General features: G+C 42.4%; 2 protein-coding genes across 4 annotated transcripts in view; both read left to right on the forward strand.

Moving 5' to 3' along the window:
* The first annotated feature begins 1,299 nt into the window (after nucleotides 1–1,299).
* CAB39 (calcium binding protein 39) lies at nucleotides 1,300–42,171 on the forward strand. Of its 2 annotated transcripts, none has more exons than XM_082767428.1 (9): nucleotides 1,300–1,557; nucleotides 20,534–20,690; nucleotides 27,999–28,163; nucleotides 32,091–32,209; nucleotides 35,028–35,196; nucleotides 35,990–36,049; nucleotides 36,667–36,732; nucleotides 37,605–37,748; nucleotides 39,533–42,170. In XM_082767428.1, exons 2-9 carry the CDS (start codon nucleotides 20,577–20,579, stop codon nucleotides 39,719–39,721), a joined length of 1,026 nt encoding a protein of 341 aa, XP_082623554.1. In that variant the 5' UTR covers nucleotides 1,300–1,557; nucleotides 20,534–20,576; the 3' UTR covers nucleotides 39,722–42,170. The 2 variants fall into 2 exon arrangements, with proteins under 2 accessions (XP_082623554.1, XP_082623555.1); XM_082767429.1 differs by lacking the exon at nucleotides 1,300–1,557 and adding an exon at nucleotides 1,868–2,560 and having other exon boundaries at nucleotides 39,533–42,171.
* A 24,120-nt stretch (nucleotides 42,172–66,291) lies between these two features.
* The window catches only part of ITM2C (integral membrane protein 2C), a 22,878-nt gene continuing 17,837 nt past the window's right edge, over nucleotides 66,292–71,332 (forward strand). For both annotated transcript variants that reach the window (XM_082767663.1, XM_082767664.1), the window contains exon 1: nucleotides 66,292–66,416. In XM_082767663.1, coding sequence (XP_082623789.1) covers nucleotides 66,303–66,416 — 114 coding nt within the window. In that variant the 5' untranslated portion in view covers nucleotides 66,292–66,302. The remainder of the gene's footprint in view (nucleotides 66,417–71,332) is intronic.

Consider the following 71,332-nt stretch of genomic DNA (forward strand, 5'->3'; position numbering starts at 1 on the left):
CTCTGCATGACCTCTCTGCACAGGGACAACAGCAGAAGTGCTGGGCTGCCTTTTCAATCCAAAATGCAATAAACCCCACAGTAAGAGTTGTTGTGTCCAGTGCTGTGTCCAGGTAAGGAACGTGTGGGAGAGCAAGGGACAGCTTGGCCCACCTGACACATTTTTTTTTTCTTTTAAAGGCAGAAAAGGCAAGGCATAACACACAGAATTCAAAGCAGTAACATTCTTCTGCACTGAGAACCCCAACAAAAACTTTCCCAGTGATGTGACAGGCAAGCTACAGGAGAGTAATGTGAAGAAATCTAACATGGCAGAGGTAATTAAAAAGAAACTGAAGATAGAAACTGTCAGCTGGAGATGTACAGCGCAGCAGAGCGTGAGGAGCTTAAGGACTTTTCAGAAAACCAGGCCAGCGAGTCCCAAATTGCCATACAGCAGTAATACATCAGGCCCGCAGGTGCAAGTGTTCAAATCATAGCTTGTAAGAAATTAATGACTTGTTCCATAAAAACATATTTTTCTGTTTTAGAATCATGTTGCGCATTATACTGTTCTAATGGACAACATCAGCTGGATGACTGTTGGGATGTATGTGGCTTTCTTCCACCCAAGCTAGCCTGTGTTTGTCACAGGGGGGTAATGCGGTGGTGTTAGCTGCCAGGGACACAGAAACAGCTGGAGCCTGCCCTCGCACACACGGAGCCTCACAAAAACCTCAGTGCCTTAACCTCGTGGGGCAGGGCGGGAGGCATCCCTCGCGCCTCAGCCAGGTGAGGATGGAGGCCCCGGCATGGCTGTCGTGGCTCTGGTGGCCTCAGCAGTGCGTGTGCGGCTGCTTCTCCTGGAAGAGTCTCGGTATCTCTAGGGCTGAGGGAATGTTTTTCAGCACCTGAAGGGAGCTTACAGACAAAATGGGGAGTGTTTTTTGTTTGTTTGTTTTGTTTTTTACATGAGCAGATAGTGATAGACGAGGGAACAAGCACAAGGGTTTGTTTGGTTCGCTTTACATGGTGGGAGGAACTTCTCCACGCAGGGCGGTGAGGCGCTGCCCAGGGGAGCTGTGGCTGCCCCATCCCTGGCAGTGCCCACGGCCAGGCTGGATGGGGCTGGGGGCTGCACCCAGGGGCCCTGCACCCCTGCCCCTCCCGGGCCTCTCGGCGCCGTCCCGCCCGCCTCAGGCCGGGCCCGAGCGGGGCGGCGGCCGCGGCCTCGTCCCTCCGCTCCGCCAGGGGGCGGCGGCGGGCGGCGGGCGGGCGGAAGAGAGGCCGCGCTCCGCCGCTGCTGCCGCCGCCGCCGGCTGCTCGCCGCGCTCCGCCGCCGGCCGAGGGACGGGCGCCAGGGACGGGGCCGCTGCGGCGCAGCAGCACCGCGGGCCGGGGGGGGCGGGGGCCGGGCCGCGCCTCTGCCTGCAGCCGCCGGAGGAGCCGGAGCCGGAGCCGGGCGCTCGGGCCGCGCCAGGGGCAGAGGCAGAGGCAGGGGCAGGGGCAGGGGCAGGGGCAGGGGCAGGCCCCGCCGGACACGGACGCTTCGCCGAGGAGGCGCCAGGCCGCGGCCCAGGTACCGGGGCGGGGGGCGGCGGAGCGGGGCGGGGCGGGGCGAGGCGCGGCCGGCGCCGGCTGCCGCGGGGGGCTCGGTGGGGCCGCGGCCTCCCCCGCTGCCTGCGGGGCCCGGCCCGGCCCGGCCCGGCCGCTCGGTGCTCCCAGCGCCGAGGCCTCTTCTGGGAACCCCCGCGCAGGGTCGTGGCCGTGCGGGACCCCCCCGCCGGCCGCTGACGCAGCGCGATCTCTATCTCCAGTGACACAAAATGATAGTAATAAAAAAAAAAGTGTTCCGTGCTTTCTGTCCCCTGCTGCTCTGTGACGTGCTGCTGGTCCTGAAACTAGGAAGCGTTCGGTGTTTCTGGTTTGTTTTCTTAAATATAACGTAATTTTTTTGGGGGAGCGGTCGCGTTAGGTGCGTGTGATGTGTTGTGAAGCTGTGTGCTGCCTGAGGAGAGCCTGGTGAGCCAAAGATTGAACGACGTGACCTGGGCGCCTTCATTCCAGGGAGGCGAGTAACAGTGCTGGGAGAAGCAGTTTAAATGCAGATCAGAAATGACATTTGATTAGCATCGAGATACTGCGGAGCTTTTCTGTGCGTGCGGTTTTTTAACTCACCTATCGCAAGCTGCAAGGCCAGGCCCGGTGTTTTCCTTTCAGTGTGGCAGTGCATCGCCAGGAAACGCGTCTTCGTTTCGGCCCTAGGAGCTCCTGAAACCCTACAGTGACAGAGGAAGTGTCACATCCTGAGCTCGCACCTCTACATCTGCATACTTGTAAAGAGCAGATTTTGGCTCTGTCAGACACTGTGTGACTTTGGTTAATACCTACAACCTGATACCTCGTGGCGTGGCACATGTATTGAGCTGGAGAGAAGAAAAAAGACCAAGAAATACCATGAGAATTACAATAAGCATGGTGCCTGTTCTGGTGTCAGAAGTGACTTTTTTGTTTGCCATGAGCAATGATGACAGCTTACCTGCTTCATAAGACTGGCCTGATGCACCGGGGCACATGTCTTGGTAGGATCCTGTCACTGACTCACAGCTGTAGGAAATTATATTTTATGACCAGCTTCGTGGCTGTCTTGTGACACGAGGGCCTCCTGAGTCAGCCAGGTAGCATGCACTCATCCTGATGGTAGTGCAGTGCAGGTGGAGGTGGCAAGGATTTTCTCCTCTCAGGCCAACCAGGTGCCTTTATGCAGGAGGAGGTTGTGTCTGGAATTTGTGTGTGTGCAGAAACGTGCTTCTGGGTGTTTCTGAATGCTGAGAGTGATTATTTTTCAAGTTGGTTGCGTTCCCTCATGTTGAGTCCCAGCTCTGAAACTTTGATGCCTTCTGTAGGCTTTTAATGCACGGTTACAGAGTGTTGAAAAGCAGTGCTACAAAACACAATTCACGTTTACTGCGGATGTATGTATTTTTACAAATAAGGGAGACTAAGTAAAAGCACCAGTTAAGCAATACCTTGTGACAATATGTCTTGGAGAGATAATTCTGCTCGTTGGGTATTATCAAGCACAGGCAAATGTGTATTCCCAGGGGGGTGCGACAATATTAAGGTAACTCCACCTCTTCGAATTCCTTGATTGCCTTTACGAAACATTTATTCAGGAGGGAATGGCATCTGTTTTGCATTCTATCATGGAAGTTAGCGAGTTGCCTTCTTATTAATTAACCCATGGTAGTCAAATGAGACCTTACTATTGTGCTGCGTGCGCTGCACTTCCTAGTTTTTAAGGCATTTTTATGAATGCTGGAATTACTGCCCAGCGTCCTCACTTCTGCATCAGTTCTGTGTTATTTGAATTTTTGCAGATTTTTTTTTTTTTAATGAGCTTCTTTGCGACCTGAATTTTTGTATTAAGTATTTCTCAAAGCTTTGATAGTACCTTTTATGTACTTAGAGGCTACAGACGTTAGGTAAAATGCTGTCTTGTTTTCTACCGCATGTGGAGTTTTGGAAGGGCACGCTAATGGTTGATGCTAGCTTGAAGCAGGGGGTAGGAAGGAGTCTGGATGACCTTCTGAATTCCCTTTTGGCCCCGCTTTTCTGTAATTCTGACGCTTTATGATACGGTTTAATTACAAGAGCAGCTATTAAAGTGTGATTACCTTTGTCTAATTGGAGGCATCTTGCAGCTTTCTATCAAAAATAAGATTTGAGTCATCTGCTCCTTCCAAATTAATAGTGCCACAACAGTGTGCAGCTCTTTTATGTGGATAATGTGCAAAGCAAAAATAGGAGTTGCAGTTCGAATAGCATATTTTCAAAGTTGTGTAATTGAAACCGTGTACATGTAAAAATTTCTGGTATGGAAATAGTCAGCTGTGTGCACTTTTACCACTTTTTATCTGCAAATTGTAGCCAGGCATTAATTACATTGAACAAAAACCTCTCAGGTTGTTCAGTGATCTCCAGTCTCAGCATTCACTGTACCTGTAGGTTTTTGTAACTGTAGGTAAACCTTGAGCAAGATGAAAAATTCCTGCTGCTGTGAGCGCTTGAGGTTGCGCTGTTGCAGCAGGAGAGCTTTTGAAATGTCACATCGCTAATTTGTTCTCTAGTTTAGGGTGCTTATTAGGGCGAGTTGTTTGGCAGCTCCACGTTCAGTCCCTTCTACCTGAGCCCCCCCGTCCCTGTGTGTCTGTTCGGGCAGCGTTGTGCTTCTCGCCCTGTGAGGTGCGGAGGTGTCGGCCGCAGGGACACAAGTGGCTTCTGCTGGGAGGTGAAACTTTAGGCTGAGATCCCTGCCTCTTCCCCCTCCCCCCCGGTTAAATTAGAAGATGATGATGTCTTGAATTATTTTAACGGACTTGATGTAGGCTTTTAAATGCATGCTTCAGTAGGACTTAAGGCTTAAACCGGTGTCATGTGAGTTTGGTCTTTCTTTAGCCTGAGCAGATTTACATGCTTTCGCTGTTCCACCTCACGGTGAAATGACACGTTCGCTTGTCCCCATTTTAAGTGCTCTTTGTGAAGGGTTGAATTCGGGTTTGAACCAAACTGGAAAGAGGCAAAAAACTGTGTGTCTACAGGAATAACTCTGGTTATTCCTCAGCAGCCCTCACGGCCTGCCTTTCTCAGATAACATTAATTTAGAGAGTAAATTTCTTAGGCTTAAATAAGCAACTGCAATTTGCTTTCTAACTCCTTTGTTTTGGGTATTCTAGCCAACGTTTCACAGTCAGAAGACACTATAAAAACTTCCTGACTGTGGATTTCAAATATGCTAAAAAGAAGCACGTCTGAAGTCCATCCACAAGGGCACAAAATGAGAGGGGACATTACTGAATGTTCTAACTAATCCTTCTCTTTATTACAAATCTACTCCTCCTGGTAAAATACCTAGCTGATTTTTAAAGATCCATTTCCTTTGCAGTTCTTCCCTTGCCTTCAAACGCTTAGAGAATTAATTACTGAAAAGTTAAATATGTCTTTGTAAAGAGAGCTCAAAAAAGGAGAGGTTGGAATTAGTACAGAGCTCCAGTAATACCGAAACTCAGTTTTCTAAGTTCAGAAATATCTTTTGATGAAGTTAGTTGCGAGTTACTGCTTGGACTTATTTTAAAATATTCAGGTATACTTTCAGTATCTCACCTAGAAAAATTAATTGCTTTTAACCTTACCCTGTTGTGTTTATTTTTCCTATCAGTTTATCTTGATACATTATTTCAGTAACAAGACGTAATTCGTTAACTGAAAGTTTGACCGAAACACTGCAAGATTGGGAACATGATGTTAATATAGCTAGGATATGACTTGGCTATATGTTAAATTGAATTAATGACAACTTTTCACAGAATTGAATATGTGCGATTGTAGAAGAATTACCTATATTCGGTTGTTGGAGCGTGTGAAATGTCTTACCTCCTGTGAGGGTAGCTGTAGTAAAACACAGGAGACTGCTGCTGCTTTCGCTATCGCTTTTCTCTTTGCTCCTCTGGTCAGTGGCTCGCCTAGAAAGCCTTATCGTGGTCGGGTACCTTTTTAACAGCTTTGTTCAGAAGTACTCAACTTCCTAGTGTATCTGCTGAGGGATTTGCTTTAAAAGAATCCGTAGGCATTGAAATAGCAGCAGCCTTCTGGGTGGTGCGGTGGGTCTGTGCTGCTCGTGCCTCAGAGCATCCTGCTGCAGGGGAGTCTGACCTCTTGCCCTGGGTAAGCAGCTTGGGGAGCTCTTGCTACAGTGGTAGAAATGAGGCAGAAGTCATTTATGTCATTGTATTTTATTTTGATTACTACACATAAAACATGCACATCACTGCTTTAGTAGGTCATACTTCTAATATATGTCAAAAGATCTTTTTTTGCCTGATGCTTTTTAACAGCTTTTTAAAATTAATTGGTGTAAAACATCACCTGTAGATCAGAACATCAACAGAAAAGCAGAAGAAAGGCTTGTTTGCAGAGAAATATGATTTTAGGAAAGAAAATCTGGGGGCTTTTCTTCTACCTTAGACCTTGGGGATACTGACGTGCAGTGAACATAACGTGGATGAGCGCTGGGAAGCCTCTCCCACACAGTTTATGAATGCATCGTTCCTCTAACCTGTAACACCTGCTAATCGAGTCCTACGTTTCTTCTGAGCAGAGATTGGCACTGATGGAAAAACTTCATGGGGAATTTAAAGAGAGCTGGTAGTGGAGAGCTTAATGCACTTCTCGATAAAGGCTTTGTTCAACACATCACTAGGAAAATGCTGAGAAAGTGAAGTTAATCGCAAAAGTTGACTCTGAAATAACCAGAACATCAATTTCCTTCACTTACGCAGATGTGGTATAAAAAGTTTGTTTTCATTTTTTTTCCCAGCAGGACCAGTTGTTCAGGCAGTGCACAAGGGAATGCGCAGTGAATGGGCATCCTTTGCCCATTGTGACTTGTTCAGTCACGATGTAGTATTTGGTGTTTGCTTTATTGTGTCTTACTAGGACAGTTTTCTGAGGAAAGGAGGACTGAGGTCCCTCTTTTTTGCAGTTTCACGGATACTAATGAAAGCAAATTTCCTCCTGTTCTTCCCAGGGTGGTGATTCTCCCCCCTTTTTCAGGTGATGATGCTTAATCAGGAGCAATTTTCTCCTGCTTTTGGGTACCTGATGTTGAGTGTGTTATCTGGCCCTTGACAGCTGACGCTTTCCAAGCTTCATTTCCAGCAGCTTCCATTCACGGTGTGAGATTCGGTTCCCTAAATGTGGCTGTCTGTCTGGTGGTGTGTTAGGTGCTTTCAGGGGTGTGCCCAAGACAGGCAGGAGGTTTGTGAAGTTCTGGAGGGGCAGCTGGAAACCTCTTGGGCTGTTTTGATGCATTGGCTTTGGCCGTGGTATTAGCTGTTATCTGTTTTGGGCTCCCAGGAGGGGGTGAATACTCGAGCACTGTTAGGCACTGGGGTAGTGTCAGTGTCTTGTCTAATGAGACAGCACTTGAGCTTGACTGAGGGACCTGTTTTTGCTGTCCTCTGCCTTGCTGTGCACTTTCCAACTAAGAATCAAACTAGGAGAAGGTCTATGGAAAAACCTCTTTAGCAGCTAGTCTGTCAGTGCAATGAATGAAGGCTTCTCTTAGGAAAACACGATAGAGGAAAACCGAGATAATTGAGGTAAATAGGGAAACTAAAATCTGGTGGTGTTGGGCTCAGGGACCTGGCTCCCTAAGCACTGGAGCTGCAGCCCCCGTTAAAACAGGACCTGAGCAGCGCTGGGGCTGGTGGGCGAGGGGCAGCGGCCGCGCTCCTTTAGTGCCATCCTGGCAGCGCCCCGTGGTACCTGGGCGAGTGCTGCTCTGGCCGTGGTGATTGAGATTTGTAATCTCTAAGAAAAGCAGCGTATTGACTCATCAGTATTGACTAATATGTTTCCGTTTTACATCCATAATTGAGGTTGAGCAATATTTAAACTCTGCTCGCTCTGTAACAGGGTGGAGCTGGAGTAAACAGTTTTCCTGTTGGAGCCGCGTCCATTCGCAGGGCACTAGGGCAGGGCTCTGGCCGAGCTGCGCCATCTGACCAGTGAGACTCTTACACCACGTGCTGCAGTCGACATCCCTGGAGCCAAGAAAGCCTCTTCATTCCATGAACTTGAAACATTTTCCAAGAAAGGTCACAAAAACTTCACAGTGGTTGTACAGGATGCTACGGTTGGTAGGGTGACAGACCCATGGATGTGCCGAAGTGCTGGATTCTCTGAAAGGTTTTCTCAATTTTCTTTGTTCTTTGTACTTAGCTGAGGGATTGCGTGCTGTTTCGTTCTTCTTTCTACATGGTGGTTGTGTTTATTCCTTCCTGCCTGTGTGTATACATTTTTTATCTAGCTTAAAGGAAAATTAACTCTGTTTGCTGAGCTTTCACTTCTGGGAACCTTCACGTACATACGTGCACGTGTGTCTCTACATAAAAAACCCTAGAGCCACATAAGCATGGATTTATAATGTACCTCCAGCAGAAGATGGTTGATGCTTTTCCCTTGAGACTGACCGTGCAAGGCTTGTTGTGCTTCCCATAGGAACTGCACTGCATTGCTACCATCAAGTGGTAGGAGCAGACTGTGAAGAGCAGTTGTGTGCTCACCCTGGCACTGGCAGTCGCCCCTCCTGTATTTTTGCAGATAGGGAGCTTAATGGTATGAAATTGAGGAAGAAATGTCAAATCTGTGTCTCAGAATTAGCTGCTCTCAAGCACTTCAGCGAGCAAGGAGAAGGCTTGTTGGCCCCAAACACAGAATCTTCAGTCTGTAAATGCATTACTTGTAACTTTCAGAATGCCTTGCAAGCGTTAAACGTCCTTGGTGAGGACAGAGGAAGTTTCTACAACTTGTCACTTCTGTTTATTATGGTACTCTAACTTTGAGTGTTGGGGATTTGTGCCTCCAACATTTATATCAAAACTGAGAAAATCTGACTTTGCGCGAAGTCTGTAGATTAGATAACCAAATGAAACTGCAGTTTGAGAACTTTGTGTTTCGTATTGAATGAGAAAATTAAAGATTATGTTTTAGGAGCTAAAAGGGAAATCGGGATAGCTTGACAAGCAACAAAATGCCCTGTCTTTCATTAAGTTTACTTAAAGTTTTTTGACTTAGTAGTAAAAATAAATAAAAGTAATAGGTATCTGAATTGTACGAAGTCCCCAGTTTTATTTCTGTCTCTCATGGGTAGTTGTTCTGATTCTGAAATTGTTACTGCACGCATCATATTCTTGTCATTTTCAGAAATTTTAAGCATACCATTACAGATTATCTTGCAGAATTTATAACCAATAGTCCATTTTGACTGCAGCCAAACATTAGGTTTTGGTCTTAAGCTAGTGTCCTAAAAGGAAGTCTTAATTTTGGCATTTTCCTAATACAGGAATTACTTTCATTGTTGAAAGCAGAACTAGAGTATAGAAAATGTTTTGGAGAGTGGTTTGTCTCAGCTTCATGATTACAAGCCTTTTAGCATAGAAAATATTTTTTGAGACAATTAAAGCTTTTGAATAACTTGACAGTTTACCAAGGTTGTGAGTTATGGTAGGTGCATTTCTTTTTTTTTTTTATTTCTAGAGGTGCTGATTGTATTACCCGATTTCCTCGCATATGCTTCTAGAGGTGATAATTTCTGCTGGTGTTCAAGTTTCTCTATATACAGTAACCGCGTTAGAGGAAAGTTGGGAGCTCTTATTTTAGTATTGTGAAACAATTTGATAGTTCCTTTTTCCATTCCAGCTTTTCATAGCAGATCAGATAAGGGGAACTGTGTCCCTCAGAGACGCTTCATTTTTTCCAGTGCTAGTTGGCATAATATTAGTTGCTTCTTGTTTCAAGCCCCATTTCTTACCTGCTGTCTCTAGACTGGTAGCTCTCAAAGCATTTTTGTAGGAGAGATGCTGACTCCTGTACAGAAAGTACCAGCTGTTTGCAGCGCTGCTCTTAGTTATGTTTTGTGAACTAATGCCTGGTGAGTAATCGCAGTGGCTCATAATTGCGTTGGCATGGCAAGAGCTTGGACTCTTTTTTTGTGGGCAGTCTAGATCTTTCTCCCTGTTTCCTGTGCTACATAGCACTTAATAACATGGAGTGAGGGGTTAAAGTGAAATTTCCTTCCCTCTGCCCAAAATATTTGCTACGGAAGGACAATACAACGGCAGGGTGTTAAAAATTCTGGTGCTCACCTAATGTTTCCTGAAGGCTGGTGCTGTTGTTACGGCACATAGTTCTCCCAGCGCTAGCATGTATGGTCTTTGCCCTTAAATATATCTCTGTGCTCTGCCTTGCCCAAGAGGAACACACCTGTCTTGGCATTGTAGGTGTGATGTGGTTTAGGTAGCAGAAGTTGAATCCATTTGCGGCTTCACAGAGGTAGGCCAAATGTGTGAACTGGTGGTGGAAACAGCTGATTTGTGGGAACTGCATCAAGGAGACCTCCAGACAGCAGTTTAGGTGTATCATCGTCTTGAAATGACTTTGGTGGAGTTTCTGTATCACTGGGGGCTGGTTCTGTTCTTGGGAGAAAGAAGAGAGTTATACTTGATTCTTTCTTGATTGATTTTTTTTTTTTTTTAATCATGGCACATAATTTAATCATCAATTCAATAATGAGTTCAAAACTTAGTCAAGAAGGGAGATGTTGTTAATGTATATTCTCTTTCCTGAACCCATGACAGTTTTATTCAGGTTAAATTTCAGCCAGCTGCTTTTCCTAAGTTCTTTTCTTGTAAGCACAAGGACATCTCGGTAGCAAGGAGGTGTACATCTGAATGCCACAGATGCGTTCAGGCCTATAACATGTCTTGATTTTTTTGCTGTTTCAAGTGATGCCATGTGAAAACTAATTCTTGATCTTGAGTATTTAGGGAAAAAGAGAGGTTTCTTCTGGCTAGCCTCAGATTTTGCTGATCTTAGCACTGTTCTCCCATCTGTCACATTGTCCTGTATACAGTGCTCTCAGGAAGAAGCAGGGGTTTTCATCTGAGGATAAGCTTGCTGGAAGGTCCGTACGAAAAACTATCTCCGCATCTGCCTTGGGCAAATTGGACACTGGATTTGTGGTGGCACCAGTGCTTGTTAGAAGTGTGAAGGAAAGACCGCTCATTTATAATGTGCTTACACCAGGCAAGTCCTGTTATAACGGTCAGTGTTGTGTTTTTTTAAACTCATATAAGCTGTATCTGTGCTACTAGGGTTTAGCAACACAGCAGTGTCAGTAAACTCTTTGTATTGTCATCAAAACCGTGTCTTGAGTGCCAGGGAAAAAAATAAAGGTTTGACAGAATGCAAGCTTGTCAGATGAATGGTGACCTTATGGAGCAGCTCAGATATTGCCTGTACATCAGCTCCCAACACTAGATAAGAGATGATTGAAGGACAAAATCTACTGAGCAGCTTTTTCTCTTTACCGAATGAGGATGTAATGAACTAGAAGGAAAGGATTCACAAACACGGTGGGGTCGTGATTCTGACTTGTTTATTGATTACCCTCTCCCACTTCGTGACTCAGTGTGTAACTCCCATAGGTTATTTGTCAGGAACTCCCTTGCACAGAGGAGATACGTAATCATTGAATAAAGTGCCAAGTTCTTTCGGTTTTGTGTAGCAGGAGTCAGCTTGGATTCGTGAGAGTTGATCTCAGAATAATTTACTTGTTAATCTTCGTGTCGTGCCAACAAGATCTCTCAATCAAGTTAAAAATGGCAGAAACAAGGAGTCTCCTGTGGTTTCCGAGTCACCTCTTGGGGTTTGACCAATTGACTCGATATTTGTTTGTGGTGCAGCTTGTGGTGCGTGTTCTTACTGGGTTTCTGCCCTACTTATGTCAGGCTAACGCACAAAAGTAAGCCTAGAGACATTAAGCTGCGCTTGACTGCTTGTCATCTCAGCTAGTTTTTAGATGACTATTGGGATTGAGGAGAATTGTATGGTAGTCTAACAAAAATAGCCTTTAATTGTGAACTCCCAGATTCTTGCTTTTGGAAGGGAAGCCCTAACAGGCACGCCATGTCAAAGCAGGGAGGTGTAGCTCGTGTTCAGCCTCGGCCAGTGCCTGGTAGGAATCATTTAGGTAAAATAGACACTCCCCAAAATATCTTCCTAGTTCTTCACTGGGTGGTGTTAGGCTGATCCCGAGCTACGTCTGGATCGTTGTTTAATAGCCCATTAACTTAATGTCTGAAAGTTGTCGTTCCTTAGGTGATCTTGTTCCTGTGTAGGTTATATTTATTAATGATCCTGGTATTCTCCAGATAAATTACACGAAGAGCTGTGATGTGTTGAACTTGGGTGGACTCAGGTTGAGCATTAACATTTTCTAGCAGGCCACGAAACTTGGTCTCCAAAGGAAGTAAGGGAACTGTGGGCAAAATAGTGTTGATTTTCTTAACACTATTTCAAAAAGCAGTACTGTAACTACTTCTTACTGCACCTTACTGCTTGGGCAAATTTGTAATCTGTTCTGAAATTTATTTCCTATCTTTGTTACTTGTACTTCTAATGAATGGTTTTACCGAGTATGATTTTTTTTTTTTTTTTTGAGGGAATATTCTCTAAAGAAAATTGCACCACCCTGAGCAGCCACAGGATGGTTCTTGTAGCTCAGCTGTTTTCGGTTTCTCTTAAAAGGAAAACCTCCGAAAAGTGCACGTACATTTTACCTTCCTATCTTGTAATAATAATTATGTTTGGCGGCTTCTTTCCTTAAGTATTTAACTCATGTTTCAGGTAATCTGTTTTTCTTGTGTCCATTGCAACAGCTTTCTGTTTTAAGAATTAAACCCTGCTATTGTGGTGCTAGTGGGGTTTCTTGTGCTTTGGTTGTGCAGTTTTTGATATAAACTTCATACAATCCTATTAAGTGACTGGAACATGCACACTGTAGACCGTATTGCAACATGTGAAGGCAGAGATTAAACTTGCAGTGTACTTTCTGCCTCCCTTTTTGCTAGTTCTTGCCTCCCAAAATTAATCCTTAAATGCATATAAAAAAAAAAAAAAATCTGGTATGAAAGGCAAACCTCTAGGAAGGAACGAGAGCAATTCAGTGGAACAGAAATAGTTACAATGGAGACTAGCTTTACATTTTTGCTTCCAAGGGTGAGTAGAATGGCATGTACATAATTGCAGCGTTTTTTGTCATGTAACAAATATTCTGGGTTTTGTGATGATGTGGTAAAGGCATCTGAGCCATCAGGGGTTGACTGTAATGCCAGGTTATGAGAAATTTATCTGACCTTCAGCCTCACTAGAAGTGGGCATGACTGTCGTACAGCACTTCTGAAAGCTTGAAGTAAGTTCTTTCTTCTTGAACAGTTTGTTAGAGATACAAGTTACTTTCTGTGGTGGAATTATAAATATATACATATATTTAAGCTTACCGAGGAATGGGTGAGGCATTGTGAGGCTTGTCTGTATACCATATTGCAGTATAGCAGTAAGATTTGCGGGGAAATGAGTGGGTGGGGTGACTCTAAACAGCACACCAGGGAAAGAAGCTGAGTCATAAGATTTCCTTGAATATGGAGAAAGAACTAGGATTTCAGACACTAGGCATTAGTACTAACAAGCTTTTGTGCTTATGCTGGATCTCTGAAGCCCCTTAAGTACAGCAACCTTATGTAAAAACAATTTCTGCTCAGTTTCTGAAAAAGATCTGTAGCAGAGTGATAAAATGCAATGAATGAAGTAATGTACCAGTCTCAAAGTAGAGTGCAGTTTTAGGAGCTAGTAGAGACTAATGATAGCAGCTGCCCTCGTCTTCCCCAGCAGGATGCAGATGTCTACTAGAGAAGTAGGCTCTTGAAGAGGAAGAAGGATCAGTAAAGTAATTGAATGTCAAGAGAGAAGTCTGGTTAATGAAAAGGAATCAGCTGGCATTGGGTGCTAAAGAAACAAGCAGGGCTGTGAACTGCTGGGGACTTAATTTGTTAGAAATTTTCACAAAGGGAGAAGCTGTCTCATATAAACTATTTCCTTTTTAAGTAGACATTTATTTTCCAATTTTCTGTCTTTTCTGAATCTATTGAACTGATCTTTTCTGTTCTCTCAATTGTCCATTCTGTTACAGCAGAGAATTTTGTTTTGTTCAGCATTTTCATTTTTCTCTGAAATAAGTTACCATTCTTAAATAGAAGGTTTTTTCCCCCCATTTTCATCTTTAAATGGGTCAGACCACAAAGAATTCTGTAATGCAGAGTTGTGAAACCACTGTTGAATCAGATTAAAGCTTTTTCATGCTGCAGACCTGATAGAATAAGTTGATAATGAATTTTAAAGAAGATGCTAGTGTTTAATGACATATTCCTCACAAAGTATTAAAACAGATCCAAATTGTTCTAATATTGGAATTGTTCAACAGATCCTGATGTTAGTACATGGCTAAAGCAATCAATGACGATATCGAGTATGTTACTTCATATATGGAAGACAGCTGATACAGTCCTTGTGTCCACATTAAAATGTGGACAAAATAAAATTATCTTGAAAGAAGTGCTGAAAAGAAGTGCAGAAGTATCTAAAGAATAGCAAAAATACCTTAGAGTCATACTATACTCTTAATTTTTGCCAGCTGGTAGTGCCAGTAATTATTATTTACAATCATAGGCATTTTGTTAATGGCATGCTTATGCAAGTAAAGTCATGGTTATACTAAATAGCTTATTCTGAAGCTCTGAAATATTCTGAGGTGTGGCTTATCCTCTTTATCAGTCTCATTTCCTCCATGATATGAAGGTTTTGCATGTGTATTGTATTAATAAGTTATGCTATTTAGATGTGTTTGGGTATAAGACTCTCATGTACCAGTTTGTTTAGCTCATCAAAAAGGGAACTGAGAAATGATCTTGGTGCTGTGCCTAGGCTCTAGAAAATTGCATGATCTAGTGGAAAAACACATATCCAGAACCAGGGTACTGAAAGATGCAGTAGATGACAGCACGCGAGCAATGTGGAAGAATGTTTTAATGATGAATACAAGTACCCAGTTTAAGTCCACACTGAAGGAAACGATGGCTGCTGCCTTTGGTTAACTGCAGTTCTGCATTTAGGGGTGGTGAGGCCTTCCTGGAAGATGTGCTGTAACGAGCAATGAGTTGGCAGTGGGTTTTGGGTGCTCTGGGGAGGCAGCTGGGTGCCGTGCCGTGCCGCAGAGCTGAGCTGGGCAGCTGCCGTTCTTGGCAGTGACGGTACTGATGGAGAGGGCAGCCGGTGACTTCACCACGGCTAAACACCAAGAGGAGCAGTAAAATTCTGTCGTCTTCTGTAGGAGGGCTCAGTAGCTCATATGATGTCTGCTGCTGTCTTTGAAGTACTTGATGTTGTTTTTTTTTCCCAAAGAGTACGGTAGCTTGCATAAAAACTGGTTCTTGGATCAAAGGGGTAGCTGCCAGTCTTCCTTCCATTGCTGTGTGTGTCGTGAGTGAGGCAGTGCTTTTAAAAAATGCATGATTTCTTGAGCTATTTCTGTTTTTATTACTCCAACCAGCCTTCAGAGTGGTGAATTCTAGCTGGAATAACAGTAACACGAGATGAAACCTGATTTACGTTGTTATTGTTTTTAATATTGGCTTACTGATCCTCATGAATCCAAGAGGCATTCAGCAGAAGAATGGGTTCTTAAGATAAATCACTTCTCTCGGGACACACACTCTTGCTACACTAAATTGTTAGTATGAACATACCTCTCCTTAGTAAGATGCAGCAAGTTTTGTCAGGAAGAGATAAATTTTGGATCTTGGGTGCATGTTAACTGGATGTTGGGTGTATGCTTTCACTGGGCTTTATTTTTTTTAATGTGTGCAATTGTAACAGAAAGTGGCTGAAGGTTTTTTTTTTTTCCTCCCCCTCCTCCCTCATTAGGAGCTTAATAAAAGCAGTCACCATAAACTCCTCTCAAAGCAACAGGATCTAGCTAAAGGCTTAATATGGTGCAATTTATTTTAAGGGAAGCAAGAGAAATACCACATTAAACTGTGAGGCCTACAATAGAACAAGAAATTGAGATGATTGTACCTGGCTGTTTCATTAAACTGGGAATGAGACTTTTTTGTGCACCGTTCAAATACCATTTTGCATGGGCTGAAGAGCCAAGCAGACAAACTGCCTTTCAGGGTGCATTAAACACAGCACAGCCGGCTGGTCAGCAGAGGTGACTTTGCTGCTATATTTAGGATTGGTGCGGCCTCACCGTGAATCTCATGGGCAGTTCTGGGCTCCACAAAATCAAAAGGGTGTCAAGGCTCTTGAGAGCACCCAGAGGAGGGCAGCAGAGCTGGCAGGAGGGCAGGGGGACACGTCCTGTGAGGAGAGGCCGAGGGGTGGCCTCACTGCTCCCTCAGCTCCCTGAGGAGGGGAGGCAGAGGCAGGCCCAGAGGATGGCCCAAACTGCCCCGGGGAGGCTGGGCTGGACACAGGGAAATCCCTTCACCATGAGGGTGACCAGACACCGGGACAGGACAGGCTTCCCAGAGAGGTGCTTGGTGCCCCGGGCCTGTCGGTGTTGGAGAGGCGCTGGGATGGTGCCGCACTGACAGGCGTCAGCTTCTGGGGAGCCCTGCGGTGGTCAGGCAGGTGGCTGGAGGACAGGAGGGCCCCTTCCAACCAAACCGTTCTAGTCTAAAAGCAGACTTTTATTCTGCTGAGCTGGAATAGTGTGAATATTTCAGTTCATTTGATGCTTTATTTATGCATTATACTTCCATGAGGGGGGAAAATATATAACTTCTTCATGATGTGACAATTCATGGTATGCGATAAGCGGAAGGGCTGAGTTTGCTTTTGTTTCCCAGCTTGTACTGCCAGTGTTCCTTCAGCTTCGTTACAGCTGTAGAAGCCTGCATCACTGAGACCTCAGTGCCTGTTACTCTGTCTGTGAGTAACTTTCCTCACGTCACTGCAGTCATCAGTATTACTCCGCTGTTTCTTGTACCGGGACATTGCTTGAAAACAGTCATGCAGGCATCTTACAATATGCTTTATTTAAAAGCAAAATCAAACCTTTCTGCTGTGAAGTAACCATGATTTATACCATAATGCTTATTTGTACCATTATATAGGCAGCACATTTCCTCACTGTTCAAAATAAAGATTACAATGGAGAGAGAACATACTCCAGGCTACTGGTTCTATTTTTAGAGAATTAAAATATAAAACAAGAGAGAAATTTGTGTATTTTGCTCTCATATCTGCTGTTGCAGCAATTTTAGGAACATGGTTGTTGGCACAGAGAAACAAACGCTTTTAAGTGTTATCTGTTTAGTTATATGGAACATATTAAATTGGATTTTAATTGGTTATGTGGTCAATGCAGGCAATAAAAACATAAAAAGCCTTATATATAAAGCAAACTGTGTGGATACTGATGCGTAGTGTGGCTGGAAATCATATACTCCGTGAAACAGTGGGACTACTATTGTGTTATCACAAAAGCCCAAATGTCCCAGTGTGACTGAGCGTGTGTCAGGTGCTCTGTGTCAGTTGTACTTAAATCGCTGGATGTTTGGCTGCCTGCCGTATTTTTGTTTGACAGCCCATTGGGATTTATAAAGTCATGTAAGATTTCTAAATTTGACCGTGACACCAGTACTTTGAGGACTCTAAATATCGTTAGGTTTGACATGCTTGAATATTGGTGAAATAAAATACATGCCTAAGAGATCCTGAGATTTGTGTAATATTGTCCAGGATTTCTTTTAACAAACAAATAAAAGTAGTGAGATTTCCCAGAAGGTAAGATGAAGCAAAGAAGCCCAGCAGAGCCCAGAGCCATCCATGTGCTCGTCTCGGTTTAACTCTTCAGGAGTCCTGTGGTTGCTTTTGAAAGCTACAATTAAAATTTTGCAATGAATTTGCAAGGAAACCAGATGCTAGTAATAAGAAACGATTATCATTTGACGTGATGTAAGCTATGTTCTTCAAATATTTACAGAAAATGTCATTTGGTGGTGTTTCCTTTTTTTCACTTTGCAGATGTGGCTCTTTGCAGTTCTTTCCGATCTCACACAGATGTTGTCATTGTCTATTGTTTGCCGAGCGCTTGTTGGTGTAGTTTGACTGGGCTAAAAAGGGAACCGTTTGTGTATGTTCTCATCGCTGCGTTAAGGGCGTCTCTGCGGGACGAAGGACTGTCCCTGCTCTTTCTGGCAGGATGTGGCACAGGTTCTTCAGTGCTACATTTTTGCTTCAGGGTTGGTAGGACCTTCAGTCCTGGGGCCTCAAATGATGTTCGTGACAGTGCCGCTGCATTCCCTCCAGCAGTGAAAGTGAAATAGCAGAAATGATATATTTATTCTGTTTTCTGTAATAAAACGTCTTGAAGCAAAATGCCACCTTCGGTAATCAAGCATGTGGATTGCCTTTGTACTGCGGCTGGCAGTTTGTTCCTGATTTTCTAAATTGCCTGTAAGAAATTCATATAGAAACTTATGCAACTTTTTTCACAAATCAGGTATAAATATATGTTAATGGATTGTTATTAATTAATTGTCTTCTAATAATGATTGTACTTGTAGATAAAGTTGTTTATGACTTGTGTATACATACATGTGTGTATGATTTATGCAAACCCATAATATTTAGTAAGTCAGTGCTAGACAATTGTTAATTTAAAGAAGCTGCTGAGGCTGCTTTAGGTGTTGAAGCACTATCTGGAGGAAAGCCTAGTTCGGCAAGCCAAGATAGTGAGCAGAGCTTAAGAACAATTATTTGTTGCAATTCTTTATATCTTATGTTATGCATGTGGTTGTTTAGGTTAGAAGTAACTTAGATGTGACCAAGAAATGAGTGTAGAGAAACGTTTCCTTGTCTGATACTTATTCTGTTTCTGTATTATAATAATACCGTAACTTTTTTTTCTGTATTTTTATTCTCTCAAAAGTCTTAATTTCTACTCGATTTTATTCTGTTCTAACGTGTAATCCAGGGGGGTTAGAACGTGTGGTTTTCTGAGCAAATCCTGCCATGTTATGTGGGCATAACCATCTTTTGGAATGGATGTACACGGTAGTTGTTAAGTCCTGTTATTATCAGAGGTGATAGGCCTGAAAGAATCCAGCTTTGTTTTCAGGGCTCATCTTGTCTGGGCAGGGATGGAAATCAAAGGGATGGATAACGGGAACATTTCAGATGTTTCTGGGATGCTAGAGTTATGTCATCTATGTTGTGGGGAAGTTGTGCTTCCCTCCTATCTCTTTACAGGAAAGAAAAATATCGTAGTATGTGAAAATACCATAATTTCCATTAAAGGTTGTTTAAAATGGCATTGCATTTTCATAAAATAGTAATAAGTAGTGCTTTTCTTAGGGTAGGTTTCTCTTCCATTCACATGTGACAAAGCTGAGGCATAAAATTCTTATGTCTGAGGATTGACCCGTGGTTGTTTCTTTATCCCTTAGGGAATCAGTCCTGTGTTTGTAACTTCAGTTTTACGACCTCTTCTTAGTGTGGATTAGTGCAGAGAGACTATTACATGTGGGCAGTTACACTGCAAAATAGAAACAACCAAGTTTTTGTGGCCTCTTAAAAAATGGGAATAGCTGATGGATGGGTCTTGTTGCTGCTTCATGCTGTTATTTCTTCCTTTTATCTGAAAGTAATCTGATGTAAAAACTGCCTAACATGCTTTTCATCAGGTGCGGTAGGTCAGCTGGAGACATGAAACAGTGAGGTGTTCATCTCTGTAGCTGGTTACCTGAAACGTGCTTATGGACACTTTCCAGGCTAAAGATCTGGTTGCTTCTGTTCATCTTTTTATTGTTGTCCTTGGAGCAGCCCAAATTATTAAAGAATCAAAATAACTCAAAAATAGCATAAAATCAATATTTTTTTACTCTTGCGTAACATAATTGAATAAGACCAAGTTTATTGACGCTCAAGTGCTTGGTGTTAGATAACATATCCTAGTTGTGGTCGACTTGTTGCTAACATTACTGGTGTTGTGTGAGTGTAAAATTACCAGTTTTCAGGGTAATAGCCCTTCTTTGTAACGACACTGTAATCTGTGCTCTGTCAGCTTCTTCTGTCCTGTGTCTAGCAGAAGTAGCGCTGTCACCATTTTTTAGGGAGGATTTCCTGTTCTATACCTAGATAAAAGTGCTAGATGTGTTTTATGGAATTCACTTGTAAGAATTTTTTATTGTTGTTAAAATGGGGGCATATGTAACAAAATAATAACAAAAGCTTTTGTATACTCATTTATGCCAGTAATACCTGTCTATTTTGTACACAGAAGTGAATGGTTATATGTATGTAAATATACAGAGGGATAAAGGTACTTGGTTTCAGGAGCCAAGTATTTCAGGGAAGAAACAATGCTCCCATAAGACAAATTTAATTTCTTTGAAACAATGGGCCAGGTATTGGGTTTAATGTTTGCAAGTACCTTATTACTGGTGTCAAAGTTGGTTTCCCATGAAATGAGTCGGGGGCGGGGGGAGACTGTGTTTCAGTATGAAGTTACAGCAGTATTGGTACAAGAAAGGCAGGACATAGCAATTGCTATGATGTAGGCAATAAGCTGCTGTCTGCAGGCTCAGCTGTGTCATGCTTCTAGCTCCTGTGCAGAGCAGCAGGCTTTGCTGTCCACTTTGCATTTGTTATGGAGTGACTGTAGTAAAAGCATGTACCTGGACAGTCACTGCAGAGCAGCTGAGGCACAATGACTTGTGGCAAAGACCTAATATAAAATAAGTATTTTTCTTGACAACATTAATTGGGGTAATTTATCCATGTTAGTCTTCCCCATATGCGACATTCATACAGTATGTGCCTGTGGTTGCAATTGATGTTCTCTTTAATTTCTTCTTGAAACATAAGAGAGTGATCTTAATGTGAGTTCTTAGATGCAGTATTTTGTGTTTTAAAAGAATTAGAAACACAGGTAGCATTTAAGTTTGTGATGGCTGGAATGGTTATTTATTTTGTATTTATTTTATTTATAATGGTTATTCCACGTACGAATGCCTTTGCTGTACTCTATCTTCATGTGTTGTTATGCTTCTGGTTTTGACGTATTTGTTCTTTTCCTCCTTTTCCAGGTGAAGCAGGAGCCCTAGAAGGAAGACCTTGTGGCTCGCAACCATGCCATTCCCTTTTGGCAAGTCGCACAAGTCTCCTGCAGACATAGTGAAGAACCTGAAGGAAAGTATGGCAGTTCTAGAAAAGCAAGATATCTCTGACAAAAAGGCAGAGAAGGTACGGTTGGGACTTCTCTTTTTTCCCATTCAGATACTGTTTAAAAACTGAAATGTGTAGCTGTTTACGCTGAGCCAATTAGGAATTATTTTTTATGCCACTCTGATAAAGGATAGGTTATTACATACCTTTTGAAATGGTGTGTTTCATGTTGTTCGGCTTTGCATTTTAATACCACTGGCAGATGATGTGATAATTAAAATAATTTGCCGATGGTCACAGAGCAGAGTGGCTCTGTTATTGAAACCAAGGAGCTTTGCATCTCCGTAGCTATCAGAGCATGTACTCTCACCCTCTCTTGCCTTTTCATCAGTCCACAGGAAGATGGTATGGTGTAAAGTTCCTGTGCTGCTGCAGTCCCATTTGGATGGGATGGTTTGCTTGTTCAGAATCTGTACCTGTCTTTCAGGATCTGTGCCTTGCAACAGTCATTTACTTCTCAACTGGTAGTCTTGATAGCTTCACTAAAAATTACCCTCAGATTCAGACTGTGTGCAGCAGCAACCTACCTATTGACTTGTCTGACAGGGTCATTTACTGTTTAGATGAATTTTTTCCCGATAAACTCAGCAGCAGAGCATAGATGTTAACACTTGCAAAAAAACACCCTCAAACCAAACCAAAACAAGAAAATGAAACACTCCCTGTCTCCCAAGGCCCCCCGGTTTTGAAGCAGGCTATGATACCCTCTTCAGATCTTCTCCCAGGATTATTTAACTGTTTTGTGCCAGTCTTGGCATCCTTAAAGAGTCAAGCGTAGGAATTAGTCACAATCTTTTCTGTGCTCACCAGTCTTCTAAGCACAGTGTGGCCAGCCTCACTACATCCAGTTTCAGCCAGGTTTGGCACTTCTGTTTTAAAGTGTAGCAGAATCTGGGTCTTAACTGAATCACTGGCTTTACCTTGATGCTCTCTGGGACCAGCATTCTCTACTGCAGTGTCAGGATGTGTTATGTTCCAGGTCTCTTGCAGTGTGCCATACTATTTTTTTCCTCAGTGCTTTTTCTGTCTTGCCTAGGACTAGGGCTGTGTGGTCCTGTGCAGAGTGCATGCTCTTGTCTCATTGCGATTTTTATCCTGGTTCATGACAGAGTGTTAGCATAAAAGCTGGGAGGATTTTCATTTGCTGCTTCTTTTCCTTCTTTCTCCCTTAACTGACTCCATAGGTGCATTCTGAAGAGTCTGAGATGAGACTTGGCACTGCTTCCTTCATATCAACCTCATTATTAATTCCTGGAGATGTGGCTTAGTGTTGAAATCTGTGCTCTTTTGTCATCTTTTTCTTTTTGCATAGACCTCTAATAGGGAACAGGCCAACTTCATTCCATTGTGCATAGCTGTGTGCGGCATCGCATTCCTTGTTCTTGATGCTGTAACTACAGATTATTACGTACAATTTGCTTCTTGCTGGCCTTTAATCCCACACCTACATCTTCTTTAAAGACCTCATTTATGGGTCTGCTTTGACAAGAAGTAATGTACCAAGCCTGCAGAGTTGCATCCTGTGTCATATAGGAGACAATACATCCTGCTTGAAGGAGAAAAGGCCGGTCGTGTTCACTTGGTTAAATGTGAGGCGGGTTAAATACTGACATTCATGATACTGAGCTGGGTGGTGCTGGCCTCTGTCATCCTCATTGTTCACAAAGAGGACCAGCAGATGAATCTGAACTTTCACAACTCCTGTCCCCATGTGTCCATGCACAGGTTCTTCAGGAAATAATTGGTTCATTGGCAAGCCAAGACCTCTGTGAAGGTGACTGTGGTTGTAGCAGTTTCTCTCAGGTTCTCAGTTTGGTTAAAAAGAAAGAGATCTTCAATATCCTACAGGCCAGTCGTCATTTCTTTGAAGGTCCAGCTGTGATTAAATACGATGAATTCATGCCCTTTTCCTGTCCAGTCTATTAGTTTGTTCCAGGGTGTGCTTTTGTAGCCTGTCAGATAACAACAGAACTGTCAAGCCCAAGTAGCATGGTTTGTATTCAGCGTTGATTACTTTTTGTATTAAGGAGACACCCTTTTGGGTGTTACTTTTTTTGTGTATGCTATTTGTCCTACTCTATTTCTTAAAGCAAAGTACACAGTTACATATTTTCTTTACTATTGAACATATGGTATTTGAAATGTGTAAATTAAGCTTAAAGTAACTTCAGCACATGTTGAAGCAAACTAAATATTTCAAATATTAATCATTGTTTTAAGTATTTCTTCTACAAAATTAAATTCGTTGTAAATGGCCTTTTGTTTTATACAGTATGTCTGGCTGAGGTTCCAAAGACAAACCAGTACTTTTCTACTGCAGTATGGCAGTGCTTTGTTTTCATATGTGTAGTTCAGAGTAGGTCTTACCAAGCAGTAGCAGCACAATGCTGTTAGGAAGGTATTTAGTCTTCCACTGTGCTTCTCATCAGTTTCCAAGCATGCTTGGAAATACAGAATTTGAAAAAGAGTTAAATGAATGATTTTCTTTAAAAGTTAAAGTAGTAATTAATTATCATTGCATGGATTCTTTGCTCAGATTCTTTGCAGCAAAAGATGTGAAACAACAGTAGTGGTCATGGTGCATTTTGTTCAGTTATGAAAAATTCTTCTCTGTAATACTGCACAATTTATTCTATGAACAAAAACCTGAAGCTTGAGAAGTGAATTCTAGTTGCATGTTACTTTTTTTTTTAACTGTGCAAATATGGGAGAAAATGTAAACAGGTAATTCTCCAGGTCATTTTGAAACATTGCTTAGGCTTGCAGTACATACTTAGGAAATGAGATCTGAAGTGCCTGTAGAAGCTGGACTGTGTCTCCCCGCCGCCAATCTGCCTTCAGTACCACGACTCTGGGTGTGCTGAATGCAGCCTGTTGCTTAGGGTAGAGGCAATAGCTTACTCTCGTATTATTTTTGAAGAGTAATTTCGGAAACTTGAAATGAGAAGTGCTTTATAACTGAAAAAGTGTTCATTACATACACTGTTAGTTTTCCTTTCAGTGATTTTTTTTTTCTTTCAGAAAGAGGAGGAGGAAGGGAAAGTCCCTTCAGATAAATGGGACCTACCTCTGAGCTAGCACATTAGTTAGTATTTCATTCTCATCTCTTCCTCCTCTTTGACTTACCTCAGCATTTATTTTTATACTACCGGTTCATTTAGTTTGTAGCACAAATTTACTGTCGTGAAGGTAAATATTTACTCATGTAATAGACTTGTTCTTCCCTACCCTCTGACCTTGGGTTAACCTGCTCATAACAGCTCCGGTTTGGGCTTCCTGATAATTGGCTCAGACACGTTGTTAACCTGTGCAGGTTCCCTATTGCCAAAAAAAAAAAAAAAAAAAAAAAAAAACACCATAGATCTTAGGCAAATTGGATGTCTCCCCCTCCCTTTAAACAGTTCAGTACTGTGGACTGTATGCTACATGGCATGGGAAAATGCAATATGCTATCTGATTTGATTCAGGTTTCAGTGCAGTATTATGACATGGTCCCACAGACATACATCAAGTTTCATTCAGTGAGTTAACAGGGAAATTTACAAAGCAGTGAAATTCTAAGTTTGTTATGCACATGTATGCAATTAATTCATAGTTGAGAGGAAGCTAAAGGTTAAGTGCTCTGCCCTGCCTACTGCGTGGGGCTGTTACCCAGAGGATAAAGTTGGGGACAAAGGTTTTTGTTTGCTTTTTTTTTTTTTTTTTTTTTTTTTTTAGAAGGCTTCTCTTCTAATTGAACTTAGCTCTTTAATGTTATCTTCATGACAGATGTCTGCTGAAATCTGGTGCAATCATTTTTAAACCTATTGCCTTTAAATTAGTGGCATTGATGTAGATAATCATATTTTACAGCAACTTTACATTTTTGTAGGAGTTTTAAAATCCAATCAATTTCAGTAGAACTATTAAAATTGTGTTAGTTGCCTATGGTAAATATAGCTATAGACTAGACAAAATGGTAAATACAGGCTGAAAACTATAGATGGTTTCAATTTTTTATGAATGTTTTCATTAATGGTGCAATTTATGCAATTGCATTGTTGGCATGGACGGCTCCTAGCCGCAGGTCTAGAGCCTGCTGTGCTCTCCTGCTCTCTAAGTAAAGGCAATTGTTATTTGATAAAACTCGAGCACTAAAGATGTACAAATCTAAGTGAAGTATTTGGTATTTTGTGAGTATCTGTGAAATACCCTAAAGAATAGAATAAACCATACTGATTTGTAGATATAAAGACATGCAACAGATTCTGCTGTGACAATCACGTATGTGACTTCATGATGTCTTGTTTTGATATAATACCTTTCTATCACAGGAAAAAAAAAAAAAAAGAATTTAGTAATCTTTTTGCTTTCCTTACTTGAAGCTTTACTTTTCGAGTTTGACTTATCCTCAGACATTATTGATTATCTGGCACTATTGAATTTTAAATGTGACTTGTCACAGAACTTCTTTCGAAAACTGAAAAATTGTTCTTTCTCAGTATCGAGAATCTATATAATACACATGCATCCTGTATATATAAAATATACTCTGCTTGTATATTAAAAATATAATATATGCCGTGTCTGATTAGATCTCTGTATCTTAGGAAATCTTACAAGTAACACTAGTTAGCCTTTCCTTTTCTGTCTTGAATTTTTACCGTTTTTTACTCTTGACTTGATATTTAATGTAGCATTATATTTTCAGGTGTAGCTATCTAAATTCCATTCTGCATCTTAAATGGTAAAAATAGCTCTGCATGTTGTGTATCTGTAATACATTAGAGAGCTCATGGAATAGAGGAGAATAGAGAGAGATTCTAGAAAAAGCTTGTAAGAGTTTTTCTAGTCCTTTTGATGTTGAGTTTTAGAGTAGAAGAGGAGAGAATATAGAAATATCATCTATGGATACATTATGCACCGAAAGACACGGGTTATTAATAAAATACTTTCAGAAAAACTCGTATTTCCATATTTGTGTGTATCCAAAAATTATAGTTTGGCCTAAGATGAGATGATACAAGCGAGTCTGCTTCACGTTTTCATGATGAAAATGATGAGATATTGGCACAGGTTGCCCGGAGTGGTCATGGAGTGACCAGCCATGGAGCTGAATATGAGCCCGACCAACTTCATAGGACTTCGGCGTTGGTCGTGCCTCAAGCAGGAGGTTGGACAGTGGCGGCCTCCTGAGGTGCCTTCCAACCCAAGCTGTTCCGTAATTTTGTGTCTCTTACCATTAATTACCACTAAAGCAGCGTGTCATTGCAAGATCAAGTGAAGCACCTGCAGGTGGTCTTGGCAGTTATGACGACAATGAGAAAACAAATTCAAGTCCTGGTGTCTCTTCTTGCAGCTACTGAGTTGTATGCTCATGTTAGGGCAGAAAGCTTCTTTTGGAAAAGCATTCACTGTGTATTTTTTCCTGTTGGTTTGTCAGTATTTCAGTTGCTAACAGTGTCTCGGAGTGATGCTGAAGGAGAACTTTTACATATGATCATTAAAGTTTGGGGAGGGTGCTCTGTTTTCTGGATTCTCGGTATGAAAAATTCTTCAGTGGCATTCTTACCTGCAGGTGTGTCCTCCATGTTGCCACTGTCTTGCTTAAAATAGATAACTCCTCAAACCTCAGCATTCCTTCCTCCTTCATCTTGCTTTCTAAATTAGTGTGCAGGGACAAACTACAGAAGAATCCTTTAACATTTCTTCCTCTTTTATTGGTGTGCTTCAAGAACATCTCTCTGTAGCTCCAGATTTGACAGGCATTCCTGTTCTTTTCTTAGTAAAAGTGTATTTCTTCTGAATTTTAAAGAAAGAGAGCAGTTGTATGCCATAATACCATTGTAATACGGTGAGCTGGCTTTCTCATTTTACATCTTTAGAAGATGTCTAAGCAGTTGCGTTGAACACCTGCTTCTTGCTGTCTTACTGACAGTGTGCAGAAAATCCCTTGGAATTTTATTAAAGGAAGAGACAACTGGGAATGGGAACCGGAATTAGTGAGAAAATGGAGGCAGTGGGGAGTGGAAAGTTGTGGAGGAGCTAAAACTGATATGGAGTCTCCGTAAAGGTCATAGAATCCATACTTGCATACCTAGCAAAGCTGGAATGGCTTCGTCTTTAATAGTGCATGGGTCATGCAGTTCTTAAACCTCTCTAGATATAGTCCACAAATGGAATCTTTCTGCATATCCCTTGTAAGACAGGCAATATCCAGAAAGGTGTCATTCTTGCTCTTTATTAATTTTCCATGTGCTACCAAATAAATACTGTACATACCTTGTGGGCAGGTTCATCTAATGACTAAAAATCAGTGCACTTAAAAACTGTTCATACTTTTTAAGCACGTGAAAAACTAATGTAATATAGCTAAACCAGATATTGAGGGTGATCATTTTCAGTGTTTTATCCCCAAGCTATGAAAACACACAATTAAAGTAGTTCTTCTCTCTCCCCTCCAAGATAACTGTGCTTTAAGATTTAGAAATGGGTGTTGAGAAGTGTTCTTGTTGATTTTGTTTATTTTACTTATGAGAATTCTGCTTCCACTTCTAAACATTGCTCTAGGCCTACACAGCAACTTAGGAATTCCTCGCACTGGCTTTCCAGAATGAGTAGTCAGACCTGACTGTAAGGCCTTCTGTAAGATTGACTTCAGAGAGGAAGCGTTTTACATTTCTGTTGTCCCCTCTATTGATGTTTTCTTTTGAAGGACCCACTTTTTGTAGCTCTGACATTTTTTTATTTATTTTTTTTTTCATTTTTATTTTTTGTACTGAGATAACCCGGAGCTTAGGTGAGGTTCTCTTCAAGGTTTTCCTTTGGAAAGGAAAAAAAACATCCGTAGTGACTGCAATGGGAGTCTGCTATTTGCCAGAAAACAAAGTGCAAAATCTGTAGGAGTACATTTGGTCTGTCTGGGCACTTCACTAGACAGGCACATATCTCTGTCATGTTTTCCAGTGTGATCCTGTGATCTTTGTTTTACTGTATGGAAATTTTGTCTGGTTCTTTTCATACCGTCACTATTCTTTAGGGGATTTTTGAATGGGAAGTTCAGAGGCACTAAAAAAGAAGATATTTTACTTTTGACAACTTGTCAACTAAATTGCTTGTGTCTTGCCTCTGCTCCTTCTCTTTTTTTTTTTTTTTTTTTTTTTTTAATAACATGTAACAGTCTTGTTTGCAGAAAGATCATCTATTGTTTTCTTAACAGGCTGTCATTTCCTGATTTTTTTTCCTCCTTAATGGAAGTTTGCAGTTGATAAGAATAATAGTGTGTGCCGTTACAAAGAAAAATGACATTGTCTGTGCTCTAACTATTTTTTTTCCCCTTTTCTTTAGGCCACTGAGGAGGTTTCAAAAAACCTTGTTGCCATGAAAGAAATCTTGTATGGCACAAATGAAAAGGAACCACAGACAGAAGCTGTGGCACAGCTTGCTCAGGAGCTGTACAACAGTGGTCTCCTTAGTACCCTCGTAGCTGACTTGCAGCTAATTGATTTTGAGGTAAGAAGAGAAGTTTAATGTTTCATGTATTGTATATTTTAAAATAAATACATCTGAATTGCTATCTCTTTAACTGGTTAGAACATCTTTCGATCTACAGCTTCTATTTTCTGGCTGGGGCCAAATCATTAGAAAAAGAACTCAGTATTCCAAACTATCTAGAAAATTAAGCAAATACTGAATACAAGATCACTGAATTTAGGCACCTAAGCTGCAGAAAATTGAAGTAGATAAACCTCTAATCCTTATGATACAGTTCTGTTAAAATTATAGAATAATCCTTAATTGTTATGTAGAGAAAAGGATTAATCTCTTAGTACTAATATTACAGTGAACACAAGCGATAGTACTATAAGCCACCTCAGTATTCTCATCTTATTAAATAAAATGACTTTCAAATTAAATAAATAAATAAAAATATAAATATAATAAAAAAAATATTAAATAACTCATAACGTTTAAGAAGAATTTAAAGTATGTATGGTAAAGCTGTTCCTCTTACTAAGTCTTCAGTGTTTCTCTCTCTTTAGAAATGATGTAACCTTTTCTGTTTCCCTCTTTTTCTGTTTATATGTTTATAAGCAGAATATATTATATATAACGTATGTTATATATTCTACTTATATATATATATATATATATATATATATAAACAAATAGAAGATTTTATTGACTACTTCAAAATAGCAATGCTTACTTTTATTCAAATATATCTCTATTCAAACCTCGGCCGTATGTCACCACATCACACAGAATAATCTAGCTTCCCACTGCCATGGTGAAAAATCACCCTATTTAGTTCTAAGAAATCGCAGTACAATTGGATTTTCCTGTTTTCCCTGAGGTCCCACAAGAAGCGTGTGGTTGTGTAGGAAAGGAGCCAAAACCCATGTATCTCACCCCACAGCCTTGACCATAAAGGCCATACCACTTAAGGTTGCTTAAGGATGGTATTGTTCATAACCAAGTTGTTCATGATGGGAACAGACTTTGCAAAAGTCCTATTGTAGTATGATGTTCCAAAAATAATAGCTTTCCTCCCTGTTCTTTCTTCTCTTGCCCCCCACTCCTTGCATAAGTCCCTCTGATATGTGTTTAATTGTAACATGGTGGTATTTATTTTCCTACCCACACAAATGTTTACACCAAACATAAAGCATTCAGATTATTAAATAAGCATGGAGACCTGGGAAAGTTGAGAGTGAATGCTGAAATATGATGGCCTTTAATTGGCGAAGAAAGGAAATGATGAAACGTCATCTGGATTTTGCTGACCTCTAGATTCTTATCAGTTTGGTGTTTACTCGGCTCGGTTATTAGAGAAGGAAACCTTCATTATCTTCTGGTAATGGAGAATGATAACAATTTGTACAGGCTTGGTCTCATTAAAGAGAACTATTCATTTTATTCTAAAGGGACTGGAAAGGACTGCAAGTAGTTTCCTGCTTTTAGATTTTCTGCTGTTTTGTAACACAGGGATATAACCATTCCCCCTTGAGAGAGAAAAAGTCATTCACCTTGGTTTCCAGGCAGGACCATGTCTGCTTTTTAAGGATGGGATCTGGCAGGCTGTCCAGCTATTGTTTTACCTAGAATTAATGTCAACACACCTGTGCTCCAAACTTGCACTAGATTCAGATTTTGGCTATTATGTCCCAGATCTCTATGATTTGGGGCTTACTACATTTGAAATGATTTTTCTGTCACTGAGAGAGGTACAAACTTGATTTCCTGTTGGTTTTTAAACTTGAATGTTGAGTTCAGCATTTATTCTTTCTGGCGCCTCCCCTAAAGCTTGAGGCCATTCAGCAATGAAGTAAATGTCACCTTTTTTTGTCAAGAACTTTGCTCTTCTTCAAGAAGATTTCTGTGGTGGATGCTGAGGTTACAGACAGGGACTGTCTACCCAGACACTTCAACTTTCGCAACAAACTTAATGTTTTAATCTTGTGCATAGGAAACTGCCTATCTGAAACTTGCTGGGTGGAAAGACCTGGTAAAAATTATATCTGTAGCTAACAAAACCATCTATTTACCAGTGTTAGTAACTCCGCTCTTATCTTCCTGCTGACTTACATGTTTGTAAGAGAGATGGCATCCCTTCTGGAACTGTATTTTCTGTTCTTGCTCTTCTTTAAATGAAGGGAAAAACAAAAACAAAAACCACACTAAAAAAAAAAAAAAAGAACACACACACACAAAAAAAAAAAAACAAAAAACAAAAAACAGAAAAGCCTTTTGCGTGAGGGGGCCTGGATCCTGCTGGGAAGACAATGCTAGCACAGTTTCACTCTCACCTCTCGTGGTCGTGACTATTGGCACAAGGTTCGGTGCCTGTTTGCTCTTGTTAGCCCATGAGGTCACTTTGCAGTGCTTTCAACAATAACTTGACTTGGTATTACTGCGTGCCACTAGCAGTTCACTTCTGTGGAGAATAAGAAAATGTTGTTCTGGCTGGGGAATCCAAAGCAAAATGTGAGATCTAGAGCAAAATTGGCAATGTTAGTGAATGAGAGTCGATGACTATATTATGTGGAGTTGGAGTAAAGCAGTTTCTGGAAACACTGCTCTACTCATTTCAGAACAAAGAGTTCTGGTGTTGCTTTAGGCTGGCGTTCAGTGAAATTGTAATAGAGAAAACAAGCATTTACAAACAAACTCTTATGTCCTGAAAACAACAGTGCCTCAAACCGTCCATGGTAATTCACAAACATGCCATTTGTAAAACTACAATCCTCCTACATTTTTACAAACATTCAATTTTTTTTTTTCTTATGCAATCTTCTTTATGGTGATTGGAAAAATGAAGGAGTTATGAAAAATTGCTGCTGTTTTTTAAATACTTGCTAATTAAATGCAGTCTGAATTTTACTCCAAATCTTGCAAATGTTACCCTGGAAATTTATAGTACCAGGTAGAGTTCATCAAGAAAAATGATCTACGTGTGGTCTGCGTTTAACATTCAGGAAGCCTTCACGTGGAACTGCTTAAAAGGCCTTTCTTAGCAAACCCAATCTTAGTACAAGTTTGCCTGGTGGTTTTTGACTTACATCTGATAACACATAGTCGTGAAGTTGTATTTATGGCAGTCTGAAATGGAAAGCTAATTGCAGAACTTTGGCTTTTAAATGATGCACGTGAATGATGGTGAGAAGTGCTTATATTTATAACCAGCTTTTAGTCCATACCAATTTGGCATCTTTAGCTGTGGTCTGAAATGTCATAGAATAAATAAATAAGAGGTGTATATCTATTCAGAAGAGAACGTTCCCAGCCACTTTCATGCTGCCTGGTTTTTTCATTGTGCATTTTTCTGTGTATAGTCTGTGCTGAATTCAAGCATCTTGTTCTTTTTTATACTACTTTGTCTGTTGAAAAATGTGAGACTTGCATTTTAGGTCAGTGGGTGAGTTCTCTTTGTAGTTTTATTTATTTTACTTCCTTAAGTTCCAACTTTAAGTTGAATGTTAACACTGCAGTCAGAAGTGCTCTACAGACAACTAATGGTGGAATTAAACGTCCCTAGAGAAAGGGAGAGGATAATGGAGTATTGAAGAAACACACTTTCATGCAGAAGCACAGTTGAAAACTGGTACGTTATTGGCAAAAACACAAGAATAAAGCAAGTCCAGGAGACTGAAGCTTCACAGAGGTGTCAGATAAAATACAAACTGGCTTTATTTCTTAACATAAATAACCTGTGATCTGTCTGAAACATCTGGCTGATACTGTTTAGAATGTTTTGGCGTATTTGAAATGGGTATAAAGAAACAGACTATGGATGTGATCTGATTAAGATCAGAGTACGGAGGCTGACTGAACTCAGAACTCACTGTGGTATGAATGTATGATATTATGGTAATGTTTAATTCTTACTTGAACGGTGAACTTGAATATTATGTGTTTAACTACTTATGTTTTTGACAGGGCAAAAAAGATGTTGCTCAAATTTTCAACAACATCCTCAGAAGGCAAATTGGTACAAGAACTCCCACAGTTGAATACATCTGCACTCAACAGAATATATTGTTCATGCTGTTAAAAGGGTATGTATGCTGTGAGGCATAAATACACTTTTTAATGAAGTAAGAAGTTTGTAAATTCAAATTCATGGAGAAGTGCTGAGTTTTGGAACACTTTTTCTTCTTTTGCAGTATAATTGTTTTCCCCCACCCCACTTTCCTAAGGGCCTGTAAATCCCCTAAGTAAAAGAATATTTGAGTAATAAACACCAGAAATAAACTTTTGCATGAAATACAACTGAAAATTGAGAACTGATTGTAACCTAAAATATTATTACTAGGGTACTGCAGACATTTTCCGTTTGGTATACTGTTTGATCCAATCGAAATTATTTCCTTCTGAACTTACTCATTTATTGAGTAGTAAAGGCTGCTTTTTTTTTTTTTTTTTTCCCTTTAACCACTGTCCTTTCCAGTTTGCTGTCATACCCCATGGTCTTAGTTTGTCTTAGACATTTTATTCATAGTGATTCATATTCCTGTAGTCACATAAATGCACCAGCTCAAACTCAGCCTAACAGAATGACTCAGAGCACATGCATGTTAGCCTCCTCTTTCTTCCTCCGTTCTTGTATTAGGGTTGGAGCTGTGTGATCTTTAAAGTCCCTTCCAACCTAAGCCATTCTATGATTATTTCTGGTTCTTGGTGTTGGAGAATCATGTCATACCGAACACATGGTTGCACGTGTAGAGCTGTGGATCTCAAACATGAAAGTAGAATATGTTGTTAGCATTTTCTTGTGAAAATAAGATTTAAAAAAAAATGAGAATGTGCTACATGTAAGAAGAATTGTTCATGTTTCTATTACTAGGAAAGTTCTGAAAGTTGCAACTCCAATATGTAATTCTAGGATAGAAAAGTTCATCAATATTAATAAGCTATTCTTGAAGTTGTAGCCATTTCAAGTATTAATTATATAATTTATATTAAAGCTTCTGGGTAAGCTTACTTCAGTAAGCTTCCATGGACCACAGTTGGTTAGTACTCAATCCACTTACTGGGTTGGCTAGAAGATGAAGCAAAGGGACGTACTTTTCAGTGAGATATTTGCCTATGTTACGTTGAGATATGAGATAATCAAATATGTTTTTAACATCTGAACAGGAAGTGTTACTTTGTTCTTCCTTCCTCCTCCTCCTAGTTCATAGCAGTAAATAGAGATGCTCACTGAGTTCAGAGCGAAACCTGCCAAATACATGGTGTATTGGGCTAGTTTATTTTCACGTTGTAAGATGTACAGTCTGCCAGAGGTGCTTTGATTTCCTTTTTCCTGTGTTGCAGCCATGATTCCGAGAAGGAAGATTTAAATATTACAAGGGCAAAACGATTATTAATTGTGGCATAATATGAAAGAGGATATTGATTCAGTACTTCTGAAAACAGTTTACAAAAAGACGAATTTGAGATGCAGAGCGATGGAACTACTTTCTCAGCATGCTCTTCGTAATGTGTGACTGAATGAGGATTGCAACACAGTTGTCCTAATTCTTGGTCTGTGTTGTCACTCTTCAGAGAGCATTATTCTGACAGGGATCGTTGAAAGATATTCATAAGTCAGGATGTTTGAAATGGGCATTTAATTAGCTTTAATGACTTAAGTGTTACATCTGGAATCTGACTGAGTCAATTTATGCTAATTTAAACTATGTGGTAAATTACAAAAAGTCCAGTAGATTCCAAGTCTTCGTGACAAGTTAAATACAGAGTATTGCAGCACTTAATGTGAAAATTTATTCATAAGCAAATGTTTTTGTATGATAATTTAGTAAGTGCTTAGTACACACAATGATGCTTTGCTCTGGAGTTAAGCTGGTGAATTTAAATTGGCTTCAGATGCATTAGGTCCAAGACCTTTTTAGATGGAAGGTGTGTAAGGGACTTTGCTTCAGAAGCAAGTAGGAAACAACAGACACAACTTGTCTGTGGATTGGGATAGCCTGTGTTGCAACATGCTGAGATTAGTTTTGGGGTCAGAAAGACATACCCTTTTTCATCCTGTTTCCTACTATTAGTGTGCTTGGGAACTCAAGGAGGTAGTAGAAAGTACAGAGGTGGATTTCTGTCAAATATGTCTTAGAGACACTGTTGTGAGATTTTAGCAGCTGCTGTTGGCATATGCTAAAATCAACCGAGAGAACACACCAATATTTGAGCAGGAAAGCCTGCCAAGAAAGTGTAGCGACAATTTCTAAATGAAGCTGTCCCTGACGGCTTCATCACTTTCATCAAATCAGTGGTGGTCATGTTCCAGAAGGTCTCTGGTAGGAAGTTGCAGATACTGTACTTGAGGCAATAAAGACTCGAGCACAGAGAGTGTAATCCTTAAAATTAGAGGATGCTGCTGCCAACATGTCAAGCTGGAAGCCCGTGATGTATAGAGCAGACGGTGATGCTGAAAATGGTTTAATGAAAGAGTGGCCATGAATTAATGTCCAGTGTTATTAACCATTTAGCTTCAAAACTCATATTAAGAGTAGTTTTATGTAAATTATTGTCAGCTGTAAGCAAATAGCTTTCAAGACAAATCACTTATTGCTTTTCCAGATGTCTGCAATTGTACCAATATGTAAAAAGAAAACTGATTTTGAGCACAAAGAAAATAGTTTTATTTAATCTTGTTTCTCACTTTATGAATGAATATTGGCAATGATTTGGCAGTAAATTGGCAGTGATTTCAGTGATATTTCAGACAAGTATTAGAAGGTGAAATTTAATACAGAAGTGAGTACCTCATTCTTTGAATTCTTGTTTATATAATAGAACAGAAAACTGTAATTAGTGCAGAATTGCAATGGTAACTTCTGAAAGTATAAAGAATCTGTGGCTTTTGTTTTTAAACAGGTACGAATCTCCAGAAATTGCTCTAAATTGTGGGATAATGCTTAGAGAATGCATCAGACATGAACCACTTGCTAAAATAATCTTGTGGTCAGAACAATTCTATGATTTCTTCAGATATGTGGAAATGTCAACATTTGACATTGCTTCAGATGCATTTGCCACATTCAAGGTAAATTACGCCCCATATTTAAGTTATTTCTATAGTTTTCCACTGTGTGAACCCAGATGTTGTGTGTTATACTCTTAAGCAAAAAGGTTTAAAGAGAGGAGAAAAATATTAGTGAAAATGGGTAAGCTGAACATTGTTCTTCCTTATTTCTCACAATGCAAGATGTTTAAACATGCATATTCTTTTCCCAATAACAATTCTAGAAAGCAAGATTTAAACTACCATGTTAATACACGTACACTTTCATGCCAGGGAATTTTAAATCTGTCTCTCCAGCTATTCAAGTGATTGAATTCATTTTCATTGCATTATGTTTGTTTATTGAGTACATTTGATACTACTTCTGGAGGTATTTTTTGTTGTCCTAACCAAAAAAACCCAACCCACAAAACAAACAAACAAACAAAAAACAAAAACAAAAACAAAAAACAGTTACAGGACTACAAACATAATAGTTATCAGTGTTAAGTAGTGGTCTCAACCTCAACTGTGTATAGTTCTGTGCAGAGAACCCTTGATCTGTAACTGCCATTCTTCAATGATAGTTCCACAGAACTGCGTGAATTAACAGGTAGCAGACTTTTCCTAATTGATCTGAAGGTCCTTTGCAATTCCTATGTACAAGTAACTACTTCCGTATCTTAAGTTTCTTCTTTGTTTAAAAATATAGCAACGTTGTCTGTTGGATGCCTTATGTACGCTCCCAGTTTATTCAGAATGTGAATGTACCATATGTACCATATAATGTATCATACAAGTTTTTATGGAAAATACTGTTTTTACTCTTTTACAGGATTTGCTTACAAGACACAAGTTGCTAAGTGCAGAATTTTTGGAACAACATTATGATAGGGTGAGCAAATTTCATTATTCAGAATTTTCTAGTACTGCATATCTTTGAATAAAACAGTATTTTCTCACCTTGTTTAGATTCCTTTTTGGAAATTTATATACAATATTAAGCCAAATGAACCTAAAGTAATTTCTTTCAAAGCAGTACAATTAACATTAAGATCTTACAGTTGAATGTAAAAAGTGTAAAAGCAGTAGGCTAAGGCAAAAATCTAATTCTGTGAAAATGTGTTTTTTCCACTAGAGGGAACTCTTTCCTAGTCTTTATCGTGTGTCTGTGTTAATGCACATCAGGCCAAGAATACAAGATATCTGGGGGCTTCTGAAATTAATGAATAGTGTTCAGTGACAAGAACTACTATAGTTCAAAAAATAACAAGAAATGCTTTCAGTACATTGCAGTCTAGAGATTAAAGCCTACTAAAAGTGTAAATACATATATTTTTAAAGCATATACAAATTTTAAGCAGCACTGACTTACAGGAAACTATTGAGATTTCAGATTTTGTTTACATTTTTGTTCATGGATTTCCATCTCAATTTTTTAATAATAATTTGGAAGAAGAGCACTTGTGTCTCTTGGAAAGGTTTTAACCATTCTCTTTATTCTGTGTTCAGTTCTTCAGTGAATACGAGAAGTTACTGCATTCAGAAAATTACGTGACAAAGAGACAGTCACTTAAGGTAAAGCATTTTTTTCTTCTTAGATGCAAAATTAGAGAATGTCTTCAATTTCAAGGTGGGTTGACTAATTTAAATTACTTAAGTTACTGCCTCGGATAATATGTGTCTTTTTACCTATGTTTTAATTCTTGGGATCACTTAATTTCTTTTAGTCCAGTCCTGCCATTATTTGGCATCCAGTGCACACCAAGTCATTTCCCTCCCTATGCAGAAATGGCTATCTGCAAGAGTTGGTTTATTTATCATTTAATTTCCTTCAACAAATATCAACATATTATTTAATAAAGAGACTCATGTAATGTGACTATAGCAATTCAAGTTAATCAGAAATATTGAACATACTTACAAATGTAAGTTAACTTGTAGCAAGGGTGGTACTCATGAGGAATCTTACTACTCCTGCGACAATGCTCCCCACAGCAAGAGGTTCTGTGTAATTTTGAGAGCGTAGGAGGTAGGGGAAATAAGTGTATAAAATCCACTGAAGTTTCTGCTTTTTTTTTTTTGTTGTTTTTGCATCCCTTCTGGACCAAGTAGGTAGCAAAAGAAGTGCAGATACTTCTCATTTGAAATACTAACTCCCTTTCCTTACCAAATTCTTGCAGATGATGTATAAGTTTTGTGTAAATAGAAAAAACAATGAAGTTGTGAGGGGAAAAAAAAGAGTGAAAAAGTCTTTTTACTTTCAATCCCAGTTCATAACAAAAGGGGAATAAAAGGATACGTTTCAGTTGCATGTTGAAAAAAAGGACGTTAGGATGTTTTAGTGTGACTTTTTCTACTTTTACAGACTGATGTCAATTATCCAGCATGTTTAAAAGCAGTTATAAGTTGTCTCTCATCACTTATCTCACCTTGTTTTCCACTTCTAGCTTCTTGGTGAATTATTACTGGATAGACACAACTTCACAATTATGACGAAATACATCAGTAAACCTGAAAATCTCAAACTAATGATGAACCTTCTACGAGACAAGAGTCGTAACATTCAGTTTGAGGCCTTTCATGTGTTTAAGGTAAATTTAAAAACAAACACATGCACAAAAAAAAAAACAAAACACCAAAACAAAACCAAACAGGAATTGTTAAGTTGAGTAAACTACTGAGTCTAAATGAAGCTTATCTGAATGTCTGCTAAGTGGTTAAATCAGCAAGAACTACTGTTTGCTATTATGATCCATCTTTACGAATTATCGTTGTATCCAGTGATGAGTGACATTCGTCGGGGGGACCAGTGCTTTAATGTCTTTGTCAGTGGCATGGACTAAGTGCACCCGCAGCAAATTTGCTGATGACATCAAACTGGGTGGTGGGGCTGACACGCTGGAGGGAAGGGATGCCACCCAGAGGGACCTGGGCAGGCCTGAGGCCTGTGCGAACCTCATGGGGGTCAACAAGGCCCTGGGTCAGGGCAACCCCAAGCACCAACACATGCTGGGCAGAGAATGGGCGGAGAGCAGCCCTGGGAGAAGGCCCTGGGGGTGCTGGTGGATGAGAAGCTCGACACGAGCCAGCAACGTGTGCTTGTGGCCCAGAAAGCCACCCGTACCCTGGGCTGCACCACCAGCAGCGCAGCCAGCAGGGTGGGGAGGGGAATTGCCCCCTGCTCTGCTCTTGTGGGGCCCCACCTGCGGGGCTGTGTTCAGCTCTGGAGCCCCCAGCATAACGAGGACATGGACCCGTTGGAGCGGGCCCAGAGGAGGCCACAAGGATGATCAGAGGGCTGGGGCACCTCTCCTATGAGCCAGGCTGAGGGAGTTGGGGTTGTTGAGCCTGGAGGAGAGAAGGCTCCAGGGAGATTTTACAGCGGCCTTCCAGTGCCTAAAGGGGGCTGCAGGAGAGCTGTGGAGGGACTCTGTCAGGGAGTGCAGTGGTGTAGGACAAGAGGGAATGGTGTTAAACTGAAATAGGCTAGGTTTAGATTAGATGTTGGGAGGAAATTCTTCACTCAGAGGGCGGTGAGGCCCTGGCCCAGGCTGCCCAGAGCAGCTGTGGCTGCCCCATCCCTGGCAGTGCCCAAGGCCAGGCTGGATGGGGCTGGGGGCAGCCTGGACTGGTGGGAGAGGGCCCTGTCCAGGGCAGGGGGGTTGGAGCCAGGGACTCTTTGAGGTCCCTTCCAACCCAAATCATTCTATGATTCTATGGTCTTTAAAAAATTGATTGGAAAGCACTTAAGAACTTTCATATGATTGGTCAGGGTGATCTCTTGGAAAATTTTGAAATTAAGAAAGATGGAGTACAGTAGGACAAGGAGGAATCCATGATTTTATGTGAAAGCATGAAGCATATTGGAGTTCAGAAGTGTTTTCATCATGCTGCATGATGCTATGAAGGATAGCAGTGTTTTAACCAAGCCAGCAACATTTCAAAGCCTAAATGTAGTCTGCATATTAAAACAGATACATTTTGACTTTGCAGCAGACAAGCAAATAACTAAGAGCTTGGAGTTACAGCTTGAGGTATAAAAGTTTTCAGTGAACTTTAATATACCCGTCTGATATCGTATACAATAGAGGATGATGTATTTGCTACAGAATTTAACTGTGTGGTTTTTCAGTGGATTCTGCAGAGGGTATTGTGACTAATCAACTTGTACAAACTGGATTTACCTCAGTACTGTAATGTTTGATTTCTGTTCTAATTAAAATAAAAAATGGTGGGTAGTTTTATTTTAAAATTTTGATTTACTCCATTATGTTTTCTGTATACATTTTGGGATATTGAGTAGGTTTGTTGTTTTTTTTTTTTTAACTTAAACTCCTGTTTCCTATTACACTAAATGCCATTTGTTTTCTTGCAGGTGTTTGTAGCCAATCCTAACAAGACACAGCCTATATTAGACATCCTTCTAAAGAACCAGACCAAACTTATTGAGTTCCTCAGCAAGTTTCAGAATGACAGGACCGAGGATGAACAATTTAATGATGAGAAGACCTATTTAGTTAAACAGATCAGGGATTTGAAGAGACCAGCACAGCAAGAAGCTTAATCTCCAGTAAACCCCTATAATATTAAACCCAAGTTCAGCATTTGCTGTTAGATATTCAGCATCAGGCACTCTTATCGATTCATGAGGAACATTACTGCTAATCTGCTGTTCAGTGAACGGTTTTTGTTTTTCTTTTTTAGTCCAAGTTGAAAAACATAGCTGCTGCTTTCTTGCACAATGTGGACTTTCTTGATATTTGTGTCATTTCAGAATTCAAAGACACTGCTTGTTTTAGGAGTCCTGAAAAGAAAGATTCTAGGTTCATGAACGCAAACATATAGATACTAGTTTGGTTTAGGAAAGAAGGTATTAATGTAGTTAAGTAACAGGTTGCATGCTTGCAAATCTGAATAAATCTGTATGTTTGCACTTACCTTGTTTGAGATATGAGCACAATGTGACCTGTGCATTCCTGGCACCCTAGTATAAGATTATATGCCTTGATTTAAAAAAAAAAAAAAAAGTGCAGTGCTTTATTTGTAATCAAAGGGGAAATGTATCTAAGATGTGAGCTTATTGGGATAAACAGTTGTCTTGCAAATAAACTGATATTGAAACTTAGCAACTTTTAAAAGAGTGAAATCTCAAGGTTCATAAGGAAAATGTATATATGCCTTTCACTGCTTTATAGATTTTTTGACATGATTTGATTTTTCTGAGAATTGACTTGTAAACTTGGAAATATGTTCTAAGGGTTTTTGTTAATTTTACTTTTAAAGGTATTTCAGACAGTAGACCTAGCAGTGACATTTTGCATTTCATTTCAACAGTGCTTGCTGGTTTCTTTTGTATATAACTCCTAGGCTGCTCATTTCTTTAAAATATGATTTAATTTGTACAGCAGAGGAATGTTATTGTATTAGTCTGTAACTATTACCTAATATTGAGTTTTGCAAAATGAATGCTCATATGTAATTGAATACTTCAGATCACATGGAAATGCTGATTTAACGATCTTAAGTACTGCAGCATTAAAAGAAAAAAACACAACAAATTCTTTGTATTCACTTATCTAATGGGGTGCCATCAATTAGAGTAGGCTGAAATAGAGAACTGGAACCCTCGATACTAGATTCTTACTGGATACTATTGGCCTTATTCAATTAAACTAGTGTTGTGCTCACCCGCTCTGCAAATGGCAAAGATTATGCTAAATTAATATTGATTCCTCTTACTTCTGGGGAGCCTGCAGTGTATCATTTCTTTCTTACAGTAGGTAACTCAGTACGGTAGTTATGAAAGTGAATGATTTAATCCCCTCTGACTTCAATAAACATAATTACATAGATATCCTAGGGTAACAAAAGACTTAATTTTGTTGATTTTGTTTTTTAATGCTGCAAACTATCAGTATTTATAAAAACAAAAAAACAACTTTGATTTTGCACCATGTTTTTGTTACTGTGACCATACAAAAGGAATCTACTAAATATAGCTAAACAATGTTATTAAAGTTGTATTTATCCATCATATAGTAACGTTAAGATCACAACCAACCAAACATATGGATTGGAGTCTGAAAGTTCAAATTCTGCATGGCTGAATCTGATTGAGAATGCTATAGAAAATGTTTGTTGCTTCCTGTCCTTTTCCTAATTAAAATATTTTGCAGTCAGCAAAATGAAACTCCTAAGTGACATTTAAGCTGATTTGAAAGCCTTCACAAGGGAAGTCAGCTCCAGAAAACGAAGTGTTTTCACTCAGTAGTTTAAAATTTCTCTTAACATTAGAATTGGCCTTTGCAAATTCCTTAATGCGTCCTTTGCAAACAGACTCATTTTGCCTACTGGAAAGCAAATAGCTTGCTCTTCGTGGAGATCACTTACAGAGGCAGGCAAAATTGGCCATGAGATGATGATATAGTTCAGTACCAACAGTCTCTGTTTTTTTTTGGTTTATCACAGCTGAGTGGAAGAAAACATCATTTGCCAAGTTACTCACCATAACATATAAGGCTTCCTCTCTAGAAAAATGTAGAAGTGCTAAAAGATTTGTGTCTGTAAAGGAGTGAGAACATTTGGACTGGGTTATAGGTTACTCTATATTAGGTCTTGGAAATAATGGCTATGGTAACTTTTTTTAATATGTGAAAACATTTGAATGTTGGCTTTCGAAAAGAAGTTGTATTTAAATTAAAGCTCATTTGACGTGCTCTTCGTATTAAAACAAAACAAAACAAGCTATTGTTCTGGAAGTGGTTTCTTATCTGCTTGAAGGCTTAAGGATATTACTACAAGTTATTTAAATGTGAGCGGTTTTTGGTTTTGTGTGTGTTTCTTTCTTTTTTTTTTTTTTTTTTTTTTTTTTTTTTAAATAAGAGATGTATACAATTGTAATTCTACTTCCATGGTAGCATTTCATTTCCCCTGAGGAAAATGCATTTCTTATCCAAAAAAATCTGGCTGGCCCCATAATTTAAATTGAAATAAAATTTTGAAGAAAAACGTGTGTGCTTTTACTGTGTTTGTGAAGATCGTAAGTTTCTCGTGGATATGAATCTTTTTCCCTTTGTTGCCTTAGAAGGGTTCAGCTTTCTCGCTTTTGAATAGGAAATAATTCTAAGTCATGAACGACTCTGGGTTGAAAAAACATTTCTAAGGAACTAAGGTGAAGTGCTATATTAGAGTTACAATCAGTTTTAATTAATTGTAGGTAGCCTTTCTTGCTTATATGTACTATTATCTTCTGATTTTATTCCTCTTGGCATGACCAAGGGCAGGGAGAGGAGATGCTATGTCAAGCATCACATCCAGAGACAGGATTAGTGGAAGTGAATCCCTGATAATTTTAGCCCCTTGCCTTCTCTCCACATTTATAGAGCAAAAGTCTGTGGGACCGCTAACTCTTTCCATAGGAAATATTATGGTTTCTTTATCTCTGAAGCTGTCTGCCTCTGTTATTCACAGGTAACCCCCTAAGTAGCGATGTCAAGAGGATCACTGTGTTATATTGAAAAAAGCAACATTCAGGGGGGTTTGTTGTAGATTCTTCAGAGTTTTGTTTAGCAAAATTACTGAAAAACGTGGTTTCCTGCTGGGAACGTACTAATGCTGCAGACAAAAATACTGAGTCTATTACAGCCTGCACTAGCAGCTATGCTTCTTGGAGCCTTTATACATAGTTTTAGCATGTTTTTTTTTTCTTCTGAGACTAAGACCACATATTACAAGGGAAGGACTAATTTATACCTGTAGTCAACTTGTGCACTTTAATGAAAAGAGGTGCTCCAGTAGGTAATGAAAAATAGTGCTCAGGCTGGATACCTGAATGGGTGTTTGGCTGAAACAAATGAGGGAGAAAAGCATGGGAAAGCAAAGAGATACTGTATTGACCTGTAAAATTTATTTTCACAGCAGACCTGATCATAGGGATGTGAGCTGACATCTCAGAGCCAGAGTACCAGCTGCCCTTGGAGCACGTGGGACCAGGTCACACACAAAGCTGCGTGCAGTAAGTTTGCCTCTCTGGCCTGCCAAGTTGGTCCTAGGCCACAACTTCATCTGTTTTTCCTTTTGCTGCTATTCTTTCCCCAGCCTTTGCCCTCTCTCTATTCTGGACTTTTGCTAGCTACTCGGCTGAATAATTTTTCTGTCCCCTACATGTCTGCTTGTTTGAGTTGCTGCCATCTCAGTGGGTGCAGTGGCTTGATTTTCTGTTGTCCTTCTGATTGGTTCTCGTGACACCCTTCAAAGGTTTTAGCAATTGCAAAAGTTACTTGTTAAAATTGTTATAAGTTTCTTTTAGTTTTTCAGCGTATTGTAATTACAGTTGATTATTAGTCTTGTATGTGAGAAAAATTAACCCTATTACTTCACATGTAATCTCTTTAAATCAGCGTTGAGCTTATTCTGTGAGAGCTGTTGCCAGCATTGAAAGCTGTACTTACAAGCATACCTGATTGGATCCGATTGAAATTTGGAGGCAGGAATCAAAATGGGAATTAGGTTAGAAAGGAGAGGAGAGAGGGACAGCAGTATATTGCATTTTTTGAACGAAATTGGTTATTTTTGGAAGAGAGACCTGTTCTGCTTCCCATTTAAAGCTATCTGCTGATACAATGAAAAGAACACCCTGTGTTATACAGCCAACGTATAATTAGACTTTTGGCAAGTGTGTTTCATTCACAACAAAATACTGTCTAAAAAAGACAAGTTATTTATTTATTAATTTATTTTTAGAAGGCTCATACTGCAGATTCTGCAAAAATAAGGATTTTTATAAGGTAATAAGGTACTGCAAAAATAAGGATTTTTTTTTTCTTGCTCAGAAGTGCACTGCCCAGAACTGGTCTTTTGTCACTTAGCATAAATGGATTGCTTATGCTATAGACTTCCACCATCTACTGCAGGAGAATTTTCCAACTATGTAGGCTTGAGGCTGAGTGTGACTCAGTACACAGTATTTCATCTGCTGTGGGAAAGCATCACGCATCTGGATGTGATGCTAGCCTAACTGCCTTACATGCTGCTAATAATGTTAAAACTAAAGGATTGATCTAGAGGGCTTGTGCAGAAGGAGGGAAGATAAAAAAAAAAAAATATGCGCTAATGTGAAGGTACATTCTGGTTTTTTTTTGGAGTGGTATCTGGAAAAAATGAGAGACATATTTATGGTACTTTTATATCCATGTGAACAGCTTTGTATGTACCATTTCAGATAAATGCCCGTGAGTGGAGTTGCCTACTGTCTTGCCCAAAATTAAGTCAACAGTACTCCTTTTTCCATTTTTTCCACAGCAGGTGCCTGGTGCTAAGCTGTTGTGGAGGTTCCCCTTACAGTTTCTTGTGTATTCCTATTGTGGCAGTCTTTGGGAGTGCCTCATGTCCTACCACAATGAAATTCAGGGAGACATAAATGCAAGTTTTGACTGAAAACCTTCTACTCTTAAAACAAATGTTGAACAGGACTTAATACTGCTTAGTCTTATTTGGAGACTTAAAGGAGAGGACTAATCTTCCTTTAAATTTGGACAAGAAACAGAAAAGTAAGAGTTCATGACTGTAATTCAGGGCATCTAGGTAAGGAATGCAATACCTGGAAGTGCAGTGTTTACGTAGTTGAGGTGTAAATAAACCATGATTTTAGTCTCAGCTCTTTAACAGATTGTAAAGCTGAGTGGAATTAAAAGAAAGCCCATCACTAAGAGAAACTGGAATATGTTGCAGGCTTTTAGGCACCTAGAGAGGCTGAGAAATACACTCTGGAGAGAGCAAAAGTTGCAAAAGCTTCACGTGGATATAAAACTTGGTTTGCAGCAGCTGAATGCCCTGTTTTTTATTCATTTATTGTACATCTCTGGAATTACAGACTGCTGCGTTGTGCCAGCTAATGTCCAGACAATTACGCAAAAGCCACACTTAAGGATTTACAATAATACATTTTTACAAAAAAAAAAAAAAAAAAAGTTACAACATTTTTTAAAGAAGTAGGAGAAAAATCTCTCAAAGAAAAACAATTTATTGGCTGAGCTAGGTTTTTACAGTGTTTGTTCAGGCTGTAGAACAATCTGGAAACGCAGTGGGCTGAACTGCAATCACAAGTGTGCATCGCTGCATCTCCTTAGTGTTTGAGGGGCCCTCGTGATATGCAGAAATACTGATCAGCACTGAGTCTTGGTTGGACATCACATCAGAGCAGTGCTTTAGAAAAAGCATAGATAGAGCCATCATCAGTGTGACACAACAGTTAGAAACCTGCAGGGAAACATGGGATAAGTTTGTTACTTAGAAAAAGGATTTTGTGACTAGCTTGTAGATATGTATTGTGTATTTGTGTGTAAGTATGTATAAACTCAAGTTTATAATGCCCACCTTCTCTTGGTTATCCACTTGCTTTGAGCAGAACCTGCAGGTGGAAGGGGAGAGGAATGAATGTTGGTGAAGAGGAATTTACTAAAATACCAAGGAAAAGCACGTTTCCTTTTTCACAGCTACTTTTCAGTCTGACTGTGTTTCCCCCTTTATGTCTTTGGAACAATGGAATAAACTGAAAACTGGCATGGGGTAGTTTACATTTCTGTACAGAAACTCATAAAAGAGCATTATGCTCTGAGTGAGTTCATTTCTTTTAGTTGGATGTTTCTTCTGAGATGTTTTTTCTTTTAGTATAAATTAAATTTCCCTTGACTACACATTGCACTTTTGGTAATTAGTGATGTGTGACATCTGTGCACAGGTGTTTTTGTAGTTTGTAATCTGCTTTGGTACAAGATTTGAATGTGAAAAAGCAAAGTAGGCTGAATTCGTGAGAACGGTGAGTTACTGAGAGTTCTCAAAATACCAGTCCAAAAAAATGAAGTCCTTTCTTTTTTTTTAACCAATAAAGATTTGTAAAACCTAGGTATTGCTAGTAAGTGCATTGATATTGATGTTGACTGATTGCTCTTCAGAATGAACAGTAAAGCACAGTATAGTTTTGAAAAAATAAAAATAAATCTGTGGGATAGGTAACACCCAAGGTGAAATATTCCTGTGTAACTGTTGGGTTTAGCTGATTTCTCCAGCTCTGTGGGCTCTGCTGCCAGCTCCATCCTGCTCAGTAGAGCAGTGGCACTGCTGCCAGTACAGCTGCCCCTTGCTGTGGAGTCAGCTCTCTGCAGTCTCTTGGTTGAGCTTCATCCCACACGCTGCTTCTTCCACAGCAGGCACAACCCTCTAGGAGAATGGGAACATGGAGCAAGACAGGGCAATGATAAAAAGGTCAGAAAAGATCCAGTTTTGCAGCAGAGCTGCCAGCATTTTCCTGACACAGCAGTGTGAACAGCAGGTTTCTTCCCCATCTGACTCAGATAACTATGTTAATTGAACCATGTTAGCTGAACTGCTTCTGGTCTGGGGATATGGTAGTTTGTAAATCTTAATCTCTTCCAGTGCTTCCACTCCTTGCTTCTGAGTTTATATGTATTTCTATAAAGGATTATTTTTGGCAGCACTGTTTCCCATTAGTTAATCTCTCTCCTACGGAGTCTGATTCTTCACTTTAAAAATCCAAGTCCTTGTGACAAATCATTTGTTTCAACTGCTGCCCATCCCTTCTGATTTCTGCTGTTTGTCTTCTCAGTCCTCTTCCGAAGGGCTCTTTTGGATATTTTGGGAAATGTTCTCTGATTGCTGAGTCTCATAACAAGTGCAGTTATTTATGTCTAATCATTTTTCCCAGTTCTAAAGTTTATCACCCAATATCATTGCTGCAGGCACTGTGTGGTTTCCTGTGGGCACCTATCAGTTTATCACTGGAAAATAACAAATGGGCAAAGGGAGAACGGGTAATGACTGCAGCACGTATGGGGCTCACAGCACCGCATCAGGTACATGAGAATTTTGACAGTGATTTGGAGAAGGATGGGAGCAGCAGTAGCTTGGTTTCACCAGGGTGAGCTTCACTGATGGTTGAGGTGCAACAGCTTTGGCCTAAGGGCTGGCTGACGGGGTAATGTTAGGAAGCCAGGAGCTATCAATGCCTACACACAGCTAGGCAGGGCACTGAATAAATACCTGGCCGTTGCTGTCGGGTTGATAAAGCAGCTGGTGTTTCACCTCTGCTTTGGAAATGCTTCCTGTTTTTTTAAAGCCAGAGGTGGACGCATTGCTTTGTGTTTGGGTTTCTGGTGTCAGTGATGGGCTCTGTCAGTTAGAGAGCTTTTGCAATCTTTTCTCGTTTCTCTGCAGTAGGGAGGTGGCTGGTGCAGTCTCCTTCCTCCTGATCTAGGGCTAGCCAACAGGGTGTTGCTACAGGTGAACCTTGCTCTTCACATAGGTTGTATTCATATCATCCTGTGACTAGGCAACAGCCTGCACTGAATCTTCCAAACACTGCAGAGGAGATGAGATCTTAGATTTTCTGTTCTCTCAGTCCAATAGACTTAAAGAGACTGCTTTTGCTGCAGCCGTTTGATTTGCTGTGCCACGACCAGAAGTGACAGGTTTGAGGACTAATCTCTGCCCCCAGTGCCCAGGTTCAGACTGACCCTTGCAATTGACATGCACGGCAAGTATCTCAGCCAGACCCAGTTCCCCTCCACTGCTTTGTGTCTTATTCATTAGCATGCTCAGGATAAGAAAAGGCAATTAGAAATCAAAGACTGTTTAAATTGGTACACCAAAGGGACAAATGAGCTTGAAACATTGCCCAGACAACTGACTTTCATGGCCTGATCTGAAGGCTGTTCCGAGGGCTGGCCCGGAGCCTCCTCTGAAGAGCACCGGGTGGTGATGATACCTGTGGCACTGTTGCCTGTGAAACTGCTTTTTGTGCCAACGTTCTCCACACCTCTCCAACCTCACCCTCGGCCACGGTTTTGTGCAGTTTGAAGGCTGCTGGAAATAATGCTGTCAGAGGTAAGCTGCTGAAGTGATATCCGTCAGCCTTTGGCTGTTGAACCTCTGGAGCTGTGTGGTTTGCTTCTGAAAGGTCTGCGGTGTCTCCAGGTTTATTTTCACTGTACAGGGAGGCTTTGTTTTCTTTGTGTGTGGTGGGGAGAAAGTCCACAGATCAAGGGTCTAAAGGCCTTTGACTGCCAGGAGATGGTTTAAATTTTGATTGCCTTTATCTTACAGTGTGGCTTTTACCTGTAGGAGGCAGAAGATTAAGTGAGGAGGCATCTCTACCCAGATAGAGGACTGGTAATTCTGACCTGGTATTCTTCATACCTTGAAGAAAATTCTGTCAGTTTCTGTTGGTTTTTGCCTCGACAGGATTAGACGGCGTGGAAGCAGATCTGGGCCAGATACTGCTTGTTCATGGTCACATCGGTTTCAGGGCTTGAAATGTCTTGGTCTTGTCCAGGAAGCCTCTTGTGGCTGCGGTGGGCTATGTAGGTCAGCGGTATCCAGCTAGACATGCATGTGCTAGAGAAATGAAAGTCTGCCCTACAGCAGCAGTCAGAGGACTCTGAAATGTCCACCCTGGTCAGCAAGTTCAACAGACAGCAGTTGTCAGCAAAAGGCAGTGCAACAAACCTGCTGCCAGGAAGGTTGCAGCTGCTTTTATTTCTTGTGATCAGGGCCCCGATTTGGGGTGCTTTGATGGAGACAAAAATGGAAGTAATGAAACTTGGCTGATTTCAGCTTTTTTAAAGCTCCAAGAATTAGTCATCCTAGGCAAAAAGACATCAGTCAAATGTGACTCAGATCATCCTCTTCTCTCCCTGTGGGGAGTGTAAAAGAGTTGGGCTAACTTTGGTTTGTTGTCCAAGCAGGGCATCATTCCCACTTTACAGATGTCTTCGAGTCCTGTGGTGTTCCCTGAGCTTATGGCTGGGAACGTCTGTGAGCTGGTGGTGTTCCTCAGAGTGGGTTCCTTTCATTTGTAATGCAGAAGAGGACTAGCAAAATCCAAGCCTGGGAACATTCACAGCTGTAGGAGAAGTTTTTGCTGCAGGAGCAGAGGACTGGAGGCTTTCCAGTGGGTTTGTGTCCTACTCTTCTTGCCATGGCACGGGGAGCAGCACGGAGGTGGCCGCTGGCTCTGCCCATGGCCCAGTTCACTGCTGCTTCTGCATGGGGAGCCCGTGAGTGGATGCAGGCACCCAGTGAAGGAGAAGGAGAGAGCTCTGACTGTTCCTAGCATGGAAGTGGAGCTGCTGAGCAGCAGCCAGCAGGTATATTACCCCAGGGTGGGAGCAGAGGTGGGAGCTGAGACAGGGAGGGGTCGGCAGAAAGGAGACCGCTGTCCTGCAGGGGGGTGGGACTGAAGGGGATGGGAGGAGGATGAGGACACTCAGCAGGGAGGAAGGGACGTGGAGGTGGGAATGCTACCTCAGAAGGCATCTGGGGATGACTAGGAAGTGCCTGCCCCCCTGCTGCTAGAAAGCTTGGGGCTGGGCCATGAGAAACCTGTCATCCCAGCCCTGGCCTGGTCTGGGGCTGGGCTCTCTGGGCTGTCTCTGTCTGAAAGTACCCAGAGTTGATGTGATTCCTCTCGGACACTGAGCAGTTTGGTTAGCCTAAGTCAATTCAACAAGAAGCACTGTGTGTCAGTCCTCTGTATAAACCAACCTTTTTTTTTTTTTTTTTTTTAATGACTTCTTTGGCAGAAAAAAAAAAAGTCCTAATGGAAAATTGCCTCTTTCCCCAAAACAGAATTCTCTTTCAGCTCTTCCCTATGGAAAATTCCCAGCCAGCTCCAATCCTAAAGCATGATGCCAGAAAATATCTAGCAGGCTTTAGTAGAGAGTGACTTTAGGGTATAATGTACCATTTAATCCTAACTAGGGCACCATAGCTACATGAGTTTGAGAACAGGAGCCAGCACTCAGCATCCCTAACTCAACATGCATTAGGCAATCCATCAAAAACATACACGTGGAACGGGGAAAACAGTTACAATCATTTTTCAGTTTTGAAAGCTTAGTTCTACCCTGAGAAAGAAACTGGCAAAATGTTGTCAGATGTGCCATTTCTGCTTCCTCTTACTGAATTCCAAATGTGATGTGTTTGCTTTATAAATAAAAAAAAGATGCATTTTCTTAGCAGATAGTTTCACCAACAACCAATCTGAAAGAAAAAAAAGGTTCTTCCTTTTATAAAAAGAATTGTGGAGAGAGAATTATTTGGCATGTTTACAGGTACAACAGACTTGAATGTTGAAGTTGGTTCTATTGATGCTCGAGAAATAATAGCCTCCAGTTCTCCCACAGTTCTGCTGCTGCTTTTCTACTCAGAAAAGAGACCAGCTGACTGAGAAAGTACTGTTGCCTTCAGCAGCAAAAAGGATTTGGGCTTCAAGCCTGCCTCAGAAGGTAACTTAAAGCCTATTCATGGAAACGTTGCCTGATTTAGCAGACATCCTGGGAAAAATTCAGGCTTCTGGACAGGAAACAGCATGGATTGGCAGTGGTAAACAGTATCACATTGGGAAGGGAAGGAGAGAGAGGTAGGTGAAGTGCTTCAAGATGTGGTAGAACTTTAGTGACCTTCCATGATTTGTTGATGGGTCTTTTTGTCTAGACTATGCAGACTTGCCTTTTAGAACTTAGCTCACAGGCTTTAATCAGGTATCTCAAACTTGTGTCCTGACACTGGAGAACTTTTCTAGTTTCAATGTGAAGTGCTGGCTTGCTTGCCTGCCTTTGACAGGAGCTGAGCAAGGAGCAGCTGTGGTTCAGACATGGGTGCCTGATATCATGGTCCGGTGCTTGGTCTTCAGCAGCAGCCTGACACTGCTACATCAGCACAGCTTATGGGCAGAACTTCAGTTTTGAAACTTAGTATGGGGATGGAAGTTAGCTTATAGCGTTTCTTGGAGCCTGTGAACATGCCAAGCCTTACAGAGGCACTGTCTCATTGCTGCTTACTGAAATCCCAATAGCACGGGAGTTCTCACTGGATGCACAAAATGGTTGCTCCTTTTCCTTAAGAGTGACTTCTTCCAGACATGCCTAGAGAGATTGTCTACAACCAAAATGTAAAAGATACTCAGTCACAGACCCATCAATGCAAATTACTGTCAAGGGTATGAAAAGGCATTTTATTTATCACCAATTTCACTACAGGTACCAAGGACAGGTTTCCTCTGCCCAAAAATAGCTGTGAATTTTTGGAGGCCATTAACATGGAACCATAGAATATCGTGAGTTAGAAGGGGCCTACAGGGACCGAGTCCAAAAACCACCCAGAGACCAAAACCACCCAGAATCCAAACCCTATGTCCAAGAGTGTTGTCCAAACACTTCTTGAATGCCAGCAGGCTCAGTGCCATGCCCACTGCCCTGGGGAGCCTGTCCCAGTGCCCGACCACCCTCTTGGGTGCAGACCCTTTCCTTAACCCCCAGCCTGACCCTCCCCTGTCCCAGCTCCATTCCGTTCCCTCAGGTCCTGTCGCTGTCCCCAGAGAGCAGAGCTCAGCGCCTGCCCCTCTGCTCCCCTCGTGAGGGAGCTGCAGGCCGCCACCATTAGCTCACCCTTAGCAATGTAGTGATACTTTTTTCTTTTTTTTTCCAATTTGAAAACTTCTGTTGCAGCCAGACTAGTTTTGGTTTAGTTTGGTTTTTGAATCCTCAGATTTGTTGACTTCCATTTGCAGCCTTGAGAATCCGATGCAAGATGGACCAATAACCAAACGTCCTTGACAGTGTGCTTGACCCTGTCTTGTGCATATCTTTGCTGTTTGCCTCAGAGCCTTGCTTCTAGGCAAGACTTGAAAATTTAATGTAAAAAGTAAGTAGGAACAACAGATTGTTTTTAGATTAAGAAAGAACTACTAAAAAAAAAAACAAAAAACACAACAAAACAAAACAAAGAAGCCAACCATAAAACCATAAAAACAACCTTTCGTGTCCTCTATGCATTATGAAAAGGGGAAAAAAAAGTCCAAAGGTTCTGTGCCCCCTTTCTTTGTTGGTCTCCTTTGATGATTCTTTCAAGCGGTTGTATCTTGTTGGTTTCTTTTAGGTCTTCTCTGGTGTGGGACTTCCCTGCAAAGAAAGTTTCTCTTGTTTTTCATTATGTAAAATATGAAGCTTTACATTGCTGCCTGTCACATGCCATTATAAGCTTCTCTTGCAGTTTGAAACAAAAGGCACATTCTTGCTGGCTTTCCTTGTTGTTGCATCTCATTTTTGAGAGTGATAAAGATGGAAGTCAAAATGAATGGCAGCATTTAGGATCCATTTTGTTTCTCAGGGCTACAGAGTAAGAAGCACTCAGCATTTCACCATTCCTGTGGAAAAGACCAACCAAATGCTTAATGAAGGAAGTCTTGTTTCTGAACAGTTTAACCACGGTTCCAGTCTCATAATGGTAAGATTTCCACTGCTGTTGGCAGTTCTGAAATGTTTGGTTAGTGCGTTATCTTTTCTGAATATATAAATACAAAGATGCACTTAAAAAGTTAGAAAGTAATAGGAAGTTAAGTCATGCAGAGTGATACGCAAGCCCCAAATGTACCTTGTTTATCTTGTACCTCTGCACTGAGTGCAGTATTGCATAGTCACAAGTGCCGTGTACTTTCTCTAGCAAGGTGATGCATTTTAATTAAATTCACTGTTTAAAATTCAGTTATTCATTAAAGGTACCCAGTTATCCAGAAAGACATACTGACCTTGGGTGAAGGCCTTCTGGCTCAGGAGGACTGATAGGGCTATAGGTTGAAAAGACAACGTTTCGTAATTAATAAAAAAAAAAAAAAAAGTTTCTTGGCCAGCTAACCATGTGGATGTATACAGTTTACCGCCATCATTTTATCTGAAAATGGCAAAAAGACACTGTTCTCTGATACCAGCAAACCAGCCAGGGCATGTGTGTCATGCTGCTTCTCTTCCATGGGCTTTGGACTTTGCTGCTGCTGGCCAGGCCAGGGCCGAGTCTCAGTCCCTCTCCTTTGACCACAGTGGGGGCCTGTGGGTCTTTCTGGTTTGCGGTTCACCTCTGAAGGGCCTTTTTGTGGTGGAGACCTGCAGATATAAAAGCTTCACAAACTTCAGTCTGCTTTTATCCTCAACAAAGCATGTGCAGTTCTCATCAAACAATAAAACATTGATTCATTCGTGCCCTTATTTTTTGTTTTCCACTGCTCAAGTGTTCTCTGTGCTGAGGTTGAATCTTTCGGGGCCCAGCAGCTGTTTGCCAGCAGATGTCTTCTTTGCTGAAACAGAGAGTCCCTGTTTTCTCCTAGTGCCTTTTGTCCTTGTCTAGCCTCAGTGTAAAGTAACTTTTGCTGTAGAAATAGGCTTCTCGTTTCTCTCATCTGCCCAAGGTTCCCTTGTCTTTGAATTTTGTCTTTTTTCTTCTCAGACCTAGGACTAATTTGGCCTTGTTTTCCTCTTGCAGTGATATCCCATCGTCAGCCACTGAGATAGGCAAGAAAAGTGGCTTTATCAGGAAGAGAGTTATTCTTTCATTCTCCCAAATTATGATTGACTTGGCCTCTGATGGTCTTTGCTCAACTTATGCATAGGTAAGCAGGTAAAAGACACTGTGGTCTTAACATAAAAAACATGGGGCAATAGGCAGTGAAAGATGGTCAAAAGAAAAGGAAGCAAACAGATTTCAGACAAATAAATTGGATTGAAGAGTTTTCCTGAACTACTGAAGTGTCAGTGACGCTGTAAGAGCTTACTCTACCTGTGAAAATTTAAGCTGCAGTACAAAATCCATGTGTGCGTTGGTAAGGGTAAAGGTTTGAAAAAGTAATTTTTTTTTGTTTTTGTCAAGACAGCATAATCTCTTACTATCTAGGAAAGCGTGATCAAAGAAACACTGTCTTTGGGGGTTTCAAGTACGTGAGCTGGGCGAGTGAAGTGAGTGATGGTTAAAGGTCAGAGCACGCTGTTGATAAGAGGTATTGAAAGCGTGAAAGAACCACAGAGGACCAATTTCAGTTCCTGTATCATTACAGCAGGTGATGTATGAAGTTGATAGAATAGCTGAACAAAGCAAACCACAATGAAGACAGGATATTTAAAGCAAAATGCAGAAATAAATGAGTCATGCCCTTTTATTAAAGTGGAGGGAAATGCATATCTACCTCAGTTAATTTCTTAGTGAGATATAAAGGCAGCCTTTAACAAAATGAAAAAATCCCAGTTCCACTCCATTCCCTTTAACCCAATCAACCAAAATCCCCTTACACTGTGGAAGTTACTGATAATGTAGTATTACCAAAAAATCAGTATTTGTTTGTCAGGAGACTCAGGTTTAACCTTTCTTTGAATCAAAGCGATATGGTGCTTGGTTGGAAACAAACACATCTGTTCTCACAAATATATCGAACATCCAGAGTTAAACAGCAGGAGCAAAACCATGCAGTGTCTGTCACTGAGAGCAAGTTCTCAGCCAGATGCAGTGCTGTCTGAAGACACCCAACCTCTCGCCAAGGCGTGGCACAGGAGGGCTGATGCTTAATGCATTTTCCAAGAGATTACTGCTGATCTATACTCCAGGCCCTCTCAAATTGCCTCTTTGCTCATGAGAATCTTTGCCTTTTATGCAAGAATTTGCTTTTATGTAAGTTCTGTTGCTGCTTCCTACTCTATTAGTAAATTAGGTTGCACATGTTGGATGCCTACACTGCCCAGCTCTCACACAGGTGATGCCCTCTGCAACAGTCCGAAACAACACAGGCTGATGCTGTCAGGAGAGCTCAGTCCTCATGGAGGTTGTCCGTGTGGTCTGTTACTATTTTGTCTGTTGGTAGGAAGATAAAGGTCTTGCAAGAAATGGAAGTCTAATAATGTGCTCTCTGTGTGTGGAGGGGTAGGTTCATGTTGACATCATTAGTGCCTGGTCACCTAGGCGATGGATCTTGCTGCCATAGTAACCCGAAGGCTGCATTACTCATCAAATATGAATTTTAACAAACAGGAGTGTTTTGAGGTGTTTGTATCTTCTGTCTCTTGTAACTGTCTGCTGCCCTCGAAAAATGTTTCCAGGAACTATAAAATAAGACTCTTAAGTAAAGGTTTTTGTTGCAAACATGCCCTGAAAAAGACCTGAAATGTATATGCCGACCCACCAAACTTACACTAGAGATTTTTGAAGAAAGGTGATGCTATTGCTTATTGCTGGCCTTTTGAGGCCAACACCTCTTGCTTTTCCCCTGCTAGGGAAGCTGACATTTTAGTTTGTATCAGGGGAGTGTGAGCCAACTCAATGTACATCTTTAGGCATCCCCATGGATCCATCATATACTTGTGCCAACATCATACCCACAGCCATGTGCCAGGGGCATGTCAAGAACGTGGATGTTCTGTGGTTGGCTTGGGGTAGGTCGTGGGACACTAACTTCTTTTGTGACTTAAAAGTGATTTAAATACAAGACGTGCTTCCTGCCTGCAGCCTAGTACATTCATTCAGGGATGCAGTACTAGGTGCTGCTGGGGGCCAGGCTTTCTTGCACTCAGAACCACCAGGTTCGTTTGAGATCTGAGAGAGGTGATAAATAACAAGCCACAAAACACAGATTGGCATATCAGCTCAGAAGAGTACCATTTTTTTCTTTTAAGTGACTTGTATATACAAATTGCCTATTACCAGTAGTCGCACAGTGTATGTCCTCCACTACCCACAGTGTCTCATGTATTTAATTTGGACAGTAAAGATAGTAGAAGATGTTTAGATTCATACAGAGGTACTTAACATAAGAGATCAGAATGGGATGGGACAAGGGGAGTATGTTCTGTTGACTCTGGGGGGACAAGCTGACATGGCTGACAGACCAGATTTTCTGTTCTTTGTAAGATTTTATAGGGATTTAGTATAAATCTGAAAGAATACCAATGAGATCAGAACCCTGTGTGATTAAAAACTCTTCTGCCAACTTCCTGTCCCACTTACCCAGAGCACTCTAGGCTAACTGTGAAGACAGCAGGGCCTGTGTGTGCATCAGAGACAGCAAGACAAATCCCCGTGTAAATGGGGAGCTGTGGGATAGGGCAGCCCAGTTATCATCAGCAGATCTGTGCAAATACTGCTTGCCAGGAGGCTAACTGTAGAGTCATGCTTGAATTGATCAGAAGTGTGCTCTGATGTCCTCTGCAGTAAGGAATTTTCAACAACTCCTGGCACAGTCAACTGATGTGGTTGTGCGGCTGTTGATGCACCTCTTTTAGATGTTTTGAGAAATCCTGAGAAAAATGTATGTTAGTGGTGCTTCAGCTGTAATGTTAAACCCAAACATATTTCCTCTGGACGTTAATGAGACCCTTTAAATTTTCTCCTGACCAGCCTCCTCACTGGCAGAACAGGGAGTAGCTGTGGCCGCACAATCTGCTAGCCAGTACTTTCCTAGATTTAAGACTAAATTCACAAACCTCGTGAATAGGTGAAATTGTGGAGAGGGATGCAATTTAATAGGCCTTGAAGACCGAAACACAGGGAAATGGAGGCTGCTGCTGGAGGATGTTCCATACATAAAGGCGTCTGGGTTTGCTACCTATATGCTACAAAGAAAGGGTGGGCAGAGAAACAGATTGCAGCATAGCTTTGGGGCATCTGCTTGTATTCATTTGGGTTGCCTTTGCTCCTGGGAAGAAATGTGTGAAGGGGTTTATGGGGACAAGAAGAGGGTGTTCAGAGAGCTTGCTTTAACAGCAGGCTATCTGGCCTGTGTAATGGGGGGTAATGTAATACAGCTGGGTTAGAGCTAATCTAATTATATTTTTGTTGCTTATCCATTGGCACTATTGCCTCCTAATTGTGGTATCCAGCTGACCTCATGGATCAGTCACTTCTAATCAGTGGACAGCTGCCCTGCATGTTGTGTGAGATTAGGCCAGTTTTAGAAGAAATAAAAGTGTGAGGTGTGTGTGAGAGAGGTTTCATAGCAACCTGTTCTTCTAAATGTTTTACATGTATAATTAAATCATCCTTTGTCAGTCCCTTACAAGGCAAATGCCTGCTCTGGCAGACGGAATTTGGTGACTGCTGGCAAGTTGGCTGAAGTTGAGAGTCTGGAACAACATCCTTCACGGCTGAAGTCTGCAAGGGGCTTAGCTCTCAATTCCTGGTCTGTAAGATCGTGAGGCTCAGATACTACAGACGTGTTCATGAAACTGGAGCACTGCTGTGTGTGTGTACCATGTGCTGTAAATAGGAGTGAGTAACTACAAACCTTCTTTTTTCCCCAAAGGAAAACCAGCTGCTTTGCCTTAATCCCTTGGGAGATAAACCCAACTTCCATGTCAGCTGAATTTGATTGTAACTTTAATCTTAAAATTGTCTAGGATAGTAAAAAACAGAAATGAGGGAAGAGGGGGCAACTGTAATAGGTGGGAATAAATAATGTTTCTCGCCTGTATTGAGTTGCTTATATTTTTGTAGAACTGAAGCAACAGAAAGCTGAAGGTTCCTAGACCAGGTGTTTGCTTTCAGTGTCTTTAACACAACGATCATTCTCATCACTGGCTGCAGTGACCACGTGGAGTTCAGGATCTTGAGAAGAGGAAGCAGGGCAAAAAGCAGGATTGCGACCCTGGATTTCAGGAGAGCAAACTTTGGCCTCTTCAGGGATCTACTTGGAAGAATTCCATGGGTTATGGCCCCGGAAGGAAGGGGGGGGTCCAAGACAGCTGGTCAGTATCCAAGTATCACTTCCTCCGCGCTCAGGATCAGTGCATCCCTATGAATAAGAAGGCAAGCAAAGGGGGCAGAAGACCTGCATGGACGAACAGGGAGCTCTTGGCAAACCTCAGATAGAATAAAGAAGCTTACAGCATGTGGAAAAAGGGACAGGCCACGTGGGAGGAATATAGGGATACTGTCAGAGTACGCAAATATGCGACAAGGAAGGCCAAGGCCCAGCTGGAATCAAATCTGGCAAGGGATATCAAGGACAACAAGAAGGGCTTCTTCAAATATATCAGTAGAAAAAGGAAGACTGGGGAAAATGTTGGCCTACTGCTGAATGGGACAGGTGCCCTGGTGACAAAGGATATGAGAAGGCAGAGGTGCTGAATGTGTTTTTTGCTTCAGTCTTTACTGCTAAGATCAGCCCTCAGGAATCTCAGACCCTGGAGATGAGAGAGGAAGTCTGGGGAAAGGAGGACTTTCCCTTGGTCGAAGAGGATTGGGTCAGAGATCATCTAAACAAACCTGGCATCCACAAATCCATGGGCCCCGATGGACTGCACCCATGGGTGCTGAGGGAGCTGGCCGATGTTATTGCTAGGCCTCTCTCCGTCAACTTTGAAAGGTCGTGGAGAACTGCAGAGGTGCCTGAGGACCGGGAGAGAGCCAAGGTCACTCCAGTCTTCAAAAGGGGCAAGAAGAAGGACCCAGCAACTACAGGCCAGTAACTGGGTTGGCAGTTGTCTGGATGGCAGAGCTCGGGGGTTGTGCTCGGTGATGGTCTGGTGGGAGGCCTGTAGCTGGCAGTGTCCGCCAGGGGTCAGTGCTGTGCCCAGCGGTGTCCAGTTCACTCATCGACAACCTGGACGATAGAATTTTTTGCGGATTTTTCTCACAACCCTCAGCAAGTTTGCTGGTGGCACAGAGCTGGGAGGAGCGGCTGAACCCCCCGAGACCTGTGCTGCCGTTCAGAGGGACCTTGACAGGCTGGAGGGTTGGGCTGAGGGGAACCTCATGAAATTCAACAAGGGCAAGTTGCAGGGTCCTGCACCTCGGGAGGAATAATCCCAAGCACCAGCACAGGCTGGGGCTGAGCTGTTGGAGAGCAGCTCTGCAGAGAGGGACCTGGGGGTCCTGATGGGCAGCAGGCTGACCAGGAGCCAGCAATGTGGCCTTGGGGCCAAGAAGGCCAGTGGTATCCTGGGGTGCATTTGGAAGAGTGTTATCGGCAGGTCGAGGGATGTGGACCTGCCCCTCTCCTAGCCCTGGGGAGGCCACATCTGTAGCACTGTGTCCAGTTCTGGGCTCCCCAGTACCAGAGGGACACAGAACTACTGGAGTGAGTTCAGAGGAGAGCTATGAAGATGATTAGAGGGCTGGTGCATGTCTCATACGTGGACAAGCATGAGAGAACTTGTCCTGTTCAGCCTAGAAAAGAAAACTGAGGGGAGACCTCATTAATGTATATAAATACCTGAGGGGAGTGTGTCGAGAGGATGGAGCTGGTCTCTTTTCAGTTGTGCCCGGTGACAGGACGAGAGGCAGCGGGCACAAACTGAAGCACGGGAGGTTCCAGCCCAATATGAGGAGGCACTTCTTTACTGCGAGGTGACAGAGCACTGGGACGGGCTGCCCAGAGAGGTTGTGGAGTCTCCTTCTCTGGAGATATTCAAACCCCACCTAGATGCCCTCCTGCGCAGGATGCAGAGTGGTTTTGGGGAGTAGGCCAGGGTGAAGGTAGAGCTGCTGAGGCCACGCTGAGTGCGGTACACAGGTAGCTGGCCTCAGGGTGAAGAGGCTGCTGAGCCAAGAGAAGTCAACGATCCTAGGTACAGAGGTCCACGCTCAGGGTTTGAACAAATGCTATTTTTGGTGAAGGTCCTCTTAGATCCCATCTTTGTCCCTGGGCCCTTCTGAACAGGAGCATTGCAATTTCTATATGTAGTAGAATTTGTTTCCTTTGGCTTTTATTTTATTTGGGCTGCAAAACAGAGGATACTTACACAGCAAAGGCTAGATCAATTTCTGCCATTTGCTGACTCCAAGTTTATTTGAATTTGTATAATAGGTGCCAGTGCTATAAATAAAAGCGCCCCTGTCTCTTGCACTGAGAACTCTGTCAACCATGAAATACTGAGATTTGGTTAGGTGCTAATTATGTTAGGCGTATGTATAGGATGCTGCGTGTTGCTAGGAGGGACAGCTGATTCTTCCTGCATGGTCCAATTTGCAGTAGGCTTGGGTATGACAAACCAAGGCAAGGGCAATTTCCCAAGTATCTGAACAAAAGGGTTATTCACTGCATTATCCCCCACAAAAGAGGGGAGAACGGAGGATGTCCAAGCAGTTGTTTGGCTTAGGTTCTTGGTGAGACATGTTTGTCTGCATGTTTGTCTAACATTGCTGGCCATGCTTTTGATATTCTTGCTTTTCCTCTTCTTTCTGGTGTGTATATTCAGTACTGGGTTCAAAGGCAAGCAACCAAGAAGCACTATCAAATCTAAGGAACCATGGCCAAAAATAAAAAAATAATAATTAAAAAAAAATAGTGCTTGCTGTGCTTTGGGCAGTGACCTAGCACCAGGCACGAATTTCAGTAAAGATGAAAGAGACAAAGAGGTATGAAAGGAGATTCAGGCTCTTTCTTCCCAGTCCTGCAGCTGGTTAATATTGAAGTCTCTATCTCCTAGGGATTATGAATAGTATTATGGTGTCCTGTGGTTCTTCATCCCTCTTGGGTTCAAGGTAATTTTCTAAGCATGTAACATGAAACCCTGAGTTGTTCATCAAGATCTGCTATTTGAAGAGACAGCAGACTTGTTTCAGAGGACATGGCTGTCAAAACACCACAGCACTTCTCTCTGAGCTCTGAAAAACGGTTCTACAGAGAACTCCTGCACAGAGAGCACCTTTTCTTGCCTTCTTCCCTGCCTGAAATCCTCCAGTGGTGATATTCAATGTCATGCTCCTTTCTCTCCAGCACATCCTGCTCTTGCCAGAAAGTGTTTTATTCAGGCTGAGCATGCTCGCTCACTCTTAGCAAGCCCTGAAGTAGAAACTGAGGATGGTGATACTGTTGTGCCTCATTTAGTTGTTGGCATGAAAGAAGAGGAAAACTGGGAGATAAGGAAAAAGAAAACAGGAATCGATCGGGCCAGACCATTCTGGTGGCTCAGCCTCATGCCTAATGCTCACTGAATTGAGCTAACTCCTTCGCTCGAGCTTTATGCATCTGATAGCTGTATGATGGTCTGGAGGGCAGGGAACATTTCTTTGGCTTGTGGTAAGTGCTCGGCTTGTGTCACAAAGGTAGAGAGCTGACTGCTGTCGTCCTAGCAGGCTGGGGGCACGTGGGTAAGAGAACAGCCCCCAGCCTGTGGTTTGCAGGCCAGCTGGCAGTGATTTGTACCTAGGCTTGCAGATGGAGTGCCTTTGATCACAGTGTGCGTTACGAAGGAACACTTACCCGTACCTTCAGCTTTTTCCAGGCCTAATGACTTTGTGATATTAGTCCTTATGGCAAGGGGGCTATCCGCCAGCCTCCCAAAATTCCTTTTCACTCTTTCTTTACAGGTCCCTAGCAGGAAGGAGGAGGGGGCTCTGTTTCAATTTCTTGCTTCCAGAGAAGACACGTGCCCTCAGCTTTTCCACATCAGCTGGTCTTTTCAACATCAGACAAGCAGAACATTGCGAGCTTGCTCAAGTCCAGCTCTTGAATACGGGACTGGAAATGAGATGGAGAAAGCAAAGGGAAAGCAAGAGCTCAGGTTACATCTTCTCTTGTTTTTGGGGTCCGTCTTTGGGAACTGGGGAAGGGTAGAACTTCTTGGAGCTAAGCTCTGTAGCCCCCCAGCTGCCTTGTGCCACAGCACTACCTAAAGCTAGTCCCGTGCCTCTTACCTTAAACCAGTGTCTCCCCTGTGTTCCCTCTCTGGTGCTTTTGCTTGTAGTCTTTATCCTAACATTTGCATTCAGACGTAAAGGTAAGAACTAGAGCCTTTCTGCTTCCTGGGCTTCCTCAGATTTTGGGCTTAGATCCTGCTCTTTTAACTAGTGCTTTCCCACTCACTCAAATGTCCTCCCTACCAGCCACAGCCTTTCCAGAAGGCATACAAAGTACTCTGTGCAGGATTTTTCAAGTGTTTTGAGCTGTAGACCCCCAACACGTTTCCAGTTAAATTGTGGACACCTCTGTAGAAAAACTCCCCCTATGTCATTAAAAAAAAATAAAAATCATTTTAAACAGTTTTGGCAATCTTGTTGTTTCAGGTATGCTCCCTGCTTATCCTGTGACACAAAAATATAGATCAGGTATTTACAGTGCTGTCTGCAAGCCACTTTTTCACTGTCTCTCCCCACTTTTTCACATGTATCTGTTGGGGGTCTGGGTGGGTGCAACAACAGGCAACTGAATTTATCAATTGTATGTCTGGTCTCTGCATCCTTTTTGAAATGTGTGTCCTTTATTTTTTTATTTTTTAATACTGACTGAAGGATGATAAGCGTTTGTTTATAAAAGATACATCTGAGGTACCTGGAGCTTGCTTGCCTTCCAGGAGTGAGACTAATCCAGGATAATTCTTACTATTAGGGGAAAATTACTCACCTGTTATTTTTGAAGAACATAATGGTAATAGATTTCCTTTCCCCTTCCTAGGTGGCCCAGTGCTTCCTGCTGCTGCCTAACCATCAGTTCTGTCCCTAAGGAGAGGGGAGAAGGAACAAAAGGCTCAATCCATGATAGCTGTAGTAGGGATCGACATGCTTCCCTGGCTGGGTGCAGCATGAATTCCCAGGAATGGCAACAAATTCAGCTCAGCTCAGCTACGGATGAGCACTGCAACTTTCCTTGGAAACTACTGGATTGATCCTCTACCTTTGGCTACAGGTAATTGCGTTGCCTCTTGTAGTTATTTTGGGGTGTTTAGAAGAAGATTGTACTAAGACGAGCAAAAACTGTTGTTGCATCCTCTCTCTTTGTGGTCTCTTCCTTTAGAAATTATTATGATTTATTTTTTTGGCCCAGTTTGTCTTCATGCTTTCTACCTAGCTGATCTGTTACCAGTGTGGAATAGGAAGGGAAAATGAAAGTATACTTTGAGCACATGGCTGTGTTCTGTTCATTTTTATAGCACAGTATCTAGTGCAAGCCATTATTGGAACTGCATTGGAAAAGCCAGATGATATAAGGACTTTAAAATCGCATTTTCTTCCAGCCTGATATAGTTATGGACTGTTAATACACTGGGCTGAACTCTGGAATAGATGCAGCTCAGTAAAAGATAAACACATTCTGGCTGGTTTAGCATGTATTAAGGCATTTTTCTTATGCTCTCTCTTAATCATTTGACTTTTTTTTTTTCTCTACATGAAGTGGTACACTTTTAAAAGGTGAAAAGAGGCAAGGTAGCAGACGGCTCCTCTAATAAGGGGTCATAAAATTCCCACTGATCTGTTACTTTAGAAGTGCTATCATGCTGCTATGCTTAATGAAAGATCAGTCATATAAATTGTTCCTGGGATTCAACTTAATTACCTGCAAGAGATGGAACCTCTGTTACAAAGGCCTAATAAAATATCAGGTGGCTTTAATGAAGCCAGTAAGGTGGCAGTTTTAAACTGAAATCTGCTTGCTTAATAATGGAGATGACAGCGGATTTGAGCACGGCGTTTTATGGACAGCATGTAATTTCTCCACTGCAAGGTGAGAGTCACAATTTTTAAGCTGTGTTAGTGAGAAACCCTAAGTTCATTGTCCGTGTTTTTCCTCTAAGCCTCAGACTACACAGCCCACACCTGGAGAAGATTTACTATTGAAAGATTATTTTAGCCTGAAACATGGCATACAATAACTGGGGTGATTTTTCTTAATATTTGTGAAGGAAGCCATTTATCCAGATAAATAATTGAAATCTGGAGGTGCTTCAGGATAACATGGCTGCGACTGTTACTAAATATTGAGCCGTTAAATAAGTAAAGATGCTTAAAATTTTAGACCTTTAATGTGACTAATTTTGTAATCATTTGGATGCCTTCCTATACATTTTCAATGACATATTTGGAATTTGGAGAGTAACTTGCCTTCCCTACCACTCCTGCCAGTTTTGTGTTATTTTAATTTATTTATTTAATGAGAGTATTCCAGTTCTATTTGCAAATACTGAAACTTGTATATTGTTTGAGGCACTTGTGCATATTTCCATTAACAAAGGGCAGCAGGCCATCACCTGAGGCTGCTTTTTGGAGAATAATGAGCCTGATGCAAGCAAGGGGCTGGTTCCAAGCTGTGAACAGGGGACCCCCTGACACACACGCTCTGGTGTCAGTCTCGTGGATTTAATCAATACTACTTTCCATTTAAAAGAGGAAATTAATTGTTTTACTCCAGAGAAAGGCCCGGGTTGATTCAGTCCATGGCAGGCCAGCACCTGACTTGCATGGAAAGGGAAGAGCCACTGCCACATCTTCCTGGTGCTCTGCTGCTGCCTTGGCATGGGGCGATGCTGCCTTTTATTTTGTTTCCCTCTGCTAAAATCAATAGGCAAGTTCCATCAGGATCCCTGGTGAATGTCAGAGGACTTGTGCTTATTTCTCTGTTTCTTTCACAAACGACCCAAATATTACTTGAGCATTCTTTGCCCCCCTGCCTGCAGGCTTTTCCCACCAGCCTGACCGAGTGACTGACGGGGGATGGGAGTTGGAGGTGTATTTGCTGCAAATGGAAGGAAGAAAACCCAATTTTCTACACCTTCTGCCTTGAAACTAAAGATTTGTGTGTCAAGCTTTCTCTGCTGCTTACCAGAAGTATTGAGAGATTTCCGTCCCTATTCCCCCAGCTGGCATCCTGGGTTTGTGTCTTTTCTCATTGATGAGAGCAGAGTGCTCTGTGGACTCTTGGATGGGAGAAAAATGAGGTACGGTAGCGTTTCTCGTACAGAAAGCTGTATGCCAGGAAGAGCAGAGCTAAAACAACTTTTATTATTATTATAATATATTTTTTTTAAGGTAGGGCCAAGTCTATGCCCAGCAGTTGTGAATGTAGTAGAAAGCAGGATAAGCTGGTAGATTTTGTAGAGTAAGGCACAGGAGGAATTTCTGCCCCTCTGCTTCCGTTCTGGACACTTCCTTGCCCTGGAGCTGCAAGCAGTGTCATTTAAGATAAGCATTATTACTGCAGTTAGCCATCGGTGTCTCGTGTTCTGCATGTTCAGTGTCTGGATGTGGCTGGAAGTGCTCCTGTCGGCAGAAGCTCGGGACCATACTGTCTCAGTCTGCCCCTTATCTCTGCGTGAGCTGAAACTTGCAATCCTGATGCAAGCTGTACCCACGCAGTGGGGTGCGGGGAGGATTAATGGTTCTAAATATTGGACAATGACAAGTCAGCACTGTGTGCTAGTGGTGTGAGTCAACTTTGAATCCTTGCCAAAGATGGCTTTTGCAAACAAAATTTAGCACTAATTTGTCAATGGGTTAGTTTGTAATATGATGTAAAACACTCAGTCATATAATGAATCCTTCTGGATTGAAAGAAAAATGCCTATAATGACTTTTATTATAAATAAATACTATGGTTAAGTGGACAAAATCGATGTAGGGTATTTCTGTGTTTTACCACTGACAGTTCGCTGCATTCCTTACTACCTGTGTCTGCCTGGGAGGCCGAGAGGGGTTTGATGAAGATTTTATGTTTGTTGTTTTTATTTTTTTCTCCTAATTTTATCGCCTTAACAAAACTGTCAGCGTTTGTTCTTTGCTCCTTGCTGTGCGAGTGCCTCAGTGAGCCCTGCATCCAGCCAGGTAGCGCCCCGCTGTTTCTGCAGCTCAGAGAGCCTGTGCATCCGCAGCCCTCCCGGGCAGCTCTGCTCCCTGCTGCTCCCTAAATGCAGCCAAACGGCACCAGGCCAGCATCGGCGGCACAACAGCAGCTCTCTACTCCCTCTCCCCCTTCTCTTCTGCGTGCCATGCTCTGCTTTTTTTTTTTTTTTTCAGATTATTGTCCCCATGACAAAGATGATCCATCTGTTTTCTGCTTTCTGGGGTCGAGACCAGGTTGAGGCCAGGGCAGCTGTGTTCCCCCAGCTTTCCCCAAGTGCCCCCCTCTCCCTGCGCCTTCCCTTCGCGTCCCTTTCCTGCAGCCTCTGCACAGGGCTGACCCAGCCTCAGGGGCACCTGCGGTCAGCAGCGGGGGGAAGAAACCGGCCAAGTTTGAAGGAAATGAGGGCAGGTGCCCCCTGCCCTTGCACTTCTGCCTCTTCCACGGGGTTCCTGCGGGTGCACCTGGCTGGTGGCGTCGTGTCCCCTCTGCTCTGCGGTGGCATCCCCTGCCCGAGGCTGCCACCAGCGCTGGGATCACACCAGCAGGACTCCAGCGGGGCAGGGGCCGGCTCCCCGGGGCGGTCTGCACCGCACCGAGCATCTCACGAAGCTTTGGGCCGAAGCTCCCAGCCTGGGGGGGGCCGAGGGAGGGAAGGAAAGGACCGGGGGGGGGGAGCCGGGGCGGGCTGGGCGCGGGGCTGCGGGCGGTGCCGGCGCCTCCCCGGGGCGGTGCCGACAGCGGCGGCGGCGGCGGCGGCGGGGCCATGGTGAAGATCGGCGTCCAGCAGCCGCCCGCGGCGCTCAAGCCCGAGCAGGAGAAGGAGAAGGCGGCGGGGGGCGATGGGGCGCCGGGCGCCGTGCTGCTGCCGCCGGGCACCGTGAGTGCGGGGGGCTGCGGGGAGCCGGGGGCGGTGGGTGGCCTCGGGAACGCTTTGCTGTTCGGGGAGCCCCCCGGCTCGGCAGGTCAGGGTCTGATCTACGCCCCTCCCGAGTTTGGGGTTTGCTCCGAGGGGCGCGCTGAGGGTGGTGGTGGCGTGCGGGTGCTTGGGGAGGTCCCGGAGGGTGGGGAGGGGACGGTGTGAAGCTGAGAGGCTTCGTGGATGAGGGGCATCGGGGCGCGTCCCTCCGGTCCGGGGTTCTGCTTGGGGGAATGTGGTTGGGGTCTGGCGGTCACAGCCGGGTTTCACGCCGTAACAGCTCGGGAGGCTGAGGGTTGGCATGGAGAGGAGGTGATGGGAACGTGGCGGCTGGTGCTGGAGCAGGATGAGATGCAAGGGCTGAGAGCGCAGGCAGCTCTCTTTGGATGCTTTGCAGGCTCCGGGGTGGGAATTGATGAGCAGAAGTTGGGTTTGCTGGCTTCAGGCAGGGGGTGTCAGAGAGGACAAGGGGCAGAGGCATCAGGGCAGCCCCAGCAGATGCTGAGAGCGGCCGAGGCCCAGGGCAGGAACCCCTCCAGCCCCAGCCATGTGTGGCTGGTGCCCCTCTCCAGGAGGGAGCGGTCGCTGCTGGATGGTGTGGCCGCTGTCCTGCCCGGCCAGGGCTGAGCATTTCTGGAAGGTCTCTCCTGCCGGTAACCCCCAGCTGCCAAGCTCCTCTGGGAGGTCAGACCTGCCAGGGTAGGCAATGCTTTGGGTAAGGGTGAAGACTCCGACCAGAGAGCTGGGCCAAGTCCGTCTTGTTCCAGAGATTTGATATCAGAGGATGAGGTTTAAACAGCACTTCTGGATTCCTCTTAAATGCTTCACACTACGCACGCGGTTTGATCATTTACAGAGCCCCAGTATCTCACTGACCCAAAATCCCCAGGAGGGGCTGTGGCTGTGCTGTGTTGCTGCAGTACCACAGAGCATTCCTCCTCATGCCCCTTGCCAGGGGAGCAGCAGTTACCTGCCCCAGAGAGCCAATTGTAGGATTGCCAGCAGGCTGCTCAGCTGTAGGCAGGGTTCAGGGAGTCACCTCCATCACAGCGACCTCTCCCATCACGCGCTGGTGTGCTTCAGCACGCTTGCCTGTGCTGTCAGGGTCTGAATGTGCTCAGTCTGTCGCCGTTGCACCTATTAATGTAGCTCCTAGAAGCTCTCTGGAGACCTGTAATGGGGAACGTGGCCAACTGTGTTCTCTCAGTGATTTCCAGACTTGGTCTTTTCTTGTTACGAACAAAAGAAGGTGGTAGGTTTCTTCCCACCTTTGATGTCAAGCTCTGAAAAGGCAGCCTGAAAGTTGAATGTCACGCTGGACCTCGAGCTCACGCAGCCAACAAACCAGCTCCCCGCAGCTGGGAACTTGGTCTTTCTGCTGATCCTGCACAAGCTCAGGCAGGATCTGGCTCCTTCTCACAAGCAGTGTGCAAACAGCAGTTTAAAACCAGTAAAATTAAAAAAATAAAAATAAAAGTAGCAGTAGCTTATTTCCATTGTGAGTGCTGCCAGATCCCAGCAATCAAAATTACCCTGATTCAGGTCCTGCTGGATGAATGGAATTGTTTTAAGTAGCAAATTATATATTTGGGGTTCTTGTCATTTCCTTGAGCGTTTCTCTGACTCCTGGGGAGCACTGTGTTGTTCTTTTAAGCCCACAAGAGCTACAGAGGAATGTAAAAATATGAATTTAAAACAAAGGCTTTTCAACAGTTTCTTAATTCCAGCAAATGGGCTTGTGAGGAAATCAGCATCAGAGCATGACAGCAGAGCAGGAGCAGGTTGCGGTGAGTTGGTGTAACAGGAGGGTGTTCGGGGAGCACAGCCACTGACAAGGTGGCCCCCTCCTGATGTTATTTTTCAGGGTATTTATGCCTCTGGTTTCTTCAGTAGTGGTCTTTTGGGTGTAGTTTGCGCAGAGCTGGACCGAGAGGGTGTTGCTCTGTGAAACATCTGACCTGCGAGGCTGATCTCTCAGGAGTCAGGCTTTCTAGCCATGCTCTCTCCTGCTGCCAATAATTCCTGTCTGTGTGTGCCTCGCTCTAGCTGCCTCGCAGCAAAATGGCATTGGTGACATGCAAACAAGATGCTCTGCATTCCTTTCCTCTTTGATCTCACAACTTCAATCCCAATGATAGGAGCGGGAGCTGGGAAATGATTCAGCGGCAGCTTCCACAGCCTGTGAATTTTGGCAGGTGCTTCGTAAATGCAAAGATGCGGCAGGCAGGAAGATGTCTGTGGTACTAACGTGTCCTGAAAAGTGGTAGGTGAGGAGCCCTGACAGCAAGCTTGCACGTGATGAGCCTTGTGTTTCTCTGCTGTGCAGCTCCCTTTGAATTGGAAAGAACGTGCAATCTGGACTCAGCCAGAAAATCCATGTGATTTTGAGGCAACTGCAACATTTTAAGGGCTTATACCAGAAACTGTCCTGCTGCCATTAGTAGAAGCTGGGAGGACATAGCAGCCTCAAGCAGACGGCAGTCTGAGGTTATGCAGTCAGTAAAATAATTTGTTGTATTTATTGGAAAATATTTTCTTGGATGCAAAATAGTATTCAGTGAGTTTTAATTGAACTCCAGATTTAGAGTCTGGAGTGGAAATACATATATCTGCTGTATCATTAAATGCTCTGGGATACACGCTCCATGTGTTTGTGATTCATTGTATTTCATTAAAGTCTTCTGCTTCGTGAGGGGTGAATGATAAGAGCTGGAGGGAAGAGAGTTCTCTCACCCCCCTCGTTCCGTACGTAACAGACCAGCTGCTCAGCTCCGTGCCAAGACCCCTGCTGAACGTGCCTCCCTGCCGACCCAAGGGCAGCATCTCTCACAGCAAGCACAACACCACAGGCTCGGGGCCCGTGGGGACCAGGGCACTTTGCTGAGGATGAGATGTCTGTGTGCGTCAGGGCATGCTTAAAGCTTTGGGGAGAGGAAGCAGAAAGCCAAACCTGTTGTTGTGAGTCTGGAAAAGGCTGTGCTGAGACAGTGCATGCAGTCCTTCATCTTCTGCTTGCTGGGAAGGTGAATGTGGAGGGAAGGACAGTATTTTTGCTCAGGCCCTGGCTGCTAGCTTTGCCTGGTGGGAGCAGAGGGCTTGGTGACCGAGGCAGGAGGGTGGGCAGAGCTCTCCCTGCCTGCAGATACTGTCGAGCCCATGGGAACACCTTGGCAGCAGGTCAAAGCGCGAGGGTTTGAGGGGCTTTCCAGGATGCACACAGCAATGCCCTGTGGGTGTGATTGATGTTTCACTGTTGGCTTCAGTCACAGATAGCTTTGATTTAATGCCTTTCATCTCATCTGCATTCCCTGAGACTCTTCCTTTTGGTGGGCCCTTCCTGTTAGTCTGGGAGGCAGAAAATGCTGCTCACAGGGACTGGTTTGCTGCCCACAGCAGGAGCCCTCCAACCCTTCTGTCTGTCTGTGTGGTCTCTCTGTAGGCCGTACATCAACCCAACTATCTAGTGGGGTTTCTCAGCCTCCTTGCAGCGGGGCTGCCCCAGCTTGCACCCTGGTGTCTTGGGATATTCCTGGCCTTTCCCAAGCCCTCCTGGATCCACGTGGGCTGAAAGTATTGTTGTCGCTTCATCTCTCTTTGCCATGGTTTGGGGGTGGTGGGGACTGAATTGGAAATACATCTCTGGACCCCTACAGGATCTGCTGTAGTGAAATGTGAGACTCCAGGCATTAATATTTGATAATCCAGCTGAGCATGACAAAGGATCTGGCTAAAACTGGAAGGGGAGATTAAGAGAGGGAATAACTGCTTCTAGCAGAAAAGTTATAAATGGGACTGAATTTGGAAACACAGAGCTCTCTTTCACCAAAGACGTGTAGACTGTAGAGCTGCAGATGGAGAAACATGTAGTCTCCATCTCGAGATGTGTATTCTCCCAAAGCTAGAAGAGAGCCGAAGCCAGCTCAGCTTTGCATGTAGGTGCTCTTGGTGTGGAAAGAAGCTGTTGTGCTTACCTGTTTTGGGCACAGTCAAGTCTTTGGAAAAAAAACACAGAAAACTAAGAAACATCTTTGAAAAGAAGCAGATTTGAAAGGAACAAATGAACATTTGCCAAATGCAAGCAAGTGGCAGCTTCTCTGTATAAGCTGCACGTAAAAATACTGTACTGCTGTAGTCTGCTGGTAGTTGTTGTGTATCACTGCTCTCCTGTACAGCAGCAAGCACTAACTGCACAGCTGGAGAGACAACTTCTAAAGAAGGGGTTGCTCTTGCATGTGTATTTGCGATTCCTGCTTTTGTGCTACCGAATCTTTGCTTATTAATGGGTTTACAGGAGGTGGAAAATGCATTTTCACTTCTGAGTTGGTGTTTTCTTCCCAGTTGATGTGTGAGAACATAAACATATATATTTAATACCAGTGTTACCTTTTGAGGGAGGACAGTGAGGTAGGGGCTGTTTTTTTGCTTTTTTGTTGTTGTTGTTTGTTTAACACATCCCTTTAGATATACTTTGCAGAGTTTTCTTCCTTGCTGCTGTGGCCACCCACTGAAGTCAGATTAAACAATAAAGCTGAGAAGGGCAAATTTTTCTTCTCTCTCTCTTGCTATTGTTAAACTAGGCACCATGTCTTTGTGGTGAATTTTCAAGTGTAGGACTGACTGTCAGGATTTTCCTATGCTGCTCTGGGGGGAAGAGGTGAGCACTCCGAAAGGGAGCTGTAATTTCATTTCATGTTGTGACACTGATTTTCAGGGTACGGTAAGTGTTGTAACCTGAAATCCAGTTCTTTGTTACTGTGTTCAGCTGGTCCAGCTCATAAGCATCTTGGGCACAGCCACGTCTTCCTTTCTGCTGCCCTTTCTTGAGAATCAGCCACCTCCAGCTGGAGACTGAGGTAGATAACCAGGGACAGACATGG

Source organism: Aythya marila (genome assembly GCF_965140915.1).
Source record: "Aythya marila genome assembly, chromosome: 9".
Classification (NCBI taxonomy): Eukaryota; Metazoa; Chordata; class Aves; order Anseriformes; family Anatidae; genus Aythya; species Aythya marila.

Coding starts and splice junctions, on each gene's coding strand:
- CAB39 (XM_082767428.1), top strand. CDS start 20,577: ATGCCATTCCCTTTTGGCAAGTCGCACAAGTCTCCTGCAGACATAGTG. Junction 32,210..35,027: donor TTGTTCATGCTGTTAAAAGG/GTATGTATGCTG, acceptor GTTTTTAAACAG/GTACGAATCTCCAGAAATTG. Junction 35,197..35,989: donor ATGCATTTGCCACATTCAAG/GTAAATTACGCC, acceptor ACTCTTTTACAG/GATTTGCTTACAAGACACAA.